Source organism: Vigna radiata, unplaced genomic scaffold (assembly GCF_000741045.1).
Source record: "Vigna radiata var. radiata cultivar VC1973A unplaced genomic scaffold, Vradiata_ver6 scaffold_7, whole genome shotgun sequence".
In the NCBI taxonomy this organism is placed as follows: Eukaryota; Viridiplantae; Streptophyta; class Magnoliopsida; order Fabales; family Fabaceae; genus Vigna; species Vigna radiata.
The window spans coordinates 4,114,180-4,185,165 of NW_014543262.1; the positions used below are offsets into that span (position 1 = coordinate 4,114,180).

The 70,986-nt window shown below is 34.1% G+C and overlaps 5 protein-coding genes across 15 annotated transcripts in view; 3 read left to right on the top strand and 2 right to left on the bottom strand.

Annotated features, from left to right (window-relative positions):
* The window catches only part of LOC106753895 (alpha-mannosidase At3g26720), an 18,318-nt gene extending 3,412 nt beyond the window's left edge, over nt 1–14,906 (top strand). Inside the window, exons 8-29 of the mRNA XM_014635760.2 lie at nt 1,367–1,480; nt 1,610–1,710; nt 4,161–4,254; nt 4,369–4,536; nt 4,613–4,702; nt 6,684–6,749; nt 6,840–6,896; nt 7,475–7,697; nt 7,829–7,968; nt 8,127–8,195; nt 9,163–9,222; nt 9,312–9,383; nt 9,570–9,617; nt 9,733–9,852; nt 10,633–10,698; nt 12,306–12,418; nt 12,508–12,592; nt 13,400–13,510; nt 13,584–13,679; nt 13,799–13,846; nt 14,298–14,366; nt 14,456–14,906. Of these exons, the coding sequence (XP_014491246.1) occupies nt 1,367–1,480; nt 1,610–1,710; nt 4,161–4,254; nt 4,369–4,536; nt 4,613–4,702; nt 6,684–6,749; nt 6,840–6,896; nt 7,475–7,697; nt 7,829–7,968; nt 8,127–8,195; nt 9,163–9,222; nt 9,312–9,383; nt 9,570–9,617; nt 9,733–9,852; nt 10,633–10,698; nt 12,306–12,418; nt 12,508–12,592; nt 13,400–13,510; nt 13,584–13,679; nt 13,799–13,846; nt 14,298–14,366; nt 14,456–14,707 (2,262 nt within the window). The 3' untranslated portion in view covers nt 14,708–14,906. The remainder of the gene's footprint in view (nt 1–1,366; nt 1,481–1,609; nt 1,711–4,160; nt 4,255–4,368; nt 4,537–4,612; nt 4,703–6,683; nt 6,750–6,839; nt 6,897–7,474; nt 7,698–7,828; nt 7,969–8,126; nt 8,196–9,162; nt 9,223–9,311; nt 9,384–9,569; nt 9,618–9,732; nt 9,853–10,632; nt 10,699–12,305; nt 12,419–12,507; nt 12,593–13,399; nt 13,511–13,583; nt 13,680–13,798; nt 13,847–14,297; nt 14,367–14,455) is intronic.
* Nucleotides 14,907–18,843: 3,937 nt separating this feature from the next.
* Nucleotides 18,844–38,640, top strand: LOC106753925 (probable alpha-mannosidase At5g13980). 2 transcript variants are annotated; one of them, XM_014635809.2, is made up of 30 exons: nt 18,844–18,971; nt 19,088–19,291; nt 19,388–19,471; nt 20,123–20,211; nt 20,434–20,608; nt 20,995–21,114; nt 21,318–21,401; nt 21,491–21,562; nt 24,052–24,165; nt 24,267–24,367; nt 24,469–24,562; nt 24,653–24,820; nt 24,903–24,992; nt 25,325–25,390; nt 25,489–25,545; nt 26,452–26,671; nt 26,758–26,891; nt 27,097–27,168; nt 27,474–27,533; nt 27,612–27,683; nt 28,359–28,406; nt 28,571–28,690; nt 29,344–29,409; nt 29,784–29,896; nt 31,318–31,402; nt 34,705–34,815; nt 36,946–37,044; nt 37,629–37,676; nt 38,134–38,202; nt 38,297–38,640. In XM_014635809.2, exons 1-30 carry the CDS (start codon nt 18,954–18,956, stop codon nt 38,519–38,521), a joined length of 3,078 nt encoding a protein of 1,025 aa, XP_014491295.1. In that variant the 5' UTR covers nt 18,844–18,953; the 3' UTR covers nt 38,522–38,640. The 2 variants fall into 2 exon arrangements, with proteins under 2 accessions (XP_014491295.1, XP_014491294.1); XM_014635808.2 differs by having other exon boundaries at nt 18,888–19,291.
* A 1,996-nt stretch (nt 38,641–40,636) lies between these two features.
* On the bottom strand, nt 40,637–44,469 carry LOC106753778 (cystinosin homolog). Its single transcript, XM_014635629.2, has 8 exons — nt 44,212–44,469; nt 43,998–44,130; nt 43,258–43,347; nt 43,034–43,158; nt 42,278–42,320; nt 41,490–41,607; nt 41,351–41,400; nt 40,637–40,991 (listed from the first exon to the last, which is right to left on the bottom strand). Exons 1-8 carry the CDS (start codon nt 44,328–44,330, stop codon nt 40,836–40,838), a joined length of 834 nt encoding a protein of 277 aa, XP_014491115.1. The 5' UTR covers nt 44,331–44,469; the 3' UTR covers nt 40,637–40,835.
* Nucleotides 44,470–46,092: 1,623 nt separating this feature from the next.
* On the bottom strand, nt 46,093–48,861 carry LOC106753848 (cystinosin homolog). Of its 3 annotated transcripts, XM_014635716.2 has the most exons (8): nt 48,708–48,861; nt 48,470–48,602; nt 47,861–47,950; nt 47,651–47,775; nt 47,407–47,449; nt 47,026–47,143; nt 46,777–46,826; nt 46,093–46,672 (listed from the first exon to the last, which is right to left on the bottom strand). In XM_014635716.2, exons 1-8 carry the CDS (start codon nt 48,824–48,826, stop codon nt 46,541–46,543), a joined length of 810 nt encoding a protein of 269 aa, XP_014491202.1. In that variant the 5' UTR covers nt 48,827–48,861; the 3' UTR covers nt 46,093–46,540. The 3 variants fall into 3 exon arrangements, with proteins under 3 accessions (XP_014491202.1, XP_022633411.1, XP_014491203.1); XM_022777690.1 differs by lacking the exon at nt 47,861–47,950; XM_014635717.2 differs by lacking the exon at nt 46,777–46,826.
* Nucleotides 48,862–60,264: 11,403 nt separating this feature from the next.
* LOC106753905 (SAGA-associated factor 29) overlaps nt 60,265–70,986 on the top strand; it is a 21,308-nt gene continuing 10,586 nt past the window's right edge. For 2 of the 8 annotated variants that reach the window (XM_014635785.2, XM_022777761.1), the window contains exons 1-3: nt 60,270–60,576; nt 70,708–70,801; nt 70,969–70,986. The exon at nt 70,969–70,986 is cut by the window's right edge and continues 59 nt beyond it. In XM_014635785.2, coding sequence (XP_014491271.1) covers nt 60,459–60,576; nt 70,708–70,801; nt 70,969–70,986 — 230 coding nt within the window. In that variant the 5' untranslated portion in view covers nt 60,270–60,458. Of the gene's footprint in view, nt 60,577–70,707; nt 70,802–70,968 lie in introns of all 8 variants that reach the window. The other 6 variants (XM_022777760.1, XR_002666870.1, XM_014635784.2 and 3 more) reach the window with 6 other exon arrangements.

The window sequence follows — 70,986 nt, forward strand, 5'->3', positions numbered from 1 at the left end:
ATTTTCGGGTTCCTATCATAACTCAACAAAAATGGCCAATGAGTAGACAAAGATGTTGCCAAGTGGTTTGGACAATGGGAAGGTGGCATGTGGAGGACATGCACCAAAAATTGGATGCGTGTAGATTAACCCTTGATGACGCTGGATGGTGGATTGGTAACTTGACTTCATCATGACCTTTGAGGTGTACTTGATCCTGACTTCTTCCAATAGAACAACATTTGGGGTGATGGTAAACAATGATGTTGGCAATGGTAATAATGATAGATGTTGCTAGGGACAACGGAGGAGAAGATAGAGCAAGATTGTACCCAATGTGATAACAACTTCAATAAATAAGATAGAGGAAAATGGTGTATTCGACCTACATTGTTGTACTTTATTGATGTAAATATATAGGTTACAAAAAGAGGTAAGGCATTTACCTCAAATCCTAATCCTATAGTTGAGTACACACAAAAAGAGATAATAATAAAATAACATTACATCTCAACAACCGTGTTCGTTTTCCCAAAGCAATAGGTTGGTCATCAAAGTTAGGTTCACAATTATTCAAGGAATTTTTCAAAGGTTCTTAAGTAAAGTACAACACTTCCCAATTTTGTAAGGCAATATGACTGTCCTTGTTCCTTAACAATTCTAATAATCCTCCTCGTAGCACTATCCTTAAAAACACAATGCGAGAAAAAAAAGTTACAAAACAAATTAGGTCATGAGCAAAATTTTGAGCTAAAACGAAAGAGTTGTAACTAAGCTGACAATGTGTAAGATGCGGATGCAAAGCCCCTAAGATTGGGAGATCTATACCAACTTGAAAAGGGCTAGCTATATAAGGGGAAAAAAGACCTTGATTGAATTGATTCAATGTAAATCAGTTCAATATATGCAGAGACCTCTACCCTCTAGAGTAATGATTACAATGATTTCTAGTATCTTAGATCAGCACACTTTTAATAATTACAATATCTCCTTGTAACTCAACATATTTTCTCATCACTCTACGTAAGGCATGGACGATAAAGAATATGAATTACCTAAAAAGAATCCGGCTTCTATTAATTGTAACAATTTTCCTTTAACCAAAACATTTACCCATTTTAATTTTATAACACCCATCTTTTGTACTTTTGTTAGATGTAACCAAAGAAAATTTGTAGCCTTAAGTTAAAGTCTTAATACAATTTTGCAAGTTATCTTTTTTCAAGAATCTATAACACCACGACCTTTGAAAAGCTTGACAAATCGGTATATTTCTGAGAGTAAACCTTTTATTTTTATTCATATATTTTAGTTGGTTTTGTGTTGTTTGAAATGGAGTATTTGTATATCATGGAAAATACAAAATAAATTTTCTACCTGTTTCTAGGCTAATGTGACCAAAACAAATCACATTATGTGGACAATGGGTACAGACTTCCGTTATCAATATGCTAATTCATGGTTTAGGCAGATGGATAAGTTCATTCACTATGTTAATCAGGTAATCTAGCTTGTGTTTTTGTCTAAAGTGTTTCTTTAGAGTTATTGTTTCGTATCATTGATGAGACTTACTGATTTTTGGGCCTTGGAATTACAACTTGTACTTGCACATCATGTTACATTCTCTTAGGATGGACGTGTCAATGCATTATATTCAACACCATCTATCTACACTGATGCAAAACATGCAGCTAATGAATATTGGCCCCTTAAAGTTGGTGATTTCTTCCCGTGAGTTTATGATACTTATGTTCTAAATTTATCTTTGAAATTAGAGGTAAGGAAGGAGAAGGGAAGAGAGGTGGAAAGTCACAACCTTCTATTTGGGAGCTTTTTAATGAGTGAAAAGAAAGGTAAATAACTTATTTTAAATTAAATAACAGAGATAAATGTCAATTCCCGTTCTTTTAACTTTAACTCCCAACGAACAAAAGGAAGAAATTAAACCTTTTTTTCTATTGAATATAGTAAAACTAAATATAGGACTAATCTCTCTTGTGTCTAAAACACACATAGGATAATATATTTCTAATGAAGAATGATACAAGTATATATGGCAAGCAAACATAAATATGGTAAATAGAATATATTGTTAAAAACAATATCAACATATATCAAACAATATCAAAAGTCTATGTTTCCCTAATTAACATAAAACGAAATATATCTAACACTTCCTCTCAAGCTGATGCATAAGCTTGTTACAAATATAATCAATTCTCGGTCCCCTAAAAAATTTAGTGAAAATATCTATTAATTGATAATTTCAGTTTACCAACTCAGTCTTGATGTCTACATATACAATCTTTTTTTGAATGAAATGATAATCAATCTCAATGTGTTTGGTTCTTTCATGAAAGACAAGATTATAATTGATATGAATAGTCGTCTTATTGTCACATATAAATGTTATTTGAGTGATATCTCCAAATTGTAACTCTCTAAACAATTGCTTAAGCCAAACAAGTTATAAGGGGCTGAGATCTTTTTCAAACGATTTTCCTCCAACATTTGTTCCCTTCTGGACTCCCTTTCTGGTTGTCATGGCAGAGCCTGTGTTGAAGATCCTCCTATCAAGCATGACAACTCTTCAAGTTTCTTCCCCTCTTACCGTAAAAAATAATTCTGATAGGGATGGTAATTTTTTTTTCCTAAGATTTGTACTTGGATTGGGTAGTACTCATGATTTTTTCCACGACTTCAACATGTGTGGTTGCATCTGTTTTACACATCTTTATTGTTTGGTACCGATCTAATTCAATCCAAAGTCCATTCAGGATTCCATGATATTCTGATACAGAAAGGGAGCCCTATTTTGTATTAAATATCTTGCTTTCAAAATCATAACATGCAACAAAATCCTTTTTCAATGAAAAAGTACTCTGTAAATCATCCCATATCTCTTTGGCAGAAGAATGAAACATATAATTTTTACTTATCTCAGGAATCATGGAATGCCACATCTAAGTCATAATTAGTGAATCTTCATTGTCCCAAATTGGAAAATGAGTGTCGTCTAGTCCTGACCCTCCTCCATCTATGTGATCTAGTCTTGAACGTCCCTGGAGAATCCTTCGAATGTACTGACTCCATTGTAAGAAATTCCAATCATCCAACTGATAGGCACCCACCACATTTGGAAGATCATTAGGACCTAAAGGAATAATTTTACTTCAAACATGGCTTGGAACGCAATCAGTATCTCTGGTAACCCTATTCGAGATGACGACGACATGTGGGCTACACCGGCAAAAAGGAGTCAAACTTAAAAAATCATATCTACTCAAATCTAGGCCAAATTGGACCTCACCAACCCATGGAACGGACTCACGAGGCTTCAGCGACCCTTTCCATGGCGACAGTGACAAGTGAGTCTCGCCAGAGCTAGGCACACGGGCTACACGCACCGGCGACGGTGGTGGCACGTGGCAGCTTCTTTCCCGAAGCGATTTTCGGTGTTGTGTTCGTTGGACTTATGCACCTTTCTGCTATATCAATGACCCCAATCGGCTACAGCGGCAGGCGTAGTGGCCAGACTACTATGGCAGTGGCTATTGTTGCAACGAAAACGAAGCTCCCAAGATTGAGAGTTTTGATACCATCTTGAGAAAGAGAATAACTTTTATTATTTTCATTCATCTCTATTTCCTTCTCCTTACCTCTATTTTTAACAATCTAATCTTCTAAAACATGGAAATAAGGAAATAATATACTGAAAAATAATCTAGAAGGTCCTACAAATATTTTCTCTAATTAGGAAAATTCTATAGATATTTTTTCTAATTAAGAAGATTCTATATATATTTCTTCTAATTACAACAAAGTTTATAACAAACCCAACAATAATCAGTCCACACATATATAGTTATAATATAATTTGTACAACGTTCCACACAATGGAATCTGATGCTAATTCTGATGGCCAATTTTGCAGAAATTAATGACTTGATCAACTAAGAAATAGTATTCAATAACAGCTTCTCAGTATTATATGCATGTGATAAGATCTATTAAATATGGGCAACTTCATTCTAACAGTAACATAAACTTTTGCGAGAGTTGGATCTTGACAAATAGGAAGATTACCACCTTCATTTACTTCCCTTCCCATCTCTTCCTTCACTTTAAAGCTTCCACATAGTTTAAAGATCCAATTTTAAATTCAAGACACAACATTTTAGGTACGCAGATCACCCAAATGCATATTGGACTGGATATTTTACAAGTAGGCCAGGTTTGAAGGTCTATGTGAGAGTGATGAGTTCTTACTATCAGGTAAAAATTTTGATCTATTTTACTTTATGAAGTAATTTGTTAAGTGCTTGTGAGCTAAAGGCTCAGTTTTCTTGTTTGGGTTATCTTTATTGCTTTTCTTTTATTGACGTTTAGGCAGCAAGGCAATTGGAGTACTTTAAAGGGAGGAATGAAACAGGACCAAATACTGATGCATTAGCTGATGCTTTAGCAATTGCCCAACACCATGATGCAGTTAGTGGCACAGAAAGACAGCATGTTGCTTCTGATTATGCACTGCGACTCTCATTGGGATATGAAGAGGTATATATTAATAATATTCTCGTTTAGTATTGATATCATAAACATAAACTTATGCATACAACTTTTTAATTTTCAGGCAGAAAGGTTGGTTGCATCTGCACTTGCTTCCTTGGTAAATCAAAGACTAAGTTCGCATAGGGTGAACCCAGTGACAAAGCTCCAACAGGCAATGCACCACATTCATAGCATAAGTTTCTTTAATTTTTTATGGAAGAATCAATCATAAATTACCTACTATTTGGTACAGTTTGACTTGGTAGTCAATTAAAAAACAAAAGATGAATGATTTTTGTTAGATGTATTTTACTATATGGTCCTCGGCCGCCCATCTCTATGTTTTCCCTTGTGCTTGAGATACACAAGGATCCATTATGAGACTATTATTTATCTCTAGATGCTATCCAAAGCCTACTTAAATCTATTCCCTCACAATGGACTCACTGTCGATAGGTGCCAAATTGTTTTTCTGAAAATTGTGTTTCTTTCTAATTTTTGGCATCCTCTCTTCACTATGCAATTTTTTTCCAGTTGTTTTCCATCATTTTTGCCATTACCGCTGCTGTTGTCAGCTTTCGAACCAGCTACCTCACCATTAGAGTTGCGTTGTCTAGGTCAGCACTGCACCACCAAAGTTCTGGCCATCAAAGCTACCACATGCGGCTAGATGCAAATGTTCTTTTCTCTCCATCGGCCCCTAACTTGCCTTGGTGTTCCCTTCTCCAATTGGGTCTTGACTTTGTGATTAAGGGTTGTTTTAAATATCCCCTCTCTATTGGGATTAGATTATGGGGGTATCTGACCGTTCCCACATTGAACTTTGTTTGGTCCACCTTGTAGCAATTTGTGCAAGTTATTCCCTAACATACTTTCACTTGAAGAGAAGACTTTTAATCGCGTGAATTTAATTGAGTAACAAGGTTTTTTGAAAGTTTATTAATTTTTTTGGAACAGCCATGTTATTTACAAGGATGGTATTTTTATTATCCTACCCAATGGGTATTGCTTGGGTGACCAACAAATGTTCAATAGTGTTGATTTTTGTCTTCAAAAAGTAGTGGTTTTGACCTTCTACTTAATCTCCATTTCCATTAGGGTCTTCACCAAAAAGTAGCATCTCATTCAGGTTAAGAAGTGAACTTTAAGCTTAACTCAACTCCACAAATGTGGCTTGTAAGGTAGGATTTGTACTCATTTATATATATATATATATATATATATATATATATATATATATATATATATATATATATATATATATATATATATATATATATATATATANTATATATATATATATATATATATATATATATATATATATATATATATATATATATATATATATATATATATATATATATATATATATATATTGTGAATTGATCTTATCTCTAGTCAATGTGGAACTTCCAACATACCGCCATCATGCCGAGGTATATACATTTCGGGCGTAGACATTAATGGGTGATCCGATAGCGAGTGGAACAATAGACCCAACAAACATCAAATATCACTAAGATAGGCTCTAACCTGTTGCTCTAATACCATGTTAAGAAGTGGATTATAACCCTAACTCAATCTTATAAAACCGGCTTGTAAGGTGAGGTTTGCACCCACTTATATATTGTGAATTGGCCTTATTTTTAATCGATGTAGGACTTCCAACACAGATTAAGCTAGAGGAGCTCCGCTTGACATTTGTAGTTGCTCTGAACAAGCTAGCTACTTTTTCAAACTCAGTTTTCAATGCAAAGGTTTCTTTTCCCTATATTTTTCTTTTTATCTCTTAATTTGGTATCAAAACTCTTTTTCTCTCCATTTTTCTCTTAATACTTATACAGAATCATGGTCAATCTAAACTTATACATTTAGTGTTACACATTTCTCTACATTAACCTTTCTTAGCTGATAAGGATTCCTATTTCTTTTGTCTTATTATGTTCTTGATAAGTGATATAAATGAACGACAAAGGAGTTATTTATCCCAATGAAAATGTTTTTGTCTGCTTTTAACTGTTTTTTATTTTTGATATATGCTATTAACTATTATCAATCAGTCACTTATTCTTTTATTAACTTAGGCTTCCTAAATCTTCTTAGTTTAAGAACATTTGATATTATACTAAATTATGTGAATCTATTTTCAGTGTCCTCTTCTTAATATAAGTTACTGTCCTCCTTCAGAAACTACATTGGTTAATGGAAAGAGCTTGGTAAGGATAATATTGATTTTTTGCATGACTATAATTAGATATGAATTTTTCTTAATAAAATGTTTCTCACAAGTTTTATTCCCGTTTTAGGTGATTGTTGTTTATAATCCTCTTGCTTGGAAGAGGGAAGATGTAATTCGAATTCCTGTAAGTTCTACTGGTAGTTTGTTTATTTTATTTCTTGTCAGACTTTGGTTTGGGCTGTGAAAGGTGTATTCCATCACTTCAAAATCTGTGGTTGCTGCCATGTTCCATTTACATGGGTGTTATCATTGGGTCATTTTCTTGTCTTGAAAAATATATTAATTCACTTACTCTTGCAAATTTTATTCTTTAGAGTTTTTGTTTTACCTCTTGAAGGATCACAAAGTTTATTAATTGTGTGTTAGAAGGCTTAAAGATGACAAGAAAAACATACTTTTGTTTTGATAATTTCTTCAAGTTTGGTGGAATGAGATAATTGAGGGATCTATAGGCATTCATATACTGTTTCATTTATTCGTACTCCCCTTGGATCTTTAATTGTATGCATTGATGCATACTTGGACCAATAAGCAAGCTGAAAGAAACAGCATGTGCATACACATCAGATAGGATATTCAAACAAATTTCTTTGATTCAACTTTTAGTTATTATCATTCTGAATATTTATAAATTATAACTATTCAATCACTTTAGTCACTAATTTATGCTTTGTGTGACTGACTACTGAACATATTTGCCAGATTTCCACTACACATGTTTTTGTTCAGGATTCGGATGGGAAGAAAATTGAGTCTCAGCTTCTGCCTCTGTCTAATGCTACTTTGACTATGAGAAAATATTATGTCAAAGCATATAGAGGAAAAGCTCCTGGGAGCAACGTACTCAAGTATTGGCTTGCATTTCCAGTGTCTGTACCTCCCCTTGGTTTCAGCACCTATACAGTGATAAGCTCTGATCAATCAAGTTAGTGATATATGTTCTTGCTTTGTTCTTAACTTTGTTTATTTGTCCCTGGTCTGTTGTCTGTGTAAGTGTAGTGGGGCTGAAAGATAATACTAATTAACTTCAACTTTATGACTCTTTGAATGACATAGATGATAGTTCAACAATCTCAAAGATTTCAAGTCCAGAAGGAAGTACTAATAAAAGCATACAAGTTGGACAAGGGAATCTAATGCTACTTTATTCAGCAGATGAGGGAAAACTGACTCACTATGTTAACAGTAGAACCCTGGTAAGTTTCAATGAGCTTATTAGTTTTTCTATTTGTAGTCTTAATATGCTCCAAGATCAGATGTTATCTGGTATGGGATGCCATTATTTTCTGAGTTCAATTTGCTTAAGGAATAAAGTTAGCAATGCTGAAGTTTCTTATTTTATTTTTGGTTGAAGGTTACAGCATCAGTTGAACAATCATACAGTTATTATTCTGGAAATGATGGGACTGAGAAGGATCCCCAGGTTACATATATACTGAGGCTTCTATATATTTGAATATCATTTCTATTAATTTTGTATGACATTGTTAGTAGGAAGAATTTTTTGATTGATATAGTTGTCTATTCTGCTCTGTGCAATGTTATATATCAGGTTGTCCTAGCCGGATGATGACATTTCTTTGTTAGGCATGTTTTGGTATAGTATTTCGTTTGGTAAATTTAAAGAGCATTGTAACAGCCAAGAATTACATTTTTCACCTAACAGCATCGTAACTGACCAATTTGCTTAAAAAATAGCAACAGTGCCAAAGAAAGCCCCTGAAAATGACTGGGCTCTCAACAGAGCAGAGAGATTCTCCTATCTGTTGCTGAAAGGAGACTTGTTTTGCTCTTATCATCTAATCATCAGCATCTACACTTGATTGTTGCCACACCCTTTGTTTTCGGATGTGGTTGGTTTCTTTATTAGGATTTGGCCACCATACAAGTCTCATGATCCCACCAGTAGCTGTTGGCTGACTGGTAGGATTCTTTTTGGTGACAGGTTGCCCTAGATGGTTGGTGGCTGCTTTATATACTCATCATACCATTTAGTGAAAGGAGAAAAGAGAATTATGTTCTAAGGGGTTGATTTGTATAGCATGGTCTCCCTATGCCATATGAAATACCGTGTTGAGAGGGTAGTATATGCAGCACAAAGTATACTCAAGTCGGGCCTATATGCTCTCAATAACCTAGCAAATAGAAACAATAAAAGAGCCACCGTTTGTTTTCCGTTTTCAATGCAAGATAAGTAGCGCATTTGTCAATCAGAAGATTGACTTAATGTGTACATGTTTTCTCATTTTCTTTAGTTTCTTTTTCTGGCTTTTCCTTTACTCTGTCTTCTAGTTAGAACTATGATAAGATCACTTTCTTACTTTAATCTGTAATATTCTTAATGATCCTGGTTAAATATATGTTTTGACTGCAAACTACATTTTTCTTAGGCTTCGGGGGCATATGTCTTTCGTCCAAATGGCTCGTTTCCCATTAAATCAGATAACCAGGTTATGGACTTTTCTTTTCAAACATTGAATGGTTGATGATTTTATATCCAGACAATAATTTACATTTATTTCGTATGGTTTGCATTCAGGTATCTTTTACTGTCTTGCATGGTCCAATATTGGATGAAGTGCATCAACAGCTCAATCCATGGGTATCCCAGGTAAAATATGGTTAAAATAGCTATTATATGAATAATCTTTCATGTGCACATTCACACATCACTCCCAATGCCTGCAGGGTCCCCTGTCCCCTCAAATTTCAGTTAAATTAGAAGTTATATCTCTTGTAATTTTCTGTTCCCTTACAGCTTAAGCATGGAAGTCTAATATTTTTTTTGCATATACAGATTACAAGGGTATTCAAGGAAAAAGAGCATGCTGAAATTGAGTTCACAGTAGGTTACTTTTCACATCATCAAACTGGAAGAGCAAATGATTGTTTCATTTCAATTATCAGAAACATTTGAGATGTTGCATTTTAAATTTATATATATGTATGTATGTATGTAGGTTGGGCCTATACCAGTGGATGATGGCATTGGGAAAGAAATTACTACTCAATTTAAAACGACAATGAAGACCAACAAAACATTCTACACCGATTCTAATGGACGTGACTTCATTAAGAGGGTTTGTTTTGTTTTCTCTCCACCTAGTATTATAAATTATGCATACAAGTGATTATTAGATTGTATATCAACTCTGCTGGCCTTTGTATTATGATAAACTATTCAAATTTCCTATTTGAGAATTTCTACACTTTTGCTAGCAGAAGATACAATATAATTAATAGGAAAACCCTGAGTTGAACCCATCTTGATAATGGGGAGAACACACATAGGATCCATGATGGGTGGATGAAATGCGAAGAGACTTCATTTAGGTTTAACACTAATGATGTCTGACAATGCACTGGCCTACCTGAAAGTGCTTTGCTTTGTCACCTGACGCGTTCATTGTCCTGTTCTAGAAACAGGAAATCCTCTTATTTTAAATTGATCTGCGGCAAATATTCTCTGAAATTAGATTATTTGGGATTTTTTGAGAGTTGATTTTGTCTTAAAGGTTGCATCAGTTTCTCTTCATCAAAATTAGGGTTTCATCTGTCAATAACGGTTGCCATGCTCTCCTCTATTCTCTGATGATTTTGGCTGGAAAGGAATGCTAGAATTTGCAGGAAAGCATGCTAGACAAAATCATGGACAGTGTTTTTTTATTTTTTCTCAAACTTATTTATAGTGTTGTGTTGAACGCTTTTCTTTTTTAATCACTTCTTTATTAGATATGCAGAGTTTGGGAAGCCATGTTACTTGATTCAATCTCTAGTTTTCGATGTTTCTTTTTTGTATTATTCTTGAGGGGATGGCTTATTGTCTAGCTTTGTTCCCTTTGATACAAATTGTTTTGCAGATTCGAGATTTCAGGCAAGATTGGGATCTGCAAGTGAACCAACCCATAGCTGGAAATTATTATCCAGTATGTTTCATTTTATTGAAGACTCACTATCCGCTTTCCAATTTTTAGCTTATATTATGTTCGTGTACTGTGGTAGTTATAGAAACTTGGTAGTGGCAAAGTTTATGTGAGAAGAAATAGAGGAGGCAGGTAGTTATAACTTCCTAACAGGTAGTTATAACCTCCTACAGTTGTACTGTGTAATTATCATTTATATTCTGTTTGTCAGATTATTTTGGGCAGTTTTTTTAGTTGGTTGAAAAGGGGAAAATTTGGAGAGATCGGTTCTCTTGAAAGTCCTAGAGAATTGTAATTTGATGTTTTCTGTTTTTACCATTTTAGTAGAACAGTTTGTGGTTTCTAATTAAGTTCTTCTGTGTAATCTGTTTTACATCTATTTAGTGATTTCTGGATACCTATCAAAACTGGATCAGAAAACTTAAGGAAGATGAAGTTTACAGAGATAAAAGACACAACACAGTATCTTCTGGAAACAAATTCAACTCATGACCTTCTGTTAGTACTTTGGGCAGGGGTTAAGACTTTTGTGTGTATAACTTTTTTTCTTGAGTGCCACATGGAGTACTGGGTGAAATTTTAGAATGAGGTGGAAGCTCCAGCTGATACGCAGCTGCCCCTAACTTGGCTAGAATTTTGTATGGACCATAATAGCATGGACTCAACTTCTTGTTCAACTTTTTAGCCAAAGATCTCATCCTACATTGTATCAGTGTTAAGTAGTAGTGTTTTGTTAATTATCAATGACATCCTAGATGGGGTTACATTTTTGGTATCAATGCCAGGTTATGATTCTTTAGGAGGATGTTGGGGATGTTGGGGAGTGAGCTCGTGTGTTTCTTCTGTGCATCTTGTGTGGAGTCTTTTTGTGTTGATGTACTTGGATTTCTTATTGGTATTGTAATTTTATTCAGAGCTCTAAATTCAATAGAAATTTGCCACCCCTCATCTTTTTAATTGACTAAAATAATAGATCTAGCATGAGGACTTAAACTTCGGAAAATGATGCCTTTTCCCAACATCTCTATCACCAATTTTTCAATCTGTCTTCTGGTAGTAGGGATATTTGTATGGCTTAATATTTGGTATTTGAGAGTCCGATTTAAAACCAATTCCATGGTCTTGCCTCCTTTGAAGAGATAGAGTACTAAGAGCTTTAAAAACATGAGAATATTTGTCAATGACCCTGTGCAACTACTCTACAACCCTGGTATGCCACGTTGTTGTATCTAATATTTGCTAACTATGAAAATAAAATTAACTATGAATTGAAAGATTTTACATTCACTCATTGACTTTGTTTACAAATATCTACATTTATAACAGGTCCAGTTATAAGTTAGTTGTAATTGCCTAACCAAAGAAGCTACACTAACTAGGGTAAAGAACAAGTTGTAGTTAATCTAACTAACTAACCAATATACAGAGTTTTACACTCATATTGATCTTTGCTCTCTGCTTCACTTGCAAGACAAGCTTTTTTTCTTTTTTCTTTTTTATTTCTTAAGCTTGTTGATTTGTTTGAAATAGATATTTCTGCATTTTAGACCATCTGCTTTTTTCTTCGAATAGATATTAATAAATATTATGGCTTTTCACTATTCTTTCAGGTTAATTTAGGAATATATATTCAAGATAGTAGTGTGGAATTCTCAGTGTTGGTGGACCGCTCAGTTGGAGGTTCCAGCTTGGAGGATGGCCAAATGGAGGTGATGCTACATAGGTGGGTTATATTGGCCAAGTTCAATAATGAAATAATGAATAATGATTGACATTTACTCGTTTTTGTGATTTGGTTTTATATTTTATTAGGAGGTTGCTTCATGATGATGCAAGAGGTGTAGGTGAGGTACTCAATGAAACAGTTTGCATTGCTGATAAGTGCGAGGGCTTAACGGTTAAGTAAAACTTTCCAACAATTCATCTACAACTGCTTGCATAATGATTTCTGTTTGTGTTCATTTGTGAGGGGAAATTTTTTATGCTCTGATACGGTCTCGTTGTATTGACTTTTGTTGTTGAGAGATGGATGTTGTCTTACTAAGTGCAAGTGCGTGATTTTATTTAGTTGATCTCTCCATACATACCATTTTCTTGTGTGTGGATCCTGGTCTGCTTGCAATGAACATTTAAGATATTATAAAATTTGCAGTTGTTGTGAGAGAAATGGATGGAAGAGAGTCTGAAAAGTGGTTGTATGGACACTATGGCCATTAATTCCCGTTCATAGACAGACTTTTGTTGGGCTCTATCCGAGAAGGCTTGACTCTAAAAAGTGAGAGGCCTCCCCTCTTGTAATAACACAACCGTTGGACCTTGCTAGAAGCATCTGTTTCTAGGGTGAATGATTTTGTAAAATCAGGGACTGCTAAAACTGATAACTGAGAGACCGCTTTCTTCAATTCGTCACAAGCATTTTGAGCCTATGTTGTCCAATGAAAGCCCTCTTTAGATAATAATTCCATTGTAGAATATACTTGAAGCTTCTAGAATATTCTAACATATCTAAAAACAAAAAGTTTCATTTTTACAAAATAGATTGTCTATTTTATGGTCTGCAATTCCTTCCCCTAACTTCTTTATTCCTGCTCATGTTTCTATCTCGAGAAACTTTGTGGTCCTCGTCACTAATCCATTTGAAATTTGGATCCCATCATATCACCAACTTACAATTTACTAATAGTACAAGTTTGTATGTTTACAGATTCAAGGAAAACTTTACCTTAGAATTGACAATAAAGGTGAAGGTGCCAGGTGGCGTCGCACAGTTGGCCAGGAGTTATATTCACCACTGCTTTTGGCCTTCACAGAACAGGTAAAGAGAAGGGAGACCCCCGAGAAGGTGGTAGCTTAACCATTTGATTAACTGTCTTCCACTCGTTATGCAGGATGGGGATAATTGGTTACAGTTTGCTACATCAACATTTTCAGGCATAGATTCTTCCTACAGTTTACCAAACAACGTTGCTCTTTTAACCCTCCAGGTGTGCAAGGAAGATTGGGAACATTGAGAGATAAAATAGAATGAGTTTAAGATTCCCTCTAAGATTTTACATTATCTTTATCTTTGATAAGTATCTATTGTTTTTATGTACTTCTGCAGGAATTTAAAAATGGAAAAGTACTCGTAAGATTGGCTCACCTTTACGAGGTATAGTAATTTCTTTTACTTATGTACTGATAATAGTGAAAGATTTAAACTGCCCCTTACAAAATGATCTTCTAAGGATTGCTTGGAATCTTATATTCTTAACCATGATTGGAATTATTTTCTGACACGTACATGTTTTACTTGCTCTTAACCTATGCTATGAAAATGCAAACATGTATACATTTCTATCAAAGCAATGGAAACAATATTTTTTACGTCACTGTTAGGGATCAATAACAGTTGTCAATGCTACCATAGACTAAGCTTAACCACGCAAAGACATCAATAATCTAGCTATGAATGATTTGTGATATCAATTTGAATCTTTAGGAAGTACGACAACTTTTCCATTATTTTTATTAGCCCTGAGTATCACATATTTTGCTCTGTATTCAGACATCACATAACCTATATTCATGAATTATTGTTTGGTGCCTGTTTACATACAAAGATCGGAGAGGACAATAATTACTCAGTAACGGCTAGTGTGGAATTGAAAAAGTTGTTTCCTAACAAGAAGGTAAGAGCCATAACTAACTACTCCAGGTTATGTTTTCAGATATCATGTATCCATGTATAGGTTTCCTTTTAACAACTCATCCTTTTCAGATAAATAAAGTAACAGAGATGAATTTGTCTGCTAATCAAGAAAGAGCTGAAATGGAAAAGAGGAAGTTAAATTGGAAGGTAGAAGGTTCCACTGAAGAACCTAAGGTGGTGAGGGGAGGACCTGTTGATCCTATAAACTTGGTGGTTGAACTTGCTCCAATGGAGATCCGGACATTCTTCATTGACTTTAATCCTCTCCAAACAGTTTCTGAAGCTGAAAATCATATGGCAAATTATCGAAGCATCCAATAATGTAGCATCTATGCATTGTGTCTGGTTGCAATCCAATGATGTTTCCATTGGAATGTATGTTTTCTTGTAAATATAAGTAAAACTTTGCGTGGTTTGTGTCTGGTGACTATTAAAACGAGGGTTTTTTACAAAAAATTATAACCGTAGCTATTGTAAAATCAAATTATTATTATGAAAAGCTTGGATGAAAGTTCTGTCACATTGAATCCATACCCAAGTTCATCCCTTACAGATAGCAAGTTCCATGAAAAGGATAATCCACATAGCTTTAGCGTACAAGACACAATGGATACTAATAAAAGAGAAACAACCAATAACTTATTTTATGCACGTATTTTCCTCATACACTCCCATTTTTTAAAAAATTGCTAAATTTTGTCCTTTTAGTTTTATAACCAATTCAACCTCTCTGAATAGACTGGAGATATATTTCTAGGGTAGGCTTCCGCACCTATCAAATTTCTCCTCCCACCCATAAAAAATTTTCGTAAAAGGAGGGGATTATTGATTTTCAAAAAAAAAATCTGATTGTTTATTATGTTTTAGAAAATAAATTTCATAGGTATTTGATAAAACTTGGTCTCAAGTGTTCAGCCTAAACTATTCGGTCTCAATGGTTCGGCTATACTTTGGTCTCAACTGTTCGGTCAATCATGACCTCACAAGTATTCGGTCTCAACTATTCGATCTTACCTTAGCCTCAATTGTTCGGCCTCACCAAAGGTTGGTGACCGTGGATTGTCATCAAAGGAATCCCAATTGACCTCACTGAAGGTCGGCGATCGTGGATCTTCACCAAAAAAATTCCAACTGACCTCATTGAAGGTAGGCGACCATAGACCTTCACTAAAGGAATTCTAGTCAGCCTCACCGGAGGTTGGTGACTGTGGATTTTCGCCAAAGGAATCTCAGCCGGCCTAGCTGATGGTCAGTGACCATGGATTTTCATCAAAGGAATCCTGGCCAGCTTTATCGAAGGTCGGCGAACGTGGATCTTCACTAAAGAAATCCCAGCCAGCCTCACCGAAGATTAGTGACTGTGGATCTTCACCAAAGAAATCCTAGTCGGCCTCACCATAATTTGATGATCGTAGATCTCCATGACATGTCACTTAAGTAGGATCAGTAGCCTATCCAGATCGGCCATCAAAGGCATGACCCGTTTTAGTCTTCCAACAACTCACCTTAATCAACCAACAAAGAGGGCACAAAGATAAAAAGCCAACCAAAGAACCCATCCTTATAAAAAATGGCATGTGCATAACCTCTTCGCATAATAATATCATATTCAGGCTTGGGGAGCTTGTGTACTATACAATCTGCCATACTTATGTGTATCATACGGTCTGACTTGGGATCGAGCACCCAGGCCGACCACTCAGGTTGTCTACCCAAGTCGTTCTCCCAGACCGAACACCCAAGTCGTCCACTCAAGCCTAGGTCGTGCCGAATATCACCTAACAATATGATCAGATTATCGGTGGTAATGCTCATTAAGCCTTTAATGCAAATTAAGGTGTGATCGGACCGTCATTAGGCCAGTGAAAGGTAAAGGCCCATCACAACTATTATAAATACAGGTCACAGGTATGACTTTAGGATCATTATGCACATTACATCAATAACTTGTACTAACCAATCGGTTATTGACTTGAGCGTCATAATGCTTTAGACAGGTACATACTCACACGACTTCGACAAGAAGAAGAAAGAGTAAACAAGGTACCTTGGATGATGGAGGATCACTGGGGAGTCCATCTGATCTTCAAGACAATTTGGAATGCTTTAAGTAAGAGACCTTAATCTCATATTCAAAACAATAACTATAAGTGGCCAATGAGGGCCATAAACAAAAATTTGTCAGCTTAGCTGCTATAGTAGCTCACTTTATATTTACTGAGAAGGTAAATAACACAATAAGAAACATTTCATATTTAGCTTCAAAATCATCAAATTTACTTTTCAACATATAAGTCGAAATTCAAGATTTGAAACAAGTGACATTGTTCTTTGAAGACCCACATGGAAGACTTGAGGATCCCAAATAAATCAAAAACAGAACTCCTCATCTGAAAGTGCATATCTTTAAACAAAAATTGAGCGGCGACAGAATCTGTGGTTCCTTGAATGATATAGGTATCAGTTTTCTATAGAAATTTTCATGCAGAACTAATCCGAGTTTGGATCCCCTTTTTTGATGGTATACCACTAAACTAACCCCAAAATAAACTACTATTTCGTGCATCCAAGTGCTAACTCCTAAAGATGAAAAAGGAAGACTTATGAAAGAACCAATATGACTGGTTTGGCCAATATACATTTCATTCTGCAACAATTATAATGCCGAAGTCCCAATAAGTAAACATTAAAATATTAAACAAATACGAAAAAGAGAATCCATAAGCCCTTAGCGACATATAAGGCAGTCTTTCCCAGAACAAATCCATGGCTAGAGAACTGTTTCTGAGGCAAATCTCTGATTCTACAAGCACCTGCATCAAAAGTTTCGACATGTTCTGTTTTTGCAGAAGCACATGATTCCTATTCACACATTTATTCCATGAATCTCATTGAGAGGTACGCAACTATGAATTGAGATTATTTTCAGAACAGCTAAGGTTAATTACTAGTCATGAATCATTTTCCTTAAACAAGCAAGTGCATACTAACACATATCAGCAATTGACTTGAGGGTATGCAAGATATATGATGATTGGAAACGTTAGAAATGTTTGAGTGATTTGAATGCTTCATAAACTCTTAATTTGAAGGCTTTTATATGATATTTAGAGACATGATGACATGTAGTTTCCAGACCAGTTATCAATAAAATATTTCAGTTAAATGATGGCACACACGCATCACTGCACCCAAGCAATGCGGGATGTTTGTGGAATCGGAATTGTCCCACATCGAAAACGTTTCAAAAATTAAAATAGTTTATATAGTTCAACGAAATAGATTTGGCCACGACCTTACTTGAACAGGATCTGTTCTATAGGTTCGTACCTCTGTATCCTTAAGTTCTAAGGAGACAGGAACTGAAATCTGGTGGATGATCTATGACTCTGTGATCAGAGCGTGATTAACGGCTAGATGAACTTCTCCTCGGATTAGTGAAATCTCCAGCTGTAGAGGATCGTTCCTGGTCAGCAGTGGCTTAGGATGGTCACAGAGTTGTCTGACAGATTCTCTAAAGTAATTTTAATTTTTTGGAAAATTCAGATTCTCTTAAAATATTACTCTTGTTTTTGTATGTTATTAAAAACACATTGCAAAAATATGAGATCTACATAAATTATTTATGTATTTCATTGTAAAATTAGATAAAAAAAAATATTAATAAAGTTTACTTGTGCTAAGTTTTTAAAAAGAGGTACATTAAGTTTAGAAAGAATTGACACAAAAAATATTAAACTAAATAATATTAAGAATAAAGAAAAAATATAAATTAAAATATATAATAAAAATATAATGTATTATGATCTAAATTAAAAAAAGAAATCACTTGTCTTTATCTAAATTTGGTCAGTTATCCTAAAACCTAATTTAATATTAAATTGAAAAAATACAATGGAAAATGCTTTGTAGTGATTATGTCAGACGAATGAAGCAATGCTAAAAACTGATGGAGGAGACTTCCATTGATTTTGACAGACGATTTGATTACGGATAAAATATATTTTAATACACGTTTTAAACTCATTGTTTTGTTATTAATATGTGATTCAACATGGTGTTCTTTATTTAGTAATTCTTTTAAAATAATTATTATTTAATTAACCTTTGAAATAACTTTTTTAAAATAAACAAGTATTTCTTTAGATTTTATCAGCACCAGACTGTATTAATAAGGGGCCATGATTTTGTTTTTAGTAGTTTTTTTAATAGAATTATTTATTAAGTCGTGTTATGCAAATTGATAAAGAATATTAAAAAACTTTACTCATTATATATCTTAGTTCATCATTTTTTAGTATTAACAGTGTTTTTTAAGACTCTTTTTTAATAAATTGTTACGAAAATGATGTACTTTCTGTCATTTATTTTGGCTAGATTAGAAGCGAAGTCAGCGTAGGAATAGATGATTACTAAAATGAGATATTGATTACCACAAAGTAAAAAAAGAAAAAAAAAAAAAAAAAGTAAAAAATCAAGAGCCGATAAAATCACCGGTGTGTGCTGGTAACCTTCGAACACAACACATGGAAGTGACTCTGACGAGCTTGCTTCATCACCGCTGTGCATGATCACTAAGTGGAAGGTGTTCCATCTTCCATTTTCGCAGACAAATTAAGAAAAATTATATTTTTTCACCTTTTCTTTGGCGTCTGAAACTGTTTTCCTTTCATGGGTGAATCCACCATTCCTCATTTTCAGCATCTAATGGCGAAAAAATTGCTCTTTTTGTTGACCCTTTTGGAAATACTCCTCTGTGGGCAATCCAAGTTTATGGTGTACAATACATCACAGGGTATAGTCCCTGACAAGCTCAATGTTCATCTGGTAGCTCATACTCATGACGATGTTGGTTGGTTGAAGACCGTTGATCAGTACTATGTTGGTTCTAACAATTCAATTCAGGTGTTTATTTAATTCTCTTTCTTTGGCTAAACTTGTGAACAATGGTGTCTGAAGATTGCAAGTTGAGGGTCTTGTTTGCTATGTTGCAATGTGCAGGGCGCTTGTGTGCAGAATGTGTTGGACTCTATGGTGCACGCGCTGTTGGCTGACAAGAACAGAAAGTTTATCTATGTTGAGATGGTAAGTTGGCTTCTTTTGAGTCCCTTATATGTTGTTTTCTTGAGTTTCTTTGTTGGATCAAAGTGCTACTGCTCGTGACAAGAGGAAATTTTGAAGTTGCTTTTTTGGGCTAAAAGTAGTGCTGTGATGTTCCAAGACACAATCCGGCAAAGCATTTCATTTCCTTTATGTAGTTCATGCCTTCCTCTGCAACTTTTTGTACCAAATTCATGATTTATATTTCACATCCTTCTTGTGGCAACAGATTAATGTTGCTCCTACAACAAGTTTGAATTACCTAGACTGTTAATGCTCGTGACATTGACAAATAGGAATACTAAGAAAATGAGGAAAACTATGTTTTTGAAAATATGGACTACTTTTAAGGCTTTCTTTAAATGCTAGTGTGAAATATTCTCTCTTGGGATCAACTCGGTGCGGCTGTGTGATAGGATTAACTAGCTAATGAAATTGATGGATAGGAATATCGAGAAAATTTGACGATTTGTCTAACACCAAGGCGTCAACTCCATATATATTTAAATTCCTTCTACATTTCCTGTTTTTGTTCCTACCCTGTCAATGTTTATATGCTTGAACGTAGCATGCAACTATATGTTCATTTTACGTGTTGGCTGTTTCTTCTTAATTCTTTCACTTTCGTCAATGCAGGCATTTTTCAAGAGATGGTGGAGAGATCAAAGTGAAGCTGTTCAGGATGTTGTTAAGAAACTTGTTAGTTCGGGTCAACTAGAGTTCATGTAAGTACCTTTCTGACTACAGATTTCAATGCAATTAACAACAAAGTCATTCTTCAATTGTGAAATGAAAGCCATCCTTCACTGTGAAAACAAACTGATTAAGAATTCCTTTGTGAGGGTTCCAATATCTATGGGCAATTATCTCTCCATTATGGTATTCTTCAATCGTCTTTTATTTAGGGAATGATGCTATTTCTTTCCTTTATTTTCTCCTTGTTACAGAAATGGCGCCATGTCTATGCATGATGAAGCAGTTACACATTACATAGACATGATTGATCAGACTGCACTTGGTCATCAATTTCTGAAAGAGGAATTTGGTGTGACTCCTAGAATTGGTTGGCAAATTGATCCTTTTGGACACTCTGCTGTGCAGGCCTACCTGTTGGGAGCTGAAGTATGGCATAGATCTTCAAACAATGAATCTTATCATGACTCTCAAATTTAGAAAGAATATGTTTCTCTTGTATTTCAATAATGAGGGCAATGGACCTATAAATACACAAGCTTGGTAGTTATTTTGGGAAATATAGATAGCTAATTCTAAGGAAACAAATCCCTATAACTATGGGATTGTTTTTAAATACATAATCCTAGCATTAATACCAAGATACACATGCAATAAAGAATAAAATTATAGCAGGAATGTTATAAACACTTTCTAAAATACATAATGAGCAAAGCATGATTTTGATAATGACTAATGAATATATTTTGAAGAAGATATATGTCAAAAGCATTATTTGCTATGTGGGTTATCAATTGGTTCTAATTTGTATGCAGGTTGGCTTTGACTCACTTTTCTTTGGTCGGATAGACTACCAAGATAGGGCTAACCGCAAAAAGGAGAAGAGTCTTGAGGTTATCTGGCAGGGTAGTAAGAGCCTTGGCTCTTCAGCCCAGGTGAATATCAAGAAATATGTTTCTTTTCTCTTTAAATATTTTATGGTTGTCTTTGTTAGAGATCCTACATTGACTAGGAATAATTTTGTGAGGTTGAATTAGACATAAGTTTACTTACCAAGAGTCTTTGTATTTTTATGATTGGTTTCTCTTAAATTAAATGTTTCCTTTTATTATGTTGAGTATCCTTTTTGTTCTTGCAGATTTTTGCTGGAGCATTCCCTGAAAATTATGAGCCACCTGCTGGATTTTACTTTGAAGTTAATGATAACTCACCGATAGTTCAAGTAATATTATAAGAACTTGTTAATTTTGTTATCACATATAACTATTTTAGTTCATTGTTATGCTAAACTTTGCTTACTTCTTCCTGAAGGATAACATGGAATTGTTTGATTACAATGTCCAAGAACGAGTGAATGACTTTGTTGCAGCTGCATTATCGCAAGTAAGTTCAGCATGTTTATCTTCAGATTTCTTAAAAATGTTATTTGAATTTTGAGATGCAAGAATATCATTAGAAATTAAAAATTGAATTGAGTGATTGAGAGGTGTTGGGTCTTTCGAGGAGAATTCACCAAGGAGATTCAATGAGCCAAACTCGCGTAAGATATTAATGTAAGTGTTAGAAGTCCCACATCGACTAGAGATAAAGTCAATTTAAAGTATATAAATGGGTGTAAACCTTATTTTACAAATTGGTTTTGTAGGACTGGGTTAAAGTCCACCACTTAACATGTTGGCTCAAGTCATCTCCCAATGAATTTGATTTATTATTTCACTTAAAATAGTACCATCTTTTCTTTTCCATCTTTAAGAACTCTTCTCCAAGCTTATGATCTTAGCTTCTCTTAACCACTGAAAAAATCTCCAATTCAGCCATGCTTGCATTGTCTATAGGGCATTAGATGATTCAGAATTGTATCATCTATAGAAAGATGACTTATGAGATTGCTTTCATTTCAACTACACAAAGCACACATTAGAACATTTAGGAAACATCTATCCAATTATATAATGTTAAATGTAATTAGCTGTTACAGATTTGTAGGAAATTAACAGTTACATGTTTTAGGAAATTAGGATGATTGATTCCTGATTATTAAGAGTTATATAATTGATTTTATAAATTAGTATAAATACATACTGTGTGGTCTGCATTACACACACAATATATTTAGTAAATATATCATTCTATATGGTACATAGTTTAGGGTTTCAATCTTTGATCTCCAGTTTTCTATTTTTTCGGGTGAACAATACTCGCAGCCACTGTGTGTCACTTTTTCCGTCACCTAATGTCCCTTCATTTTGGTGACCACTGCAACCAGAACTGCCTTCCTCCGGTTTAAAGTACATATTATCACAATTGACCACCACACTTCATTTGCTGCTTCTGTCCACTTCTGCACCCGCCCATACGTGTGACCTCTTTCCAGAGCATACATTTCACACGCCCATCTCAGATTTTTTTTTTCTTTTTTTTTTCATTTCGACACATTATCCAATTATATAACATTCAGGAAACATCTATCCAATTATATAACATCATCAACACTCATGTCAGACATGATTTATCAAGTCATCTAGGCAAATTCTATAGACTAGACTCTCTAATTAAACTTATCTAACTAGATCATATAGTGCCTTTCCTCTACCTAGAACACCTATCATCTAACATGGTTTAAAAAGATGATTTTAATGCATAATTTGATTTAAAGTTCATATTATCACAATTGATCAAATCCCAGTTAAAACAATGGATTTTTAAACTCAATTATAGCTCAAGATAGCTATAATTAAGTATTCTAAAAGCAGGAAAACAAATCTTTAGTGATGTAAAAAATCATTACTGTCATGGGGACAATGACCAGGCTTACTATCCATGACAAAATACTTACGAACACAAAACTCAGACACATTAGATTTTGTAGTATAATTGCATAAATTACCAATCAGAATAAATTTTTTTATTTTTATGTCTTGATTAAGGCATATGTTTACTATCTAGCTGAATAAGATTTCTCCTATACAAATCGAATCAACAACCAAAAAATTGAATGACTAGCCTTACCAACTTGTTCCAATTTCCATAATTGGTTTTTGTTGTGGAATAACTCAAAACAATTTCGCTGCATAAGCGTCTACCATACAATAACATGATATTAGATAAACTGCAAAATAAACAATTAGAAGGTAAAAAAAGGAAGAATAAGGAAAAATCACAATAGAAAATAAGGTGGTTAAATTGAAGTGCTAAAAATTACAGCTTGAAGTTTCTCTCTAAGTGAAGTTGAACAACAACTTTCAATTGAAAAAATTGTTGATATATCTTCCTATTTATGCAGCATAACTACCTTAATAACTTCCATAAATCACACCTAAACAAGCCAAGAAAAATATGTGAACATTGCTTTCACTACTGAGTTTGAAACGTCACTTATGTAGACTCTTTAGATGATACGAGTCAAAGAGGAAGTTAAAGTCCGGATGCAAGTAGACAATCTGATGTCATCAAATGCTTTTATAAAAGACAAAAGCACTGATGAAGATGTCCTGATGAAGTCAGACTCACTTGAACCATTAGATGATCTGGAAGAGTTAGACGAACTAGGAACCTTAAAAGGGTTTTACCGAGTCAGTCCTCAAAGTTTTCAAAAGGAATAAATTAAACTGTAAACAAGAACTCAACCATGACCTTAAATTTAAAGCAAATGGAAAAAACAGAAAAAGATAATATTAGTATGTAATAATCTATCAGATTTTCTTATAGTTGGCGCTTTTAAAAGATGTTTCCAACCTTCTTTAATGGAAATCCATTTCAACCAAACTGACATGTTCTTAACTTGAAGCTTGAATATGAATTTTAATTTTGCTATTGAGTTTTTGGAATAGCGGGAACCTTGATTGCTTTTATTTACGCTATTTTATTTTTAGGCAAACATAACTCGAACAAATCATATCATGTGGACAATGGGAACTGATTTTAAGTATCAATATGCACATACATGGTTCCGGCAGCTGGACAAACTCATTCATTATGTAAACAAGGTAACTCACTCGTATACATGAATTTATTTGTTTGTGGTTTGACTTCATGTCTTTATTCTTGTTATTATGAATTCTGATTGTTAAATATTTTTCAACTTTAGGATGGACGTGTTAATGCTCTGTACTCTACGCCATCCATATATACTGATTCAAAATTTGCTACCAATGAGTACTGGCCAATCAAGACTGATGATTTCTTCCCGTGAGTTTAATATGTAGCTGTTTCATAATCCATTTTGCTTAATTATTATATTTTTGTATGGTATGACGTTTCTCCTCATATACCCATGAACAAAATACCAGTTATGCAGATCGTGCAAATGGTTACTGGACAGGATACTTTACCAGTAGACCAGCAATCAAACGCTATGTCAGATTAATGAGTGGCTACTACTTGGTATGATTTGTATATTTATAGTTTACAAGGTAATAATCATCTTTAGTCCACTAGTTTTTGGATATTTACTTTCTACAAAAAAATTATTAGGCTGCAAGACAACTAGAATTTTTTAGGGGGAGAAGGAATTCAGGGCCAAATACAGACTCGTTAGCTGATGCTTTAGCAATTGCTCAACACCACGATGCAGTCACTGGCACAGAAAAGCAGCATGTTGCCAATGATTATTCTAAACGGTTGGCAATAGGCTACAAGGAGGTGCAGTTTCAGAGTCTGTTTCAAGTTACTCTGTATAACCATTTGTTAGTGAATCGTCTAGTGGCATATTGTTTTTTTGCAGGCAGAGGAATTGGTTTCATCCTCACTGGCCAGCTTGGTTGAATCACCATTGCATTCTAGATGTCAAAACCCAGTTACAAAGTTTCAACAAGTAAAAGATCTAGAATCTTTTTAAGTTTGTTCACTATTTGTATTATTTGCTGAAATGGCTTGCTTCTTCCTTGTCTTAATTTTTTTTTTTTCAAAATTTTAGCTGTTGATAAATGATTTCTTATCCTTTATTATTTCTTAGCTCAATTACCGTTTGGTGTATGTCATGTCAAACCTGATTTTGTTTTAGCTGTTGATAAATGAGCTTTGTGCCTTCCCCTTTATCACAAAAAAGATTATAATAACTATTAGATATGATAGTTTTTTATTATCATATTTAAGTTCGAGTTTTTTATATTTTCAATATACTTTTTCCTTTTTCATATTTTACAGTGTCCACTTTTGAACATAAGTTATTGTCCTGCATCAGAAGTTGATCTGGTTCGAGGGAAGAATTTGGTAAAATTCATCACATATTTTGTTATCCTTTCATCAGTTATATTGTTTTATATTTATTTCTTAAATTCTATCTTCTCACGAGTTTTTTCCATGCTTAGGTCATTGTGGTTTACAACTCTCTTGGTTGGAGGAGGAATGAAGTCATTCGATTTCCAGTGAGTGATGTCACTCTAGTATTTGTTGATTGTTCTAAATTCAGTGTATGGTGGAACATAGAGAAGTTAAAACTAAAACGATGAAAATAATCATAATCTTTATCTTTTTTGCTCATCTAGTGGTCTTCAATCATGAAATATTAATGTATCTTCAATATGTTAGAAAGTTCTTGGAGAAACTGATATGATATTTTATTATTTTTATCTGTGTGAAGCTGAATACAAAAGGGAGCATTTATAATGGCTACCCTTGATAGCAAAAACCCAAAATGCCCAAAACAAACTCACCAAATTTATATTTATTTAGTCTATTGCATCCTAATAAAAGTCAGATGTAAAATACACCAACTGACTATGTTAGTTATCAAATGAGCTGACATAATCAGTTACCAACTAAGCGTGTATGTTGGGAAGTCTGATATCCGCTGCCTCAATTCTTGGAGTGAAGCATATATAACTATTAGAAAACTTCAATTGATAAAAATTAGTTTTAAGTTGAAATTTGACATGGTATCAAAGCTTATTGATAACAATTAGTTTTGATAGGCTGCCATGGTTTGACAAGCATCTATAGAGGGGTGATGTTGAGAATGTCCAACATTGTCTGTCCCAATTCTTGGAGTATGGTTTATATATGTATTGGGAAAGTTCGCATAATCCAAATTGGTTTTAAGTTGAATCTGCCAATATATAGCTAACAAAGCCTGCTGGTACACTTGGCTACTAACTTCCTAATAGATTTTTATTTAGGGCAGCTATTATGATGTTAAAGGTTTTTGAGATTGATGTTTTAATGCACTTAAATATATATAATATTTGCTTAAATGGGCTAGTAAATTTCTCTTTAACTATTGTAGTACTTACTCGTGTGTGTGTAGATGTAACTAATGTTGCGACCATCTTCAGGTTACTGAGGCCAATGTTAGAGTTCAGGACTCTAACGGTTCAGAAATAGAATCCCAACTTCTTCCTCTGGCTGAGAAATATTTAGACTTAAGAAACTACTATGCGAAAGCATATATGGGTCAGGATCCACTTAAGACACCTAAGTATTGGCTTGCATTTACAGTTTCTGTACCTCCACTTGGTTTTAGCACCTACACTGTCTCGACTGCAAAAAGAACAGGTTCAAATATATATTGCTTTAGTATTTAATTTACAAGAGTTAATTTCCATGCTCATAACAAAGAAATGATTTCTATTTGATTTCAGGATCAACTAGATCGTCAGTAGCGACATATAAAAGTAGTGAAAAGTCTAAATTTGAAGTAGGTCAAGGAAATTTGAAGCTTACATTTTCTACTGATCAAGAGAAGTGTACCAATTACGTTAATAGAAGAAACCTGGTTTGTGATACTTCACTTTGCACCACATGATTCCCTTTTCACTAGAACACCTTTATCTGTGCAATCATGCCTCTGTATTTGTGATGTTCTCTTTACTGTTTTCATGTTTTCATATATTCTTTAGCTTCGAATTTTACATGGACAGAAAAATGTAAAAGCAAAAGAAGTAAAACTTGATTAACAATGTTATTTTTTGAAATGTAAGGTTGAGGAACAGGTTAAACTAAGTTACCTCTACTATTCTGGATACAATGGAACCAATCAAAAGGATCCGCAGGTAGATAAACATTTTGACCATAGATATCAATGTCATACGGGTTCAATATGTTTTTTATCTCTGTAAATATAGAAATGTTCACTTTTAGTACCCAAAAGCTGTCTTCTTTTTTCCCTTTTTTATTGAAATAGGGACCATACATGACACATTTCCACAAAGGAGGGACCAATGAGTGGATAGTTTTTTCAGGAATTAAAAGTGAACATAATCCTATTTTCAAATGATAAACTAAAAACATATTTATCCCCTTAAGTCTCTCACAATTCTACTTTGGATATAACTTCATAATTTAATTCCCCTCACAGAATTCCGGGGCCTATGTCTTCCGTCCAAATGGCACATTTCCAATAAACCATGAAAAAAAGGTTTGAAGTCCTTCCTGCTATATTCTAATCCAACAAACGAATTCCCATAACAAGTGTCACATTCGATTGAATTTTCAGGCTCTATTAACTGTTTTGAATGGACCGGTACTAGATGAAGTTCATCAACAAATCAATCCATGGATATATCAGGTGTTTTGCTTGTTACATCTTTAACAGCATCTTCATATTGTTTTCTTATTAATAATAATAAACTTCTTTCCCATTTAGTTACATGAAATTGTGGTCACATAATAATTTAAATAAAATGTGGTGTGTAAAAAGGAAGACGGGAACTGCATGTTAACTTCTTGACAATCTTAATATGATAGTTTTTAATTATTTATATAGACAATACAATTGATTTTATTATAGTTTTTCCTCTATATGATAATTATGGCTTCACCTTACTTTCAAAATTTTAGGTGCAACAGGTCTTAATATTTTACATTATGCAATTTACTTTAATGTTCTTTTACTTTAAGTAAACAAAAAGAGTAAATAAAGCTTAGGGAATGCCCTTAGTGCCATCCTGGTAATTTATTTTGCAGTCTCAAGTGTTGCAAAATAATAAATGAATTTTGCCATAAATAGCCTAGAGACAGTCTTATCCATCGGCCCAAACACTTAATAAAGTAGGTCCCACTTCATGAATGAGGGCTAGCGAAGTGGAACCAATCCCATTATCAGTACCTGTTCTACTCCAGTTTCTATTTGCCCCAGCTCCTAATTTTTTCTATAATTATAGTAATAAATGTTGATGAATGAGACTTTTTATCTTCTTTTTACCTGACATTAGAAATTAATATGCTTCAAATATGTCCGCAGATTAACAGACTATACAAAGGAAAAGAGCATGTTGAAGTGGAGTTTATCGTAAGCTTTAAATAATTGGTTATTATATTTACATTTGTGTCATTCTCCTAGTCATGTTACAATTTGTCTGTGACAGTTTGATTTCCTTTGTAGTCTGGTAAATACCGTGATAACTATTGAGATATATTCTTATATGGATTTTATGGATAATGTTGGAATATCAGGTTGGCCCTATACCAATTGAAGATGGAACTGGTAAAGAAGTTGCCACTCAGATTTCAACTACTATGGAAACCAACAAAACATTTTACACGGATTCTAACGGGCGAGATTTTATCAAAAGGGTATGCAGATCAGACTAATGTTCCTTGTAATACTACATCTAAGTAATTTAGATCATACATAATTGTTGGCACCAGATGTTACCTTGCTTAAGTTTTCATTATATTCTTTTGTTGAAATTCTTTGGTTTAAGGTATAGAGAGAGGGAATGGAGAAAACGAAGATTGATACTAATAATCCGAATTGAAAAAAGAATCAGATCATAAAATACTAAAGCGTGGAAACTTAGAAAATAAAGAGTTTGATACTTAGAGATATTTTTAAGATACTCTAAGGTATTCTGAAGATATAATATCGACAAAGATGACCTTGGTTGTGGGAATCTAAGAGAAGAAACAAGGGAGTCTATCAGGCAATAAAATAACTGATTGTGTTATTTCTAAAACTGATATTGACTTGATGTGATATGTTTGCAGATACTCAAATATTCTGAAAGATGTAATATTGATATTCTAAGATATTCCAACATCTTTCTATTTCCAAATGCTGGGTTTTGTTGCAAAATATAATTCTCTCATGGAAGTCAAGAAATGGAAACAACATATCTTTTTATTTGATCTTAAATTTGTTGATGGCATATAGAAGTATCTGCAAAAAGTTTTCATTTCTTTTCCTTCAGTTGTAAAGTAAATTTTTGGAACTCATCTCTCTGCAGATACGGGATTACAGAACTGACTGGGATCTGGAAGTGAACCAACCCGCTGCTGGAAATTACTATCCTGTATGTGAACTCCTATACAACATTTCTGTTATATTCATCATTGGTGTTCAAGGCCTAGTTTCCCCCTCTTTCCTGCAGGGATGCTATTGCTGAAACTGTTGTGCTTGCAAACTGTTGTTTGTTCTTGTATGATAAATTATGAAACTTCTAATAATAAACTTCATTTTTTTAACTTATTTAGCTTATTGAAATCATTATTTCATGAGCTTTGTAAGTCATCCACATGCAAATCCATTTTAGAATTAATTGCAGAGATGTATGCCCAACCACACTTCATAATTCAGACTGTTTTCTTTAAGGCACAGGAGTTTGATAAATTCCACAAGTTATATCCATTCTTTAGGTTCTTAATATTATTTATTTTTATCCTTCAGATTAATCTTGGGATATACGTAGAGGATAATAAAACAGAATTCTCAGTTTTGGTGGACCGACCTATTGGAGGATCCAGCTTACAAGATGGACAAATAGAGCTGATGGTCCACAGGTATGTTTTGTTCTTCAAATGATGTGTTAAATAGAATGATATTCTACTGGAGTTACTTGAAATTATAATTAAACTACTCCTATTTAGAACTTTGCAAGGCCTTGTTTCTTGGAAATGTGGTCTTTTTCCATCTATGGTAAAGTGTGTGAGCATATAGAAGGGAGCAAAGCTTTTAATAATTAAAATGTTTTGGAAGAAAGGAGGGGAAGATTTCTTAGATGTACAATTTAGTTAGTGATTTGGTGCTTTAGTGAAGCAGAATGCAACGTTTTTTAGATAACTTATCTGCTTCAGCTTTTGAAGTGTGGGCATGTTGGCTGTGTCTTCATCATTTAAGAGGTGGGGATGAATTGCTTAATTCAGCATCACGATCTCCATTTTCTCACACTAGAGTTTGGATTGCTTCTTTCGGAGTGATAGGATTAACCCGTGAGTCAAAATTGGACATTTTGGACATCTGAGATCTGACACGACTTTTTGTGCTCTAAAGTTTTCACAAGAGCTGTGAAAAGTATTTTTTTGGTGTTAAAATCTATAATTTTCTGTCATTTATGTCATTTTTTTCTTATGGAATAAATGTTGTTATTCTTACTAGTTTGACCTTGCCATCAATAATTGTTTACTTATATTTTTAATTGGTGAATTACATTTCTTATTAACGTACTACATAGTTTGTTAGGTTTTCTTCAATACTTCTTTTTGAAAAAAAAAATGCTATTAAATTTATTGGTATTTATAAAGGAAATGTGCAATTGATTTAAAGTATTTGGCATTTTGATGAACAAAAAAACATCTGTCATGGTGTGTTGTTTTTAAATTTTGAAGTTTTCATGAATTCCAACCGTACCTGTCTAATGTATTGGTGACTTAGTGGGTGAGGAGGGTCTACTTAGCGGGGAATATGCAATGGTGATGGACTTCTTTAGTCAAGAAGTCGATCAACTCTCTCCTCTCACCACAACACATACAAACAGAACTGAATGTACACTGTTTTATTGATATAATGTGAACTGAATACAAGAATTACACCCTTCTAGGAAGCCTCTCTTCCTCCACTGGAACAGAGATCCAGTCTATACACAAATTTACAAAAGAATAATCCCCGCCCTTAAGCAAACAGACTCATATTTATAGTATCACTCCCCCTGCCCCTCTACTAACTAACTTACAACCACTTTTCCCGCTTAGTTCCCTCCTTTCTTCTTTCTTCTCTCATATACTTTTAATCCTCTAACAAATGGTCAAGAGACCTCTCATTGCTTTTGATTGCTTGCCCACTCCCACCCCTTACCATGCAACCAGCAGCAACCCCTTTTTTTTAAGTCTTGTTTTGAGGGTGTCTATTTTCACTGTTTGATTCTGTCATTGTATTTTTGTTTATTTTTAAAGGATTAACCAAATTTCTTTCTTCTCATAAACAGGAGATTACTACTTGATGATTCAAAAGGTGTTGCAGAGGCTCTAAATGAAACCGATTGTGTTGGTGGTGATTGCAGGGGTCTAACTGTAAGAATTTCATGCATATTTTTTATGTTATTTAGTTGTTTGTTTCTTTTATTAATGTTAGATGTGTATTTTTGAGTATATATTCTCATTTTATCAGCTGACAATTTCTCTCAAATGGGTCTTAAAATGCTGATGGCAGAAAAAGGTTTGACAAATCAATGTCAATCCAATTGTTGCTAAAGCTGACGAAAATGTCAATGCCATAATTTTGCATTTAGTGTCAAAATCCCATGACCTGCATTTAATATTTTCTTATACAATTTTAATTGCATAATTAAGAGATTTAATCACATTCCATAGTTAAGAGGATTAATAGGCTGACGCTATATTTTATATCTATTGTATAGGATCATTGGTCCTGAATAGTAGGAATAGATTATATCCAATATAACTTAGGATTTTCTGTTATTAACCAATTGCTCCTCAATGAATAATATGATAACAGTTTTCTGATATGGTATCAAAGTCACTTAAAGCGTATCCTATTCAAGTTCTTTGGGATTATTATGCCACTGTTATCTTAGACCACTCACAAATACATAATCCTATGTTCTTTCCTCATAATGAGGATATGTGTTAAAGATCCCACATTGACTAGGAATAAGGCTGAATTATAATGAGTGGGATGCAATTTTACTTTACATGCTGGTTTTGTGAGGTTGAGTTAAACATAAATTTGATAAAAATATGTTTAGGCAAAAAGCTCGTGTATTGAAGATAAGGATAATTCATTCTCAACAAAAAGACCTCATTCTTCCAAAATTAAGTCCCATTAACACCTCATCATCTATTGAAACTAATACTTCACCATCTACTGAGTCTAGTCATGTTGCTTCACCAAAAATAATTGGAGAAAAAACTCATTGTTACCCATCCATTGTAGGTATACTCGTGAAGGAGAAGGTCTGTTATTCAACCACCACTATTGAAACTAATACTTCACCATCTACTGCGTGTAGTCAATTATGTTGCTTCACCAAAAATAACTGGAGAGAAAACTCATTGTTACCCATCCACTCTAGGTATACTCGTGAAGGAGAAGTTCTGTTATTCAATCACAAGTCCATGAATATGAATCTATGCCTAAAATACCTGACATTAATGAAGAATAGAATATGCTAACCATTGAAGTTTGGGACATTCCAATTGCAGTACGGAAAGGTGTTAGAGGATGTACTCAGAAGCCAAGGTACCCATTGTCACACTTTGCGTCCTATGACAAACTATCCCGTAGTCACCAAAGCTTTCTTGATCATCTAAATACTGTCACTGTTCCAAAAATTATGGATGAGGCACTCGATAGTAATAATCGAAAAAATGCTATGAAGGTTGAAATGATTGATCTAGAAAAGAACAAAACTTGGGAATTAGTGGATCTACCTAAAGGAAAAAATCTTGTCGGATGTAGGTGGGTATTCACTATTAAATCCAAGGCAGATGGGACATTAGAAAGGTATAAGGCTAGGCTTATAGCTAAGAGTACTCAAACATATGGGATTTACTATCTTGAAACTTTTTTACTTGTCGCAAAAATGAATATAGTTAGAATTTATTGTCTCTAGCAGCTAACTATGAATAACTATAAATAGAGTTTGTAACAATTTGATGTTACAAAGGCCTTTCTACATGTCAATCTTGAGAAAGAACTTTACATGGAGGTTCCACCTAGGTTTAAAGTCGAGGAGAGAAAGGTGTGTAAACCCTGGAAGGTACTCTATCTATTGAAACAATCTCTTAGAACATGGTTTCACAGGTTTATTATATTAATGAAGATCATGGGTGGGTACAAGCAAAAGGCAAAGTGACCGTATATTGTTTATTAAGCATTCATCTTCAGCGGAATTACTGCACTAATTGTGTATGCAGATGATATAGTTCTAACCGGAAATGATCAGGTAGGAATGGAAGCTTTAAAAAAATGTTTGATAACGGAATTTGAAATCAAGGAGTTAGGTAGATTGAAATATTTCTTGGGCATTGAAGTGGCTCATTCCCATCATGGTATTTTCCTCTCCAAACAAAAATATGTGCTGTATTTATTGGCTAAAACTGATAAATTAGGATGCAAACTAATTGAGACACCTATTTAATAAAATCACAAACTTGGTGAAACAATTGAAGATGTAGCTGTGGATAGAAAATCTAATCAAAGACTGGTTAGGAAATGGATCTACTTGTCTCACACTAGGCCCGACATTGCCCATTCTCTAGGAGTTCTAAGTTAGTTCATTCGTAATTCAAGAGGAGACTCATCTCAAAATTGTTTATCACATTCTATAGTACTTGAAAGAAACTCCTGGAAAGGGGAATGAGATGATCTTAGAAGTCTACACAAATGCTGGCTATGCAGGTTCTATAGATGATAGATGATCTATCTCTGGATATTGCACTTTGAAGAAATTTAGTCAATTGGAGGAGCAAAAGAAAAAATGTTGTGGCAAGGTCAAGTAGGGTTTAGAGCCATGGCCTTAGGGATTTGATAAATACTATGGTTAAAGATAATTTTAGAAGACCTGAATATTGATTGGAAGAACCCTGTGAGATTGTATTGTGATAACAAGTTAGGAATAAATATTGCACATAATCCAGTGTAACATGATAGAACTAGGCATGTTGAAGTCGATCAACACTTCATAAAAGGAGAAATTGGGTAACACCACAACCATTTGTATCCTTTGGAAACCAACTTGTAGATGTATTGACAAAAAGGCTAAGTGGTGTTACATTTCAGTCTAGTGTTGGCAAATTGAGAATGAATGACATCCACTCACCAACTCGAGGGGGTGTCAGAATTCTATGATTTATGTTGCAGTTAATATTTGCTTATAAAGTTTTAATTACATAATTAGGATATTTAATTACATTTCATAATTAGGAGGATTAACAAGCGGAAAGTATATTTTATATTTTTTGTACAAATCATTGATTCTAAATTGTAGGAATAGATTATATTCATTATAAATTAGGATTTTCAATTATTAAGTATTTGTATTCTATCTAGGAGCAATTTCTCCTCTATCAAGAATATTAGAAACAATTTTCTAACATTTAGAAATGTTTAATTGATATATAAATGAGAAAGAAATTTGTCAATTTTCAATTGCTTTCTAAAAAGGATTTATTCCCAATGTTGTCAACAAATTATGCCTACCCAAATTTTTGGCAGTGTGTAGTTTTGGCTGTTAATGTATTTGACTGGAGCAGTTTTCCTGCATTTTGTTTAATGTCATTCATGGAAAATGTCTGCTGTATGATTTAGATTTTCATAACTGGTAATATGTCACTGACAATCTATGTTGTAGGTCCAAGGCAAATATTACTACAGAATAGACCCCTTAGGCGAGGGTGCTAAGTGGCGTCGTACTTTTGGCCAGGAAATATATTCTCCACTTCTTTTAGCCTTTGCTGAAAAGGTAAAATTGAATACTGCAAACAAAATACTTCTTTGTTAGATATATTGCATTTTATGTTAATTAAGTAAACATAGGCCATGTTAATTATGTTATTTTTCATATTCATTTGTATTTGGGCTTAGCTTACATTTTCATTATTATAAATACATTACCTATGTGTATTTTCTATATAAAGAAGATTAATCCTATACCTAGTTTTACTCTATTCAACATGGTATCTAGAGCCTAAAGCTTTTGATAGTCAATATTTGAATTTTGAATTCATTGGGAGAGGATTCTCTTGGTCCTTGTCATAGAACACTTTCTTATCAAAGGGTGTTGGTGTGGCAAATCTTCACTGACTTATCAATCGGCTAAATTGTGGGATCTCCATCTCAATCTTATTTTTGTGTTCTTCTCTTATTTTCGTTATTTGTTACGAGAGGAACCAAATTCAGAAATGATTGTACCTTTTTCTAGATAGGATCGAATTAGTTGGGCAGCTATCAATTGCATTGAGCTCGTTTCCTTCTCCTCTTTCAGGATCTATGCTTGTTGCCTTGACTAGAAAACCTTGGTTTTCTAGGGTTTTTTCTCTCTCTGTGGTATCTTTTGCTGCTTCTTCTAATAGTGCAAACCAATTTACTCTTTTCAATTTTTAAATGATATGAGGATCATCAGAACACTAGTTTAACTATTTCTGTTGCACGCACATCTTATTTTTTTTGGCCTAACTCAACCTTCTTCCCTTGGACCATGGGTTCTTGACTTAGGTGCCACAAATCACATCACTGGTAACAAATCTTAGTTTTCTTCTTTATCCTCTTCCGGGTAATTTGCCTACGATTACAAATGGGTCTAGGGTCTTATCTCATGTTGGTACTATTAATCTTTTTCCATCTTTAACCATTGATAGTGTTTTTTATGCCCCTGGAACCCCTTTTAATTTATTAACCATTAGTAGTCTAATTCGTTCTCATGATTATGTTATTTCTTTTACCAAAAACTCTGTTCACAGGACCAGAGTTCAGGACAGATATTTGGCACCAGATTTGAGTCTCATGTCTTTTATCATCTCTGCCCTTGTACACATGTTGGCATAGTTTTGCATACTATCTTTCTCAGCATCCATACCTATTTTTCCCTCTTTCGTTCATTTCATGACAGATTTCTCACTTCCTTCTAAGCCCCTCCCATGACTCATGAGTTCTTGCAGCATTTCTTTTATTTCTTGGACGATTTCCCTTAAATCTTGCATACTGTCTTCTTTGTTTTTTTTTTTTTTTCTGTCATGGCTCTTCCTTGTTTGATGGCCCCTCTATCCAAAGTACTTTACTTTGTCTTCCATGCTTTCACATCTTCCTCTATCCGGAAAATTTGTTAGGTTCTTAGGTAGAGAAAGCCAAGAAAACTACTATAAAACACCAAAGCTTACCGAAAAGATATGGTATTATTGATTCTAAGCACCCAGGATAGCAAGAATGCCTCCAAGGGACAAAGCTCCCTTACATGATGGTAATGATCCTATCAACAATTCTCTAGACATCCAAAAACAACTCACCACCTCGCACCCCTCCCCCGGCACACCCCCTCCCCCTCCCCAACCCCAACCCATCCCACCTACAAACACCTCCTCCACTATATAAAGAAAGTCTCACTCAACCCTAACAACCCAACTAACAACTAATTTTTTAATTTGTTTCCTCATATCATACACATTGATTGTCATTTCATTTAAGAAAAGATTATATATGGAGACATCAAGACTGAGTTTGTCAACGCAAATGATCAATTAGCAGTTATTTTCATTAAGTCTTTACGGAGACCGAGAATTGATTATATTTGTAAAGAGTTTGATACATACGATTTATATGCACTAACTTATATATTACGTTTTATGTTAATTAGAGAAACATAGTTCCTATGTTAATTATGTTATTTTTACTATTTATTTATATTTGGCTTAACCCACAATCTCATTATTATAATTACATTACTCTATACGTATTTTTTATACAAGGAAGATTTATCATATACCTAATTTTACTATATTCGACATTCTTGAACATATATCTACTTTTTATTTGATAAATTTTGAACATTTAGAATTATATCATGTATCAGGTACTAAAGGTCTATTTCATTGTGCAGGATGATAAAGATGAGTGGATGAATTCCCATGTATTAACATTTTCAGGAATAGATTCTTCTTACGCATTACCTGATAATATAGCTATTATAACATTACAGGTATATATGTCTTCAGCTTAAAGGGATTTCCTTATCCTCAATAGTATTAGTTCAGTAACAATTGAATTTACAGGGCTAATACAATGATGGTATCAAAACTTTGTTTTCTTTGTGCTGTGTGTGAGGAAGTGCACATATGTTAGGCCATCAAGATCAGAAGGGTGGAAACAGAGAGAAAGAGAAAGACATAGAGAAAAAGAAATCAAGGAACATTCAGTTCACCAAAAATAATTTATACATATCTCTTTCACCTTCTTGTTATAACTAATCGAATACACATTACTGATATAACCAATGTTCAACAACTGATGGCTATGAAAACAATAAGAAACTATACTCCATAAATTTTTCTGGAACTCGCAGTACAAATTGAAACCTGAGAATTAAAGGGTTGAGAAATTAATCAATGAAACCATAACACGTGTTACTTGTTGTATAACAATAACACCTTACCCCACTAAATGATCTCTTTTCCTTCTAGATAGACCTTCAATTTTGCAACCTCTTGGTTCCTAACAATTTATGAAATCTGTTGTGTTAAAATTCTATGGCTTCTAATATATCTATTTTCTTGGACTTTGCAGGAACTTGAAGATGGGAGGGTTCTTCTACGGCTAGCACATCTATATGAGGTATATCCACTTCATCTTATTTAGTATTTCTCTCGACTTTTTCTTTGACTTAAGATTTGAAAAGAGAAGTTGTAATGTTTTATTGGTACCATTGCTCTTGTATGTTTATTTCATGATTTTTCTGGATTGAAAATAAAGTGCACTGATTAATACATGAATGGAGAGAATGCATTGTTTTCTTCTAAAATAATAATTGCAGTTTTGTTGGAATAAATCAGTGAACCTATTAGTGTTGGAGAAAACTGTTCCAAGACTTGCACAAGTTTTGTGTAGAATGGATTACTGCCATGGTGATTGTTTGCCAACTAAATAAATACGTCATGGTTTTTACTTATGAATTTTAAGCTCATTAGATTATTCATAATCTTTTTCTACTGTAATTAATAGTTAATAGAAAATTAATTTGCTTCATGCTTTGGTCCCTCATTTTCTTGGCCCATCAAACTAATGCACACAGATTGAAGAAGACAAGGATCTCTCTGTAACGGCAACTGTGGAGCTGAAAAAGCTCTTCCCTGGGAGGAAGGTAAGTGATAGGTTTCATTTCATGAGAGTATAAAATTGTTTTTTACACTTTTTTTAGCTTGATTTCTAACTCAAGTTCTTTCCTTAAAAAATAGATCAAAGAGGTAAAGGAGATGAACTTATCTGCCAACCAAGAAAGAACAGAGATGGAGAAAAAAAGACTTCATTGGAAAGTAGAAGGCTCTAATGGAAATAGACATGTTTCAAGAGGAGGACCCGTTGATCCAAAAGAGCTAAAGGTGGAGCTTTCTCCAATGGAAATCCGCACTTTTATCATTTATTTTGATGCTGTTTCAGACCAACTTTTTTATGCGATGTAGAACAAAATCAGTGGTCCAAGTCCTTGCTTTTGAACAAGTATATTGGTATGACACAAATATTAATGTTTCAAATACTAGTATGTTTTGCATAATTCCATATCTTGCTTGAAGATTAGTTATAGCCTATTTCTTTCATACTCTTATCTGTGTAGGTTTTACATAACATGCTTATATTCCACTAATCATTCCCTAACTTGTGCATGTGCATCATATTTTAAAATTTGTAGAAAATCATGTATAGTCTAACATGCCATGACATGTTTAATAAAATCTTTATGTAATGAAAATGATAATTATCATGAAATTATTTGGAACATGCTACAACATGAATTTAATAAATAAACAAATTGTGTTGATTGTTACAACGAGAACACATATTAGTTAGTCGTTACAATCTATGATTGAATATTAATGTTTTTTTAAACGTGTTTTTCTAAACACATTTCAAAATGCATTCTGAAACGTATCTCAAATTTCAGAATGTGTAAAATTATTTAAATATACTCTAGATTATGAAATTTTGGAATGTACTTTCAGATCCAAAAGTACATCTTAAAATATACAATTCAAAATGATTTTTAAATATATTCTAGATTGTTCATTTTAGAATGTATTTAAAATACACAATATGAAATATGTTAAATTTTTTAAATACATTATAGAATTCATTTAGACTCTACCATTGAAAAACAATCAAAACCTATCACAATCGAAACCTGATTATGGACATTTTGTTATAGGAATCTGAGTACAAAAATTCCAAAAAGCATTATCCAGAAAATTTAAGCAATATTCATTCTGAAAATTCCTTTTTCAGAAGGTAAAAACGTTATTTTGAAAAATTTTGGGTGTGTACAAAGAAATTGTGGAAGTGCTAGAAGTAGAATTTAGGAAATATAAAGAGGAGTAAAAGTGAATGAGGCCGAACTGTTTTTCAATCTTAACATGTAAATATAGTGTCTCTTACTACACCCCAGTTTCTTCTTCCTGCACCACCACAAAATCAAGAATTCCCAAAGTACCACACATTAAATTATGATAAAAATCCTCACTCCACCTCTATTTTCATATTTTCTGAATTGGATATTTGATATTCAACCTGAAAGGTATAAAAAAAATAAACAAGTGTTCTGAAAAGTATTCCCAAATTCAAAAATATCTTTTAAACCACCCCGTTTCCGGAAAGTTTTTTATGTTCTGGAATAGCTATTTTATAAGGTATTTTCGAACATATAAACGATTTCCGAAATAAGTATTCTTGAAAATATTTCCGAACCCAGAAAATAATTTTTGAAACAATCAATTCGAAATTTTTTTTAATATTATTTTTGGAAGGCATTTTTCGTATCCAGACATATTTTGCAGATTGTCCAAATTTCCCTTCTCCTTCAGTCGTTCACCACTCATCCATCTTCACGCCTTCGTTAAAGAGAATCATAACAATGTTATATGATTCAGTGCAGAGATGATTTCTCCAATGTATATTGTTCCCATGCTTGAAGGATAGTGTCAAGGTATGTGCAGCAGGAATGAGCCAATGAGAAGAGTAGGTGTGCCACGAATGAGAGGAGGTGCAAGAAGTAGCAGGTTTGATTGTTGGAAAAAACAAGGGATGAATTGAAATGAACTGTAATGAAGTATAATGGAATAAAAGTTCTATTTGTTATTGTTTTAATATGACAGAGTGAAAATTTTGTTCAGTTAAATATCATCATTTTCACGAAAAAGGAAGAGGGAAATTAAGGTAAATAATGGAAAGGATCTCACCAAATGAATCTACGCATCCAGCAAAAATTGGATATGCATGCCTTGCATTTTTCGTTCAGAGAAATTTCTGGTAGAATGTTATTTATGCTTTCTCCTGCACAAAGCATTCTATTTAAATGGGGGCATCTTCCTTATAGTAGAGGTATCGTTTGATTCAACGTGAGCATAGTATTATGTATAAAAAGTATAAACAAAACTATTATATTACCATCAAATTTAAATGAAATTGGTTTTTGCAAACTTAATTTTGATGTGAAGTTATTTGGGTACTGCATCTGTTTTTCATTCGATCGTTAGCCACAAACACCACTAGAAAATTCAGTAGCTTGGTAATATCATGCTAGTCACTTGATCATATGTAACTTTATGATACAAAGTAGTATAAAAGAATACACGACAATAATTCTTAAAGCTTTTACACTGCTTATTGAAGTTCCCAGTAATATAGTGTACCTAATGTATGGGACAATAAAAACATCCTAATTTGATTTCGACACAAATATCAACAAGTAGGAAGTTTAATATACATAATGAAGCAAATCGTATCTTACGCATTCTCTGGTGGTGATTGATCAGAAGGTCTGACAAGGTGCTCTCTGATTTGATCTTCATGCTCCGTAGTGGTATCCGATTTGGAGGATTTGTTTCCAGCATAAAGAATATAATGTTGAATAATGAAGATAATGTCGAAGAATACAGACACCTGCAGTTAGTATTGCACAAAAAAAAGTCACAAAAAAAGCCTCTCTCAACAGTGTATGACTGGCCTAATAAACAAGCATAATTTACTAGGCACAAGCTCCGTCTAGATCTATGCAAAATGAAAAATTGGTTTCTCAATACATGCATCTACTAAGTAGTGAGCCATCACTTTTGAATAAAAAAGAAATCAATCTTCAACGGAAAATAACTTCAAAATTAGAATAAAGATTACAAAACAAAAAGAGAATCAGTATTTGAATCACAACTGCATGCAAAATATATAAAAAAAAAAAAAAGAAAAAAAAAAACAATTATAACGCAAGAAAGAAGTAAAAGAATCCTCAAGAGAGCTTCCCATACCAGAGATAGTAACACTTTTCCTATATTCCCGTAGAAGTTGACCCATGAATCTAGAAAGATGGGATTTAAAATAAGTTCATATGAAAATATATAATCAAATGACAAGAAATATCATTAGCAGAGGTGAGTAATGACATACTTTGATCTATTGATTGCACAACCATCTGTCCATAGTTTGCTACTCCTCCAGAAAGATCAAGTAGAATGTTACCAATGCTGAAGCCATCAGTACTTTTTCTCAGGAAGTTCATAACTGCCTACATTCATAAGAAACATAATTACATGGACTGCGAGAGGATGTAAAGCAAGTCAGGCCTGACTCTGTTGAGAGATTAGAAAATGAATGATGATATATAATTTCCTTTAATTCATTGTTATAATGCACTCACACAAAAGAGATAAATAAGGCCCATTTCATCGAAGAAACAATCCATTCAAGTTTTCAGAGTTTATTATTACAGATCTGGAGCTAGATCAGTTACATTTTCCACTTAAATGGAAGGGGTCTAGGACAGTACGATAGCTCACTTTTCCAAACCAGTCAATTATTTTACATGAAGTATATGTCTAAAGCCCAAATTGTGAACGATGTGAACAATAGAAAATGGTGCTTCAACTATCACTACAGGAATAATTTAAACTATTAGAGGATACCANGAATAGAGAGAAAGAATTGAGTTCCAAATTTCCTCTGCCATCTGACTCCTTATGTTTAATAACTTGGTTTTTCTATCACTAGCAGGAAAGTATTAATTTTAAGTAGAAATGACTAGAANGACATCAGAAAAGAACATGAATAGGTTCATTAGTANTTGGGAGCTGATACTTAAATTAGTTTCTGCCATGAAATTTTAGTTTAAAAAAATGATGTCAATAACAGTCAAAAGATAAAAAAGAAGACAAATAAATTTGAAAAAGAATCCCAACCTGAGGAATGTACTTTATAACAGTCATAGTTACTTGAATTGTGCTGCAACAAAATCAATGTAAACAAAAATTAGAAAAAATTTAATTACATCCAAAGACTAGAGCAACCTAATATTTTGTATCAACACAGAACATGGACTGTAGCACTACAGCAAAGGTGGATCTGAGGTAGTTCGATATACAGAAGAAGATTCTAAGCTTTGTCCTAACATCATACCGTAAGCTGAGTCCATGGTGGTAAGAACCCCAACACATGAAAAATTCAAATGTCTTCTTTATAAGATTGGTCACAAAATAATAAATCATAAAGGTTCTCAAATGATAGCTAATATTCTTAAGCTGGCACACATTAGTTCAATAATTCATCCGTGCTCTCAAATTAGAACATAAATACTTTCAGCCAAGTCTTCAATTTCATATGCAACTGCCAACCCAAATAAAGAGTAAACATAAAATGTTTGCCTTTATTAACCACATTATCTACTTAGTAATTGATGAAAAAGAAATAAGCTTTCTCCAATTCTGTGAATAGCACGCCAGCTCGAGATGAATTAGTGGTCTCAAGAAAGCACCGAAAAATTTACCACATGGGAGCTCCATAATTTGGTGTCAGAAACTAAACAATATCAAATCTTCTTCAGTAGTAAAACAATTAACATCCCCTATAAAACCAAAAGTATATCCACGAATATATTCTATGAGATTAAATTGAAGGCCATAAAGAACGAAACAAAACCAAAAGCATGGACAACATACTTGAATATGGAGATAAGCCAAAGCCAGGAATGATTTGACAAAGCAATAAAGAAACAAACTGCTGCAATAAGCCAAGCAACAGAGACAATTCCAATAGAAACTTTGGACACTTTCTGACTCCCACGCTACAAACAAACAATTATTAAGTTCAGTAAAAAATCGAGAACTCGGTCCATAGAACAAAAACGAAGAATATTCTCATTTTTCAACAATATCATTCTTACTTCATAGATTGCAATCTGGAACAACGTGATTGCCGTCAGTAGAACAGCATGGATGGAGAAAGCAACATCATTTGCAGCCACAGGTATCATCTGAAGTAGGCGGAATTAAAACGACATCATCGATCTATAAATGTTTATACACACAACAAATATTACTTCAACTCTCAAACAATTCACAAGTTTTCAATCGTCAAAATTTTCTCCAAAAAACAACAACTAAAGAGTCCTTAACAGTTCCTTCAAGAGCAGATCCTATTTTTGTTCTCACGATATGAACCACTTCTACACAAGCCAATCGATCAGGAATCATCATTCATTCAACTCTAAAGATATAATACATTCAATAAACGAAACTTATACGACAATTTGTGATTCAAACATAATTCATATAGGATCTGTTTACATAAACTTCAATGTAACCACTTTTAGAAGAGAAAAATAAAATAGGTTTTTTTTCCTACAGTAAAAGTTTACGTAGAGTTATTTATCATAGAGTATTTTACATCAGCTTTTCCAAAAAACTGAATTTTTTAACCTATAAATAAGTTTATTTTACCATGCAGAAAAGTAGATTTTATTTTTTCTTCATATTTTCCTGGAAGTCTAAGAAATTTATGCAAAGAACCACTCTCTCGGATGTGGGCAAAATTGCCTTTCAGAGCATGACATGATATGACATGAATGAAACGTTGTCGTGTTCATTTAATTGATAAACAATTGAAGAGTGTTTGAGAAGGAACCTGTCCATAACCGTATTTATCGAAGTATTGCTTCTGAATAGCAGAGCTGAAGTAGAGAGAAGCGTTGTATATGAGATAGGTACTGTGCTTGGTCAGATTCAGTAGCACGAAATCGAAGTTGAGCCCAACCACACTAAATTAAAAAAAAAAATTAATTATAAAATATTTAAGTTTAATCAAGCACATGGATGATGAGAGAAAAAGAAGATTGTACCTCCTCCTGCGAAAATTCAAGATGACTTGAGGGTAGAAACTGATGGACCAGGAAACGAAAGCGAACCAACCCAGAGCCTCGTACACAACTTCGAGTTCAAACGAATTCCACGAAGCCATTTTCTTCGCTCGCGCAACAGCGATCACCAACTGCGTAGGTGCGTTCCTTAAATATCAAAGACTATAACGCTGACGTAAACGATTGAATCTATTTTAAATATCTGAAAAATTCACCAATTACATCATTTCAACAGAAAAAGGTTCCGTTCTTATTTCGTTCACCACCGTTTTATGAATATTTAGTTTTTTTTTTTATTTATATATCTTATTTTCACCAATACTCTAATTAAAAGGTTAATAATCCAATGACTAAGGAATTGGGCATTTATTGAACTTCAAGTAGAATCATTTGACCTTAATTTTTGAACAAGATAATTTTTTTGTTGGACTTTATTGACCTAAAGACACTAAACAATCTATTTCATCCATTCAATAACAAAAACTGAAATATGGCTTTATCTTTAATTTTTTGTTTTTGTGCACCTCCAAATTGTGATACCAAATATGTTCTTCCACACGAAGAAAACATCATAAAAGGTTTCTGAAAACTCTAACATAATGTTCAAGCCATGAAGAATATTTCATAAGGAAGCAATTTTATGAGGATTCAACTCATAACCTTACGATTGAAGTTATGGAAGTCATCGATGCAGCCATGTTATTTGAGTCTATTTAAACAATGTTTATTTTCTATTTTATAAATCAGATCTTTGAGAAATCTTTTTTAAAAGATTTTAAGAGATTTAAAGAGAGATTTTAGAGAATATTTTTGTACATTTCCTCTATATTAAATAAAACATTTTTAGAGAATTAAGGAATAGAGTTTCCTCCATGTTATAACTTCTTTCTACCCATTATGAAGAACTAAATCTCTTAAATATTAGAGTGTATCTGCTTTAAACTCTCTTGTATTTGGTATTATCTCTATTTATGTATGTTTTTTGTTGATTCAAAGTTTGTTAATTGATTTATGCTTAACGTTGGATGAAATGATGACTCCTCTTACTTCACTGGCTTAAGATTTAGTAAGAACTAGTTTTAAGTTATGGTCAAGTCAATTATCTTGTGTGCTTCTAGATGTTAAGAATAGATCTAAGGTTGCATAAGGAGATAAAGTCTTGATCTTAATGTAGGTGATCTGTTTAAGCAGTTACTAAAGAATCATACTAAAAGGTAATGATTTTAAGCTCTAAGTGTCAGGAATGGACCTAGAGTTACACCTAAGAGAACTCCGAAGACTTGATCACTAGCAACATCATATGTATTGATAGAATCAGTATAAGAGAGGGAAAAAAGTGGCGAGGTTGAACTCTAACACATTTTTATCATATGAAATTCACTCATTTAGCAATCTAAATTGTTTTTTAAGAGATATCACAATTATTTTACGAATCAAACTTGTTTTGTTCACGTTAAAATCTTTGTTACTTTACATTGAACAATCAAACTAGTTAAAACAAAGTATTTCTTTGTGAAATCCTATGGATACAACACTTGTTATACTATTAACTACCTAGTATACTTGTTGGTATGTTAGGGTTGTTTGTTGCACTGCAGACCCAACAATAGTCTTTAATTTAATTGATTATGTAAATCAATTAATCAAGTAAAACATATAGCATCGTGCGAAGAGTGCATTTTTTCTTATTTAGTCAATTACATGTTAAATTATTGTAGACTAATTATTGGAATTTAGTTTTTAGGTGTTAATGATTTAAATTACAATACTATTGAATATTTACAACTTAAAAAAAACACAATATAAAAAAGTAAATATTTTAAATTACTTTTGATTTTTATTTTTAAATTAAAAAAAAGGGGCTAGCAGGAGTTGGACTCCTTTTACCCGTTAATTTGGCAGTTCAATCCAACCCATTTGCTTTGGGCAGGCTAGCGGGTTGGTCCATGAGCTGTGGTCCACTTTGCCATTCCTATCCCAACTCTTACTGTAACGTGTTCCTAGTTACTCTCATGAATACCTGGGGTGGGTCAATAAGTGTCGAGCTGGTCATGGTCTCATAATCTTATGTTACAAACCATGCTAAATTTTACAAAACAAGATCAGCTCACATCCCCACAAAATCCAATACTTTATAGGGTAAATAATTTGGTTGGAAATTAAAGAAGAAAATGATAAGGACACTAACAACTTTTTGTTTGATGCTTTTATCATTATACACTAATAGCATTTACGGTTATTGAATTTTCAATGCAAAGGGATCAATTAGGATTGAGTTCATTACAAGAGAGATCATGACACAAGTTCCATCTTAGGCATTCTCGAATGGTCTATCTGAAGACTTGGCATTATCATGTTCAGGAGATGCCTCTAATTTTCGTGTCTTCACAGGATATAACAGATAATGTTGGCACATGAAAATGATGTCAAAGAATACAGACACCTGCAATGGTTCATTTTATGAATAGCAATATTAGTTAAAAGTTCTATTGGATCAGAATAACAATCTAACAAGCAAAATCTCTTGCAGAAAAAAAAAATAAACACCAGAGATAGCAGCAGTTTCCCTATATTTCCATAGAAGTTCACCCAAGAATCTGGAAATCAAAGTTGGATATCAATTTAAACCGTAAAGAAGATAATAGCAACATACTCTCTTCTAACATTGATTTTTAGAACTTACTAAACATTGCAAAATCATGATTGAGACTTGTTTAAAGAGTGTTGTAGAGTATGTTACTAGCATTTTTTTAACTATAAATGGAACAAAATCCTTTGATAAAGAAGATGACTTACGTTGATCGATTGATTGCATAGACATTTGAGCATAGTTAGCTACGGAGCCAGAAAAGTCGAGTAGAATGTTAACAATGCTCCAGCCTTCTGTACTTTTTCTCATAAAGTTCATCACTGCCTATATTCAATATCACAACTTACTACTTGAGATAAAATAGTTAACATGTTTTAACAAACAATAAGTTCACTTTATGACCAAAGAAATATGCAGCAGTTCTTCAGATTGTGTATGTTTGCATTCCAAAATATGCTTCATTGAAGACAAGACTAGCATAATCTTACTGATTCCTAGTTCCTAGAGCTAAATTATCTCAGCAATCAAACTGAGATAATATAAACACGAGAAAAAAGGAAATCATAAAAACTCGAATAGGTCCTGACCTGGGGAATGTATTTTATAACCGTCATACAAACTTGAATGTCACTGCAAGTGAATCAGTTTCAAGAAAAGTCAGAAAGAAATTTGTTAACACATTCATCATTCATGATGCATGTTATATGTAACAATGGCATGGGAAGAAACTTGGTCTTATTATGATTCTCCAATGTAAATTTCTTAATAATCCACAATAGGAAGTCAAATTAATGACAATTTTCATGTAACAAACTTAAACAGAAAACATACGAGAAGATTGAGATTAGCCAGAGCCAGTTATGATTGTGCAATGCTACAAAGAAACAGACTGCTGCAGAGGTCCATGTAACAAGGAGAATTCCATATGCGATTTTAGAGACCTTCTGACTTCCCCGCTACATGAAAACTTAACCTCTTTTAGGATAATCAGAAATTCATAACAAGAACAATAAGCTCAATTAGAGGGAGCATATTACTAACATCATATACAGCAATCTGGAACAAGGAAATTGCTGTCAGCAAAACAGCATGGACTGAAAAAGCAACATCATTTGCTGCCACAGGTATCATCTGAAATATATCAAAAAATGCCGAATCACCTTCAGCTAATACTGAATTTATGCAGACATTAAACAAAGAAAGAAAAAACTTCTAGCTTTCCATAAGTTGAATATGCCTGAAGCATGACAGAATGAATACACACGATATCCCAAGAACAAAGATATTAGTTATATAATAATTTACAAATTGTTCCAACCTTAAATATGTTTTTCATCATATTTAAAGTACTCCACACTATATAATCATGAGTCTGCACAATTTTTTTCTATAATAGGCATTTTCATGGATTCAAACACTTAACCAAGGACAAAACTGTGCTAACCAAAAAGAACCACCGTGGACAATCTAAGGGTCGATAACCTAACAATGCAGTGCAAGAATTTGAAGTTGGAACGCAAGAATATCAAATTATTAAAATATCTCGATAGGAAACTCTGTAAAGTGACAAACATAACTTTCCCCTTTCACTTCAACACAAACTGAGATTAATGAATTTAACTTCAATAAAAAAAGTGGATATGAACAAACCTCTTTCTGACCATATTTGTTTCTGTACTGTTTCTGAACAGTAGAGCTGATGTACAGAGATGCATTGTATATGAGATAGGAAGAGTGTTTCGTGAAATTCAGCAACACGAAATCAAAGTTCAAGCCCACCACACTATACAACAAAAGCAATACAAAACACAATAAAATAGAAGCAAAAAGTCATACGATAAGAAACTGAAAAGAAAAAAATTTCACAAAAACTAGTCGTAAATGGTACCTTTTTCTGCGAAAGTTCAAGATGACTTGCGGGTAGAAACTGATGGACCAGGAAGCAAAAGCAAACCAACCCATAACTTCATAGGAGACATGCAGCGGAACTGAATTCCAAGCAGCCATGATTCTTTCCTCCTCTTGTTCAAAGAACAAACCACAAATCTCGAGTATAGAAATATACTTTATATATATATATATATATATATATATATATATATATATATATATATATATAACTGGTTTTAACTTATATTAAGTGCAGTTTTGTGTTTACTCTTGAATTGAAAGTGTTATAAATGTGGTATTTTCCATGTCAAACTCAGAGAAAATTGAGGCAGAAGAATTTTCATATAAATACAAATGATTACTTTTTTTAAACTTAAACTAATTAAGTTCACTAAATAAATTAAACTGTCATGTATACATTTATTACAATTAATTATCTTAATATATACATTTATTACAATTAATTATCCTAATTAAAAAAACAATACTTACAGATAAATATACAATTGTATATCTTTTCTCATTTTACATTCCAAACAGTTGTGATAGCGTACTCCACTGTATACGTGTTCATACATTCTTGGGGCATCCTTCGGTGGCCTTTATATATGAGCGGACTCTAACGTGCTGGCAAAAATAATAAACTTTCATGCAAACACTTCCCAAAGGATAAAAGTGTTCGAAATGTCCTTAAATTAGTAACAGATGGACAGAGAACGGAACAGAAAGGAGTTTATACGTTTGGGGTTTTGGTAATTGCATTCTTACTATTCTAATCTTAATTAAATAATTTTTATGAAAATATAAAAATCGTAATAAAAAACGTGATAATGTCAAATATTTAATATTAAAATATTTTTTTTATTTCAAATTTTGAATGTTAAAAAAAAATTATAATTATATAGATATCAAAATAACAGATAACAAATAAAAATGAATAAATAAGAATTAATGGATCATTTTATATTATTTATATTAATTTTAATTTTATATACTTATTCAAATAAAGATAAATTAGTCAAATGACGTGGATTGCACTTTCTGCTTGAAAGAAGAATAAAAAAACGCCATTATATTATAGAACATTTGTATTAACAATTAAATAAATAGGTGACTTATTTTTATTATTTTTTATTAACAAAATAATAATTTTGAAGTGTAAAATATTATAATTTTAAAATATAATTGAAGTTAAATATTAACATAAAATTCTATAAAATAAAGATATTTCATCATACATTATTATTCATATATTATTATAGAGATCTAAATGTGTACGTAATAGTAAGTTACGTGAAGAATGCACATTGTAATGCGTGAAGAATCGCATTACGTACTTTTGTTCTGGTTTAAATTTTTGGTAAATTAGAACTAGAAATAAGTTTAGGCTACATGACAATGTAAAACTTCATAAAATAATATTTTAGAAATGATGATAGTTTAAAAATAGTGAGATTCGATTATTTAATATTAAATGATTTAGTTATAAATAGTTTTGTTATAAACGAGTATCATTATTTTAAAATGTGTCATTTCTTTAGAAATCACTTTTTTTAAAGTTCTCTACTTTCTCTCTAAGAGTTTTAACTTCTAAGTCATTTGTTTGATGATCAGGAGGTATCTATACAATCATAGCTTCAAGGTTTAAAATCTAACCAATCAGTGTTTGTCTTAGAGCAAATAAGTTTCTATTCATTTTTACCTTTGAGCTTCGGTCGAGCATGCATGGAAATTGTTTTGCATGTATCATTTGGCCTTCCTTTCTTATTCTTGGTTGACCTAGAGCTCTAAGGATTTTGTTCGTTTTCAATTTGATGTCTTGTAGGCTCATTTAGAGATTCCTTGCGTTTCAAGAAATCGGCGAAACGTTTCTTTGAGTTGGACAGTTTATTATAAGGTAAGGGAAGCTAGACCTTGTCTTAGTTGTGTTTATAGTATGAATTTGGTATTTCTATGATTTATAGACGTTTTAGTGAAATTGGTGTGATTGGGTAAATGTTATATATGTTAAATTGATGTTTTGATAATACGGTGTTGTGTACAATTGGAGTGATGAAACGATGATGTTGGATATTGTTATAATTGTGTATGATAATGATGTTTCATTTTTTAAAACTGAATTCAAATGGTTGTTGAAATTTTGGTTAAGTCACTTAGGTTTCAAGCTCAAAAAGAGGGGATTTTGGTTAGTGAAATTGAGAAATAGGTATGAAAGTGTTATGGTAATTGATTTGGTACTATCATGAGGTAAATTGGGACTTGGTTGGAGGGCTAGATGGTTGAAAACTGTTATGTATGAAAGGGAGGGTTTGTAGTTGAAGTTTTCAAGTGTTTTTGGAGTAAAAAAGGGGTTTTTAGTAGTGAGATTTTGGAATAATGAGTATAAATTGTTTTGGAAAGTTAGATGTCCATTATTATACCTATTATGACTTGTTTAGGAAATAAAACCAATAAAATTTGTTATGGAAGTGTTCATGGCTTCATAAGTTGAGTTTTTAATCCATTTTAGAGCTTTTAAGGATTGAAAATGGAAAGTAGGAGAGTTGGGATGAAACTGAGGTATCAGAGTGTACTAGCAAGTGTATTTAGACTTGATTATGCAGGTTGTAAATTGGTATGGAGGTTAGAAATTGTAGAATTGAGTTTGGGTAGCTTATAGAAGTGAAATTGGGTTTTAATGGGTCGTTTTAAGTTACAACATTGTTTTCAAAGTTTTCTTAAGGTTTGGAGGGTCCTAGAGGACTTTAGAAGTTGGGGGTAAAGTGTTCAAAGTGAGAAAATTGAGTTTGGTATCTACTAATACCTCTTGGGCACCCCGGGCGCCACTAGATGACACTACAACAGTTTTGGAGAGTTTTTGGGGTTTTGGTTATCCGTTTTGAACGTTATTTAGGTTGTTTTGGGAGGTTTTGGACCCTTCCAGAGTTGTTGGTGAGGGTTTCAAAGTTGTTTTCCTTACCTAAATATGAGTATCAAGATGCCATGAAGAAATGTTGTTATTGTGTGATTTCTGATGACTTGTATGGGTGTTTCTATTTCTTTAATGTATGATCAGTATTCTCATGTATTGGTGTACTATGTGAATGTGAAAATGTATAGAAATATGTATGATTTCAAATTGTTTTCAAGGTTGGAAAAGAGAATTCCAAGGAGGAATGTCTTATTAGGGGATTCATGTGTATAAATAGTATAAATTGTAAGAAGCTAATATGAAGTTATCCTGACACTCTAATGATCATCCATGCTCAATTAGAGAGTGACGAGTCATGTCGTGAGAGGAGCAGGAGGTCCTAGCCTTAAGGCCTTTCTTCATGGTGGCAAAGGGCATTTTCAGGACTAACCTTGTGTGGAAGCTTTGAATGGGTCAGCTTTTCCACCACACAAGTGCAGAACCTTCCATGCCTCTACATTTATATTATTTTGTGAAGGGTTTGGCCAAGTCTGAGTCAGTGGTGTGAATGTGAAAGATGTTTTGATATGTGCGAATGGTGGGAGATGTTATACTAATTGTGTGATTGAAATTGTATGTTGAATTCTTTTTCTATGTTAAATTGTTTTATCACTAGCTTACCCTTGCTTTTTTGTGTTTTGTCTGTCTGTTGTTGTTTTCTCTTTTGCAATGATCACCTTAACCGGCATGAGCTTAGGAATGGGACATATTTTCAGTTGATTCAGCGGTTGCTTGAGATAGAAGCAACATGATAGATACTTTTTTCTCTTCAAGGGTAGAATCTTTTGCTCTATTAGTCTCAAGTTCCTTGTGAGTTATCATATATGTACGTTTTATTTTAGTAGTTTTACACTATGAAAATGAGATTTTACAATACTAATATTTGTTTATCTTTTTCTTATGTCACGTTAGTTATTTATTGGTAAAAGTCTCATAAACTTTTAATACCAGTGATCGTTAGGGAATCTTGTGAACATGAGAATACTAGAAAATTGAAAAACTAATTCATGGATTTATCTGTCCTTTATTCAAGGTAAGTGAATATTTTTAAGATTATCACAAAATATGGTATTATATTCAAGTAAATAGTATATTCAAATATTAGATCGTTCTATACATGATTAGTTAAGTCATAAAGTAGATACTAAACATTAAACTCTATTCTTAGCTAGACTTATCAAATAAAGCTCTAACTATAACAACATTACGCAATACCTTAGCTTTAAGCCATTTGAGGTGAAAAGGCTGCAATTTGTCTCACTTTAATGAATAAGGATTCATTTTGAGATCTTAATGGTACACTAAAAAAAAGTAATACAACATCAATGAAACAACTTAAAAAAGATAATTTGCTTAATATAGTTTTTATTAGATCTTTGTGTTAGTAATTAGCAAACTATATAACCAACCTGTTGGATAAGTTTTATCCCTTTAGAAGACCAAACTTATAATAGTGATTTACAATTTGGTTATGGGACAACTTAATTGTCATAAAGAAGATTTTATGTTAAAAGATATGTATAAACATTGAGTCTTTATAAAATCGAACCTTGAGGGTGTGGGTCATAATTCATAATTAGAGTCTATATAATCCATTTATAATGGTATATAGTCCCTTAACCTGGAGTCAAACTAAGCGAAAAGGTTTAAATAATGTTACTTTGGATGCTTCTATCAAGACTCTAAAATGTTGTATCATTTTTGGTATAAGGACTCCCTAAACATCATGTCTTCTTGAGTATCTTTCAACATGTCTAGGCTGGATTGACACATTGTCTGAGTGATAACTTATGGCAAATTTCCATGTAGTGTATATAGTTTTAATAAATAAAATGTCTTTGGCAATTTTGTTTTTGTTTTTTTTTAAAAAAGGATAGGTCAACCTTCAAGATGCATATCTTTTGGAAAATTGGGTGGACGCATTTGTCCATAGTTCTTTTTGTTATAGAACCTTAGTGCTTTCTTGTTGAGACTAACACAAAGAAGATTTTTTATGTTTGTTTATTTTAGACATTTTATGGCTTCTAAAGGTCAGACATGTGGGAGACGTAAATTTATATCTGGTTATTTCCCTAGTGTAAGTTTATGTCATATCGCCAATAACTCTGACATAAATTTACATTGGATTTCTTTACTCTTATGTAAATTTGAAATAGTTAAAAAATTTACATTTCACATTTTGTGTAGTCATACGGAAATTTACATATGTTAATACTCTATCATATATAAATGTAAACCTATTAATGGATAGCCATACATAGATTTATGTTTTGTTATAGTGTTATGTCAAATGTAAATTTACGTCTAGCAATGCAATATAACATGATTATAGGGCTATAAAAAGATGGGAGTTTGAGGATGTGCATAGATTGTAGGGCTATAAGCAACATAACCATAAAAGTATAAGCATCTCATTCCTAGATTAGATGACTTACTTGATGAGTTACATGGTGCCACCAAAATTTCCAAGAAAGGCTTGAAGAGTGAATATAATCAAATTAGAATCAAAGAAGGAGATGAATGAAAAACTACCTTTAAGACTAAGTTTGGACTATATGGGTGGTTAATCATGCCTTATGGTTTGTCCAATGCACCTAGTACCTTCATGAGACTCATTCATCATGTGCTTACATAATTCTTAGGCAAGTTTGTAATGGTCTACTTTGATGACATTCTCATATATAGCTTGTATAAGGAAGAGTATGTGCATTATTTAAGGAGTGTACTAGAGACCCTAGGATTTTATACTAGGGATCCCAAGGACAGAGAAAGGTAGGGATTATATCTTTGTGGTGATGGATAGGTTTTTAAAGATAAACTATTTTATCCCATGTCAAAAAGTGGATGATGCAAGCTTAATTGCAAATCTCTTCTCTAAGGAAGTAGTAAGACTTCATGGCATCCCTAGAGCCGTAGTAAGTGATCATAGTTCTCAAGCCACTTTTGAAGGACATTGTGGGGGAAAGCTTGGAACTAAACTTTTATTTTGTACCACATATTACCCCCTAAACCGAAGGTCAAACTGATGTGGTTAATAGGACTTTGGGTTAAACATTTAGGTGCATGGTAATCCATAATCATAGGAAGTGGGAAGATCTTCTTTCTCATATAGAGTTTGCATAAAATAGAGTGGTGTACTCTATTACTTTACACTCTCCCTTTGAGATTGCCTATGGGTTCAATCCCTTCACACCTTTAGATCTCTTTCCCTTTCCCACTTGTGAGGCATGGACTTGCCAAGATGGAGAAAAGCATGCTAAGATGATCTAAGACTTACATGCTTAAGTCAAGGGTAATATAGAAAGGAAGGTAGGGCATTACCAAAGGTTTGCCAATAAAGGTAGGAAAGAGGTCACCCTTAAAGAGGGTGATTGGGTATGACTTCACTTGAGGAAAGAAAGGTTCCCTACTCAAAGGAATTCCAAACTCCCCCCTAGAGGGGATGACTTTTTCCAAGTAGTTAGGAAAATAAACTATAATGCTTATGAGTTAGATTTATCCCTTGTTATAACATGAGTCACACTTTTAATGTGGGTGATCTTTCTCCTTTTGATGTAGGGTTTAAGAATTCGTGGCTCAATTCTCTCCAAAAAGAGGAGGATGATGAGTTCAAGAATCACCATGAATGATAAATATTAGGGTTTAACATTATATGGTGTGTAAGTGAATAAGCAAGTTCAAGAAAGGTTCCCATTGAACATTAAGATAACCAAGGTTATCTAGATTGAAGGTTCACTTTCAGTACTCTAGAGAAGAAGAGAATTTTAATTAAAAGAAACTAAAAACAAGATACCAAATGGAACATAATATGTGAAATAATAGGAAAATACTAGAGGGGGTGAATAGTGTTTTAAAACTTTTTCGCAAAACAACATCTAATGGATTCTCAGAAGATAAATGATTTAAAATAAGATGTTTAGAAGGTGGTTTTATGAAGGGCATATAAAGGAAAATGTTTTTAAGAAGCGAAGCAATAAAGCACAAATTTTATACTGGTTCACTCAACCTAAGCTACATTCATTTCTCCCTTTAGAACTTTGAAGAGGTTCCACTAATCTTCAATAAAATTACACAAGTTTTACCTCTCCAAGTTTACATCGAGTATTCACACCACTCCTAGTTCACGTAGTCAACACCACTAGTTCAAGTTTAACCACTCCTGATATACAAGTATTCTAACCAATTCTGGTATCAACCTTAGACAACTATTTAGACTATTTAACTCAACTATGTTAAACACCAAGTGTTTTAATTTTCTTTACAATGTACAACACAATCAGTGTTAAGAGCAAATACAGATGGGTAACTCTCAAAAGGAGGATAAAAACAATACAACAAAGTTTGAGATTTTGCTAAGGTTCTTTCTCTTAGAAAATTTTGCATTAGACGATATAACAACAAAGTAATAACAAGCTTGTATGAGTGTTCAAAAGTTCTCAATGTTATGCTTCTTATCTTCTCTTCAAGCTTCAGTATATTTATAGCTTTTGTTGAGAAATGACCGTTAGATAAAGAGGTAGACTTCATGTAGAACTGGTAGCCTTTTTAGGTGAGAAGTCAGACTCAATCTACTTTGCAAAGGTACAATGATTTTCCATAGCTTTCATCAAAACATAGCTTGTACAATGTGTCAGAGTATAAGTTTTCAAGGGAAACATTCCCAAAATATTTTTCATATCTTTAAACGTCTTTATCTTTGCTACAGTGATTTTGATAAAGTCTTTGTACTTTTGTGATCTGCACAAATATCAAGAATAATGTATACATGCATATAAGCACTTTATCATATATACATTAAATATTTTGAACGTTGATAAGCGTTAGGTTGTATTACGTGTTTAATACATTTTATCATTTGTCAACTCATTAATAAATGCATCGTTTAATAAAACATTCAACATATGAATATCAAAGGGTATAAATATTAGATGCTTATATTGAAAAGTTGTTTGAGATATGTAGTGTTTAACGACTCTTGTTAGACGATACATTTTATAAGACGTTTTCTTGAATTAATACTATTTGAGTAAAACATATTTTAAGCTTCAGTATTAGCATAGAGATAGACACTTATGTTAGTAAGGTGCTATTTGTTAAAACGATATTTGTAACACATATCGTCCATTGGATGATTCTTTAATAAAGATGCATCCTTTCATTAGACACTGTTTATAAAGCTTTGTCTATCAAGCAATATAGTCTAGAAAACGTTGTTCCGAACTTGTTTTTATTTAGAAAGGATCTTTTAAAATATATTTCTTTTAAACATTATTTCTTTAAAACAATATTTCATTCAGAGGGATATTTCATTTAATGCTTTTTGTTAAACTTGAGCCTTTATGCAAAAGTTCTCCAACATGTATGCTCGAAAACATTCCTGCTTAAGAGTAGTTCTAGAGATCATGTGACTAAGATGGGTAGATTCACCATCTATCATCTGATGACTGAGGTGTCTTTCAACCTGCTACACATGATTCTTATCCACTTCGTCCAATCCATCAAGGACTTGAGCAAGAAGGTGTACAACTACTGTTACACCTAATTAGTCTATAGATTGATTGTTGATCGGAATGTTCTTAAGCATCTGATGTTTGAAAATGTTCATGTTCCCGTAAGGAACCATATTGTAATGAGTGGTGCCTATTGTGGCCAAGTATTCAACATAAGCAACATCAGATATATGCAACTGAAAGCAAAGAAGCTAGAAAAGATCCCTCCTTTGGAGATTGTGAGGATTGCAAACATAAGGAGCAATATACCAAATCATCCTCACATGGACGTAATGAAGAAAGAATCCCTAAGAGTTACAGGGTTCAACAAGACACTAAATCTCTTGAAGATGGATATGAAGGGTTGCCAAGCCCTAAGGGATTACAAAAGACAGAGGCTGCTAGAAAAGGAAAAGGAAGCAACTACTATTGTTGAAGCATCCCCTTCATCCTCTGAGGAAGCAGGGTCTGGTCAACCTTTCAACCCTACATCAATAAAGGCTCAATCATCCATAGGTGGAACATCTTCCAAAAAATCTTCTTCACCTAAGAAATGTCCTGAAGAGAAATCATACTCTAATGATGGACATGCTTTTACTACTGTGAAGAAATGTGCCGGGAAACACCCCTCAACATTGAAAGGAGTAACCATTGCAGAACCCTCTCTAAAAAGGCCTAAATTGGTCCTTAAACATTCATCTCACAAGCGTTTAAAGACACATCGTTTGGACCCCTTACAACGTCTGACATCCCTTTTCCACCTCCCAACCAACCTTCCCAAACACTATCCACTCCTCCCACTCAAGCCCAACCCTTCTCACCCCCACACATACCCTTAACTAAACCCATATCACCTATACCGTCTACACCTCCAACCTAAACTCCACCATCTTCACCTCCTCAAACCACAACTCAAACATCACCACCTTCACCACTTAGACAACCTTCACCCCCTTCAACTGACAACTAAGATGACCAACAAACCATAATAACCACAACAACTGAACCTCCTAAAAACATTCTTACCCTTATCTCTCACACCTTCGCACACACCTCCAAACCCTATAGACACTTCAACTTCCTTCTCTTATACCTACCATCAAGCCTCTCATACGTACTTGAACCCATACCAAAAGTCCACCAAAACCTACCACATTTTCCACCCTCACAATAGTCTCCTAAGTACTGTACAACCCTTTCTACACCCTACACAAAAAGCTATCACCACACCTCATCTCAAGACTACCTTCACCTCCCTCTAAACTCCATTGTAACCCTTCCACCACCAACTTGGACACATGTACACCATCCCCACCTACCTCACCTGACACCTCAAAACTTTCCCCTTGGAACATCATAGTTGAGAGACCCATAAAAGTAGCCCTAAGGTCACCCAACAAGCCTCCACAACCCATCCACCACAAACCCTTAACGAGGAAGCATATAACAAGAAAATGAAGAGCTTCATCTGGCTTTTGAAAAAATTTTGGAAGAAGCATCCAACATTGGATTCTTTCAACCTGGTGATGTCGGTGTCTATGGCTCTCAATCCATTGTCTTAGCTCTACCAGCTACTCATCTAGGATTGAACCTACTTCCAGAATTTTTCAAGCAGTTCTTTTTTATGGTCATGCATCACATGTTTCACTTTAAATGTTTGTGAAACCTGATGTCATAACACTTCGCATGCCTGCTCTTGACGAGATGTCACTGAAAATGAAGAAGATTGAATTGATTAAGGATGTGTGCCCTACTCTTACATGTCTACTTTTAGCCAATCCCAAAAAGACTTGAAATTCTAACATTGCAATAAGTTTTAATAAGTTTGTTGAGAAAAAAATATGTGGACTTTTAAAGATTCTTTGACACTCAAGTTAATAAAAATTAGTAAATAATATGATATTAGTAAATAATATCAAGTAAAAAAAGTAGATACTTAAGTGATGTTGTAATTAAATATTTATAAACCTTTTAAGCTTATGAAAGATAATTTATTATATTAATATAATATAGATATCTCTTAAAACCAACTTGTCTTCCACACATTTTAAAAAATAGGAAGTTTTTTATTATTTTTAGATATATAAATTAGGTTAAGTATGAGCAATGGAAAACTAATATTTGTAAATTATATAAAAGGACAAAATGTTTTTTCATCCATAATAATTATATATAAATATATATATATATATATATATATATATATATATATATATATATATATATATATATATATATATATATATATTAGAAATTTTCATTTTGATTTACATAATTTATATTTATATTTTGTCTTTGCTCATATTTTAAAATTAAAAATTAAAATTAAAAGTAAATTATGTAAATAAGTAAAGTGACTACTATATAATTACTCATTATTAGTATTATTTTTTCCTTTAATTATATATAGTGTTGTTATCCAGATTTTAAGTATGAAACTGTAGATAGATAGTGAGATCCTAAAATAATTGGAGTATTGTTTGGAAAATACTAATTATATTTATATAATATTATAGATTTATGTTTTTATATAATAATATTTATATAGAGAATATAATAATAATATAATAAATAGTAATAAAATAATAAATAATAATTAACCTATCAAAATTTATTTGCAATGTACAAATATGATCATATATATATATATATATAAAAGATATTTCATTATTAATAGAGTTAAAAAACTTTATTAAACCGTGCTCAATCTTTAATATTGAGCGGATAAAAATTTAAACACATGAAGGGTCCTTTTCACTATAAAATAATGCATATAATTTTATTTTAATTAATTTTTGATCGTAAATTTATTGTTTACAGTATAAAAAAAAAAAGTAGAAATAAAAGTAAACAAAGGTGAAAGTATAATATAAAATGAAAAAGGTTCTTTTTTTTTTTAATAGCATTTTCTTAGTTGATCTTCCTGAGTCTGAGATTTGATTTTTCTAGTAACATAAAGTTTCAATTGTAGATGGAGTGTTTTTTAATCATAAATTGGAGATATATTTTATCCCAGCTTATCCTTTGGGAGAAGATTATTTTGATGCCAAAAATTTCCAATTATCTTAAACAATAAGCTGTAGTTTTTTTTTTTTTTTTTCATTTTTGTTTTCTTTCCAAAAATAAAATCAAATAAAAATATGTAACAGAATGGAAGCGAAAAGCAAAACATTCCACTCTTTAAATTTTTCTGAGAAAAATATAATATTAGAAATTCCAACTCTCAGATTTTCGATTTAATTGGATAGGAACGTTGGAAGAGCAGAATCGGAATCTGGTTTTGTGCAGCTGTTGTTTCACGATCAAAACAATGTCATCTCCGGATGTTGTCTCGCTATTGGAGAGTTCGAAGGAGCTCGATCGGGTAAGGAAAGAACAAGAGGAGATTCTCTCAGAAATCAACAAGCTCCACAAGAAGCTTCAAACGAGTCAGTTATCTCTTATTCAATACTTTTATTTTTAGCTGATTTTTGTTTTTTCAATATTGCATTTTCGTCTTTTTTTTTTACCTGAGGTTCTTAATGTTTATGTTTGTTTGTAAATCAGGTGTTTCTTTCTTCTTTTTATTTATTTTTATCCATTTTAGTTTTGCATAAATTGAAATTAAAATATAAAATTATAAAAAAGAACTGTTTTGACTGTGTTGGCTGTTTCTTTTGTGGAGTTACAACTTTTATTAACCTCAAAAACGGCCTTTGTTTTATGTTGTTTTTTGGGTTGAGATTTTTTGTTGAAATTGCTTTTAGAAATTTGAATTTCACGAACATAGATACTAACATGATTGTTTGTATTTCATATATAAAAAAATTGATTTGCTTCTGTTGATTGGTATTAAGATGAAATATTGGACAGGAAAGTCTATGAGAGAAAATTGTGTGATAAACATACTTGTCCAGTATAATATGGTTGTGGCAAATGTTATGAAAATCAGTAGAATTGCTAGTGTGAAAAAAATGGAAGTCAGCCCCCTTTAAAAGGACAGAAAAATACATAAGGAAATGTTTGTTATCACAATCTGAATTTCAAGTGGGACACTGCTATTAATGTGTTTTAAAGACACTTCCATGCGGAAGTTAGTTCCGACTGTCATCACAATGTACGGGTATATTAGTGAGAATAATGAACAATGTACGGGTATATTAGTGAGAATAATGAACGCCCTTGGTAGGATCTTTGGATATCCATAACGGTATGAGGATTGCAGGGTTGAGTGGTGTTGAGAATCGACGTTTTGATATTTTCGTGGTAGTATACAGACTTCAGTTTGGGCTTGATCTCACATGGCTGAGCAGAATCTAGGTTTCAGTTTCATGACCTGGATTTTCATCTGAGTTTGGATGGGAGCCCTACAGCAACTTAATGGCCATGCTAACAGTGGTTTGAGTCAAGTAGATAAAATATTAAGAGAAACGTTAAAAATATACTTTACTCTAAGATAACATTGATTGATCATCAATATAACCTCTAACAGACATCAAGTTGTGGCAATGGGGCAAGACTGGGTTCTTGTTGCTGATTATTAATATCCAAACTTGAAATGGAATATGTCATGCTCTAAAGCCTGTGAAAAGTGGACAGCTTTGGCCAAGTTAGAGAGTTCAGCAATAAATTAAAAGTTTTTTAATGTTTTCTCTCGTTGTGCCTGCCCATTTCTTGGCTTATTTTATGAACCTTTGCAACTATGGTTGTCAATCTCAAATTAACTCCTACAATTTTGTGATTTTTAATCGTCAAGCTCTCTGTCAAATTCTTATTTTGGTTAGGTCAGGCATAAATGCAGAAGTAAAAAAGCGAGTCTATGTATTTGAAATCAACTTTAACTTTTGTCGTCATTGAGCCCAATATGTATGATAGGGCTTTTCCTTGACTCAAAGGATTTGATGAAATTAACTTATGTTTTCTCTTTAATAGCTTTTTTTTTTCTTTTATGAATTTACATATAATTTGGCTGTTTAGTTGTTTGATCTTTTTCAGTATTAATTTATGTGTACACTTTGTTGTTGTTTTGCTATTTTGTTTTATTGTAAAGTTGAATTATTGAATTGTTGACATGTAAGAGTATTTTTTGAAGCCTATATGCTATGAAATAAGTTTTTTAATAATATTTTTTCTATGAAGTAAACTTGAAAGTTTACAAGTTAACTCTACAAGTCAAGTTTATAGAAGTTACACGCGTTTATAGAAGTCTGTCAACAAGTCTTTGATATATTTCTTAGTCTCCTGCAATATCCTCCTCTATACTTCCTAACTTCATGTTTGGATCAATTAGAGTACTAGTCGGTTTGCAAGATGGTAAAGTGGGTGTTGGGTTTGTTGGGTGCATGTTTTTGTTCCCTTTCTAAGGGCAATTGGAAGATCTGGGTTTTGGTGTACCTGTGCTTCTAAATTTTCATATAACAGAAATACAAAAATTTATAGGATTACAAATAGTTACCTCATGTAATGGTGGTAGGTTGGATTCTTGGACATGGATAAGTTTTGGAATGACCTTTTCTCTCCTTGATTTTCCCAAATTTTCCACCCTCATTGGATGTAGGCTTCAGGTGCAGGTTGAGCTGTAGGTTGAGGTGCAACTTTTGTAGGTTTAAGAGGTTTACATGTAGGTTCCAATGTCAAATTTGGTAGTTTGAGAGGCTCATCTTCCTCTCTCATATCTTTCCCCAGAATATGAGGTTGCTTGAAGTAGCTCTCTTGTTCATTGAAGGTGACATCTTTTGATACAATTGTTTGGATGGTGGGTGATAACATTGACAGTCTTAGGATCCAATTTTCTCCTTCTATTACTATGAACATGCTCAAAGAATACACACCCAAATATTCTAGGTTGAAGTTTATTTATAGGGTCCATGTATGGGTAGAATGAGGATAAGACTTTCTTGGGACTCGTTGATCCTAAGATTTTGAGGGCAATCTATTGATGACATAAGTGACAGTAAAAAGGGCTTCTCCCAAAGAATATGATATGAAAATGTAGAGCTCTAGTTTGTCCTAATAAGTACCCATTTTTCCTTTCAACAATGTCATTTTGTTGAGGCATGTTAACACATGAAGATTCATGAATTATCTCACTCTTTTTGGAAAAATAGAGTTGAACACAAGATTAAAGTAGTCTTTATCATTACGAGACCTAATTCTCTTAATATTGACTCTAGATTTATTCTTAATCATTGTGACAAACTGAAAAAAGTAGCACTAACCTTGTGTTTCCATAGGAAAACCCAAGTCACTTGAATACAATCATCTATAAAGGTTATAAACTATTTATCACCTAAGATATTACCAATATTAGCTGGACTCCATACATTAGTATGAACAAGATATTGCTAATGAAAAAATTTGTGCACTTGTGTTTTTCAAACTCACACACCTCACAGTGGAGAGCTTCCACCATTAAATTCTTAAACAGCCAAGGGAAAATAAATTTTATCACTTGAAATGAAGGATGTCCCAGCTGACAGTAGTATAGTTGAGATTTCTCTTAACTAGTCATGATGGATTAAGATATGAGGGAGTGGGTATTGATAGGTTGATTAGGGTCCCCTCTGTAGTAAAGGTCATTGCATTATCTAGCATGTCCAATTATCCTCTTGATTTGTTGTCCTGTAAAATACAATAATTAATAATTGCAATGGAAAGATATTGCCAGATCATGATAGATAATTTTTTCCATTTAGTTTCTCGGAGGTAATTGATAGACTTCCTGAGAAGGAAAGAGTATTGTCAGACGCCATCACTGAAGAAGACGAATCGCACTAGCGAGGAACAAGAAAACCCCAAGGGTTTAGACAGACGGAACTGTGCCGACGGCAGGCGACAGCGGACAGCGGCACCAAATAGATGATACAAGACAGAAACCAGAGCCGGATCGACCAACTCTTATACCAAATTGAATATAGTGAAAATTGTATATTAGATTAATTTTCCTTGTGTTGAATATACACATAGGTCCTCTATTTATAATAGAAGAAATATAGACTAAGTCTAAAATACAAATAAAAAATAATAACAAACTAACTAAAGATAAAAGATAAATATAAAATAAAGATAATATATCAAACATATGGTCAGCGGCACTAAAGTCTAGTTGCCAATACTGACAAAAGGAGTATCTAAAGCATTAAGAGCAAAAGAAAATGGAAATTTACCAGAATATGTTAGAGAGCATGTACCTGTGTTCTTGAAATTCTGCAATTCTATAGCAGTTCGGAATTTATTCCAAGTTTCCATTCCAGAATTCATGATTTCAGCCATATACATGGATTATGCAGCAATAAAGGCTGCAATAGTGTTCGAAGTGGTGCAACAATAAAGGCTCCATAGGCATAGGAAAAGCTCAGTAATGAAGGGTGTAACCCGCTTCAATATGGGGTCATCAGTAAAGGCTGCAATAGGGACTAGAGAGGTGTAACAATGAAGGCTGCATTTTAAGGTTGATAAAGACAGTCAGATACTCATAAAGATAAGGAGTTCTGAAACCATCTCATAATTTAGAAAGAAATAATATATTTCTTATATATTTCCATAATGAGATCAATGGACCTATAAAAACATGGGCCTGCTGTTTATTTTGTGAGCTAATTCTAGGGGAACTAGTCCCCTTGTAGTTATGAGATTGTTTATAAATTTATAATACTAGTTTTAATAGCAAGATACAGCTATGATAAAGATTAAAAATAAAGCAAGAATAAAATAAAAAATTCCTAAAACACACAATGAGCAACACTGTTTTGACAAAAACAAACAATCCTTTGAGTTTGAGAAGTAATCTAAAATCAATATTTCCATTATAATTTGGGTATTTGATAAATGTTCCTTTAAAGACGAGACAGTTTGCCAACAAATGCAAACAATTTAATACATGAGAAATAAGCTTGTTAAAGAAATATTGATTATTGAAGAAAAGTATATATTACAGCAACAAAACACTTATTCCAATTGGTAAAATCATTCATGTCTTCACCAAAGAGCTCACACATTTGTCTTGGTTTAATATAGAGGTATATCTACAATCCTCCCCTATTCTACAATTTAATTTTGTCTCCCCAAAACAAATTGAATTTTAGCACAAAGTAGGAGGTCTAGATCATTATGCACATTTCAGGGACAATGGCACTTGAGTTAGCGAACGTGTGTGAGACATGATACAAATGGTTTGTGATAGGTTCTTGTAATCAAGAACCTATGGAAAACACTTGTAAACACACAAAGAACAATTTCTCTGAATTGTGTAACCTCCTTTTATTGCAAAGAATCAGAAAGAATGGTGCTTACAAGGTAACCCGAGAGCTTAACCTCTCTCCAAAGAACAACAAGAGTTCCCGCAAAACAACAATACTCCCAAAAGTCCCCGACTAAACTCCCTACGCCCTCTTTTATACATTCTGCTAACAGAAACTAACAGAACAAACCCCCTCAATACCTAACTGCCCTGGCAGTTAGGTCCTGTAACGTTTCTTTTCCTTCTATATACAATTAATTCCCTAACATTACTCCCCTCTCCTCCAANAACCTTGTCCCCAAGGTTAAATTCCGGATATTGCTCTTGTATAGTAGCCACATCTTCCCATGTGGCACCCTCTTGTCCTCCTTCTTGCCACTCTATCAACACCTGGGGTATTTCTTCCGATTCCAACTGCCTTGTTCTTCTCCCTAAGATCTTGACTGGCCAAAACAGGGGTTCGTCCGCTTGTAACTCAGCTGGAAGTTCCTTTTCAACCTTCTTCTCACCCACTGCCTTCTTGAGTTGTGAAACGTGGAATATTGGGTGTATTCTTGCCGCCTCAGGTAATTGTAAACGAAACGCTACTTTCCCCACCTGTTGTAACACCTCAAAAGGTCCATAATACCTAGCAGAGAGCTTCGGATGCAACCGTGTTGGCATGGATGATTGTCTATGGGGTCTAATCTTTAAATAGACCCAATCTCCCACTTGAATATCTGCTTCTTTCCTTTTTTTATTCGCCTGAGTAACCATGGCCTCCTGAGCTTGCTTTAAATGGACCTTCAGCTGCTTTAAAGCCTCATCCCTTGTTAACAAATCTTAAGCCACCGACTCCATTGCTGTCTCTCCCGGAATAAAATGACTCAAGGCTGGTGGTACTCTCCCTAGACTATTTCGAAAGGAGAACACCTGGCTGCACCTTGATAACTGGTATTATACCAGTATTCAGCCCGTGGAAGCATCATCTTCCAACTCCTAGGCTGTTCTGAGCAGAAACACCTCAAATACCCCTCCAAAATCCTGTTTACCACCTCAGTTTGACCATCCGTTTCAGGATGGTATGCCGTGCTCAGGTTAAGTTGAGTCCCCTGTTTCTTGAAAAGCTCCTTCCAGAACACGCTTAAAAAGAGGGGATCTCGATCACTGACTATGGACGTAGGAATCCCGTGCAATCTAACTATTTCTTGGATGAAAACTTCGGCCACCGTTCGGGCAGAATAGGGGTGTTTAAGTGCTATGAAATGGCTGTACTTGCTCAACCTGTCAGCGACTACCAAGATTGCATCAAATCCTTGTGATTTGGGTAACTTCACAATAAAGCCAAGACTTATCTCCTCCCAAATGGCCTGCGGAATCGGAAGCGGTTGTAGCAGACCCTGAGGTGATGCAGCTAAGTACTTATGTTGCTGGCAAATTACACAGCTCGCTACAAACTCCGTTATCGTTTTCTTCATCCCCTGCAAATATAAAGATTATGCCACTTTTCGGTATGTGTGAAACACTCCAGAGTGGCCCCCAGTGCTAGTCACGTGAAACTCTGCTAGGAGCTTGGGAATCCAACTCGACTTTGCTGAAAAAACCAGCCTTCCTTTGTAGTGAAGGCGGTCATTCTCCAACGTGTAAGCTTCATGGCTATTCGGGTCCCCCTTGATGTCCTCCATTATCTTCCGAAGTGTGTCGTCCTCTTCCACCTCTTTTAAGATCTCCTGGAAATCATGCCAATAAGGCCTAGAGATAGCTCGCAGCTCCCCCTCCTCCATCTCACTTTCTCCTTTCCTAGATAAGGCATCTGCAACTTTGTTAGAACTACCCACCTTAGAAACAATTTCAAAATCATACCCCATCAACTTGGCTATCCAATTCTGTTGGCTGTGTGTTGTTATCCTTTGCTCTAGCAAGTATTTGAGGCTGCGTTGATCGGTATGAACCACAAATCTTCTCCCCAATAGATAGGGTCGCCAGTGTTGGATGGCCATGACTAATGCCATCAACTCCTCATAAATGGACTTACTCCGAGACCCCTCCGACAGCGCCTTGCTAAAGAAAGCAATGTGCCTTTTATTCTGCATCAATATCACCCCTACTCCACTCCCGGAAGCATCACATTCAACGTGAAACTCTTGCGTGAAATCGGGCAAGGCCAACACCGGTGCAGATGTCATTGCAGACTTCAAAGCAGCCATGGCTGTCCTGGCTCGCTCTGACCATTCAAACTGCCTCTTCTTCAACAGTTCGGTAAGGGGTTTTGCCAACTCTCCATACTTCTGCACGAATCTCCTAAAGTACCTCGTCAAGCCTAAAAAGCCCCTCAATGCCTTCAAATTCCTGGGTTCAGTCCATTCCAGCACGACCTTAATCTTATCTTGGTCCATCTCCACTCCTTTCTCGGATATCTGATGTCCCAGGTATTGAATCCTCTTCTTCCCAAACTCACATTTTTTTTCATTTGCCACCCAGTTGTTCTGTTCTAAGAGCTGCAACACCAGTTTTAGATGATGGAGGTGCTTGGTCCAAGATGGGTTGTACACCAAGATGTCGTAAAAAAAAACAAGCACCCACTTCCTCAAATAAGGCGCCATTAACCTGTTCATAGCACTCTGGAATATTGCTGGAGCATTCGTTAACCCGAAGGGCATCACCAAAAACTCAAACAGGCCCTGATTTGTCCGGAAGGCAGTCTTTTGAATGTCTTCTTCACCCATGCATATCTGATGATAACCTGCCTTCAAGTCCAGTTTAGAAAAGAACCTTGGACCCTTAAGCTCATCCAATAGTTCCTCAATCACCGGAATAGGAAATTTGTCTGGATCGGTTGCCTTGTTAAATGCCCGGTAATCCATGTAGAATCTCCAACTTCCATCTTTCTTTTTTACCAAAATCACGGGGCTGGAAAAAGGACTGTGGCTCAGCCTTATGACCCCTGCTCGTAGCATATCAGCAACTTGTTTCTCAATTTCTTCTTTCATCAAATAAGGATACCTATAGGGTCTTACATTTATAGGGTTGGTGCCATCTTTTAGAAGTATTCGGTGTTGGGCATCACATGCAGGGGGCAGACCTTCTCTCTCCTGGAACACCTTGTAGTGGGATGCAGGACTGCTCTGATCTCCTCCTGCTGCCCTTCAGTCAAATCACCAAACACGTCACCTCGTGCTCCCTGCTCCATTACGCACATTTCCCAAACCAAGAACCATGAGTCAGCATCCATTATTTTTGCTAGAGCTCCAGGATTCAACAACTGTCTCGCCAAAGCTGGATCACCCTTGATCACTCTTTTCTCTCCCTCCACGACATATTGCATGGACATATTTCCCCAATTAATGGTCACTTCCCCCAATGTCGCTAACCAAGCAATGCCTAGTATTAGATCAACTCCCCCCAGTTCAAAGACATGCATGTCTTCCTCTACGACCACGTCCCCCAACTGCAATCTCACCTTCTCGCAACGTCCCCCTGTCCACTTCTTCTGGCCATCGCCCAAACTCACCGCATAAGTGGGTGTGTCTGTCACGGGCAGTCCCAGCTCCTCCACCACACCCCGGCCAATGAAATTGTGACTGGCCCCACTGTCAATCAGCACCACCACTCTCCTTCCCCCTATCAACCCATTCAACTTCATTGTCTTGGGAGGCGTCAGGCCCTCGGCCGAACAGGCCGACAACTCCAGGGGTTTCGCGTCCAGGTTCGACATTTCTTCCATCTCCTCTTCTTCGTCGTCCGCCATCAAAAGGACCCTTAAGCTCTTCTCTGCACATCGATGACCCGGCGTAAATGGTCTGCCGCATTGGAAACACCTTCCCTCTTCATGCCTTTTCAGAAACTCCGGGTAAGGCAAGTTTCTGACCATCCGAACCTTGTTTTCTCCTCCGACTGGGGTATTAACTCTCGCGTTGATGCTATTCGCCACCGTCGCCCCTTCTCTCCTGGCCGGACCCACTCCTTCTGTCCCACTAATTCTTGTCGCGAGACCACGATCTCCATCATTCCTCACGATCGACGCCGCAGTTCGAGTACCCGCGGGTTGCACCCTGAACCCGTTCCAAACTCCTCCTCATGCACGGTTTATGGCGTCCTCCACGTCTCTCGCAACCCTGATTGCGACCATCAAATCTGGGGGACTCTGAATTCTGACCTGGCCCTTAATGTCTTCCCTTAACCCCGCCAGGAAGAAACCCAGAATCAGCTCCTCCGACAGTCCCTGGGTCTGTCCTAGTAACATCTCAAAACTTCTTACAAACTCTTTCAGCGCTCCCTCTTGCCTTAGGGTGGCCATCTGTTCATAGACCGTTCCCCGGAACCCACCACCGAATCGATTGATCAACCCATCCTTCAAACCCATCCACGTCCGATTCTTTGTTTTCTCCCGCCAATACTTGAACCAATAACTCGCGCTTCCCTCCATACTAATGTAAGCGAGTTCGACCTTATCCCCCTCTTCTACTTTTTGAATGTCAAAAAATCTTTCAGCCCGATTAATCCAGATGTATGGGTCTCCGCCTTCAAATGATGGCAGTTCCACCTTCTTCCTCCAATTGTTTGCAATTCCCCAGTCTCGCCCCTCCCTGGGTTCTCGTTCACCGAACTGCTGCTCCCTTCAGAACCACCCCCTTGATGGTTCGAACCTCCACCCATCATTTTCATCAATTGCTGTACGTCGCGTCTGATCGCCGCGGTCTCATCCTTGATTCCCTCAACCGTGATCTCCAAGTTATCTAATCTTCCCTCCATCTCACTCCCCATCGCTGGCTCTTCTCCTTCGGGATCCGACAGGTCGAACCAAATGATAGGTTCTTGTAATCAAGAACCTATGGAAAACACACAAAGAACAATTCCTCTGAATTGTATAGCCTTCTTTTATTGCAAAGAATCAGAAAGAATGGTGCGTACAAGGTAACCCGAGAGCTTAACCTCCCTCCAAAGAACTAAAATAGTTCCCGCAAAAACAACAATACTCCCAAAAGTCCCCGACTAAACTCCCTACTCCCTCTTTTATACATTCTGCTAACACTAACAGAACAACCCCCCCAGTTAGGCCCTGTAACGTTTCTTTTCTGTTTCTTCATGACGCTTTCTATTAGTTGAAATTTAATTTCCTTTGCTTTAGTTTCCTTGCTTTTGAATGTGAAACCTGAAATTTTAAGATTTGAGTCAATCAGTCACCTGGAACAATTACTTAGAATGACTCTAATTTGACTAGCCAAAGACTCTTTGTACTTGCTTGACTGGAGTGGCTCAACTTGTTTCCATTTCTGAGAGTCATAATTTGATGTTTATTTTTGTATTCTGCTATGATATCTCTTTATTTTGTTGTTGATATTTTATTGTCACTTCAATTCAGCTCCTGAAGTGGTTGAGAAGCCTGGGGATACCTCATTGGCAAGGCTTAAAGTGTTATACACTCAAGCAAAAGATCTTTCGGAAAGTGAAGCAAGGTATGTTTAATCTGTCCATAGCTCAGAAACATTTTATATAAATTACATTTTATTTTCATTTATGCTTAAAATCTTTACGCCATGCATTTTGATATCAGAGTCACTTGATATACTTCCAGGCTTGGCATTCTATTGCATATGATTTCTTGTATTGATTTTCAATGCAGTATTTCCAACTTAATGTT

What these genes read in the sequence shown, in the direction of transcription:
- LOC106753925 (XM_014635808.2), top strand. Translation starts at nt 19,058, where the DNA reads ATGGGTGAATCCACCATTCCTCATTTTCAGCATCTAATGGCGAAAAAA. An exon ending in TCAATCCATGGATATATCAG is followed by an intron (nt 27,684 to 28,358) that starts GTGTTTTGCTTG and finishes ATATGTCCGCAG; the next exon opens with ATTAACAGACTATACAAAGG. An exon ending in AGCTCTTCCCTGGGAGGAAG is followed by an intron (nt 38,203 to 38,296) that starts GTAAGTGATAGG and finishes CTTAAAAAATAG; the next exon opens with ATCAAAGAGGTAAAGGAGAT.
- LOC106753778 (XM_014635629.2), bottom strand. Translation starts at nt 44,330, where the DNA reads ATGGCTTCGTGGAATTCGTTTGAACTCGAAGTTGTGTACGAGGCTCTG. An exon ending in TCCAGATTGCAATCTATGAA is followed by an intron (nt 43,159 to 43,257) that starts GTAAGAATGATA and finishes GTTTGTTTGTAG; the next exon opens with CGTGGGAGTCAGAAAGTGTC. An exon ending in TTATAAAGTACATTCCTCAG is followed by an intron (nt 41,608 to 42,277) that starts GTTGGGATTCTT and finishes TTATGAATGTAG; the next exon opens with GCAGTTATGAACTTCCTGAG.
- LOC106753848 (XM_014635716.2), bottom strand. Translation starts at nt 48,826, where the DNA reads ATGGCTGCTTGGAATTCAGTTCCGCTGCATGTCTCCTATGAAGTTATG. An exon ending in ACAAATATGGTCAGAAAGAG is followed by an intron (nt 47,951 to 48,469) that starts GTTTGTTCATAT and finishes GATATATTTCAG; the next exon opens with ATGATACCTGTGGCAGCAAA. An exon ending in TATGCAATCAATCGATCAAC is followed by an intron (nt 46,827 to 47,025) that starts GTAAGTCATCTT and finishes TTTGATTTCCAG; the next exon opens with ATTCTTGGGTGAACTTCTAT.